At 36.9% G+C, this 71526-nt stretch overlaps 7 protein-coding genes across 7 annotated transcripts; 3 read left to right on the top strand and 4 right to left on the bottom strand.

Moving 5' to 3' along the window:
• Positions 1-9252: 9252 nt before the first annotated feature.
• Positions 9253-11741, bottom strand: LOC126690811 (uncharacterized). Its single transcript, XM_050385937.1, has 3 exons — positions 10437-11741; positions 9371-10340; positions 9253-9278 (listed from the first exon to the last, which is right to left on the bottom strand). The coding sequence occupies exons 1-3, from the start codon at positions 11310-11312 to the stop codon at positions 9253-9255; spliced, it is 1872 nt and encodes a 623-aa protein (XP_050241894.1). The 5' UTR covers positions 11313-11741.
• A 689-nt stretch (positions 11742-12430) lies between these two features.
• On the bottom strand, positions 12431-14260 carry LOC126691829 (uncharacterized). Its single transcript, XM_050387014.1, has 5 exons — positions 13903-14260; positions 13515-13792; positions 13292-13410; positions 12953-13166; positions 12431-12801 (listed from the first exon to the last, which is right to left on the bottom strand). Exons 1-5 carry the CDS (start codon positions 14154-14156, stop codon positions 12581-12583), a joined length of 1086 nt encoding a protein of 361 aa, XP_050242971.1. The 5' UTR covers positions 14157-14260; the 3' UTR covers positions 12431-12580.
• A 9696-nt stretch (positions 14261-23956) lies between these two features.
• On the top strand, positions 23957-26364 carry LOC126691828 (probable aquaporin PIP2-1). The gene is made up of 4 exons (XM_050387013.1): positions 23957-24372; positions 24984-25279; positions 25741-25881; positions 25988-26364. Exons 1-4 carry the CDS (start codon positions 24081-24083, stop codon positions 26105-26107), a joined length of 849 nt encoding a protein of 282 aa, XP_050242970.1. The 5' UTR covers positions 23957-24080; the 3' UTR covers positions 26108-26364.
• A 4490-nt stretch (positions 26365-30854) lies between these two features.
• On the bottom strand, positions 30855-32124 carry LOC126690809 (uncharacterized). The gene is made up of 3 exons (XM_050385936.1): positions 31943-32124; positions 31472-31869; positions 30855-31388 (listed from the first exon to the last, which is right to left on the bottom strand). The coding sequence occupies exons 2-3, from the start codon at positions 31865-31867 to the stop codon at positions 30855-30857; spliced, it is 930 nt and encodes a 309-aa protein (XP_050241893.1). The 5' UTR covers positions 31868-31869; positions 31943-32124.
• Positions 32125-37060: 4936 nt separating this feature from the next.
• Positions 37061-37867, top strand: LOC126690806 (proline-rich receptor-like protein kinase PERK1). The gene has a single exon (XM_050385935.1). It carries the CDS (start codon positions 37061-37063, stop codon positions 37865-37867), a length of 807 nt encoding a protein of 268 aa, XP_050241892.1.
• Positions 37868-60630: 22763 nt separating this feature from the next.
• LOC126691826 (putative receptor-like protein kinase At3g47110) lies at positions 60631-64857 on the top strand. The gene is made up of 3 exons (XM_050387012.1): positions 60631-63367; positions 63637-64082; positions 64622-64857. Exons 1-2 carry the CDS (start codon positions 60664-60666, stop codon positions 64080-64082), a joined length of 3150 nt encoding a protein of 1049 aa, XP_050242969.1. The 5' UTR covers positions 60631-60663; the 3' UTR covers positions 64622-64857.
• Positions 64858-67496: 2639 nt separating this feature from the next.
• On the bottom strand, positions 67497-69083 carry LOC126690804 (MFP1 attachment factor 1-like). Its single transcript, XM_050385933.1, has 2 exons — positions 69063-69083; positions 67497-67922 (listed from the first exon to the last, which is right to left on the bottom strand). Exons 1-2 carry the CDS (start codon positions 69081-69083, stop codon positions 67497-67499), a joined length of 447 nt encoding a protein of 148 aa, XP_050241890.1.
• Positions 69084-71526: the final 2443 nt, after the last annotated feature.

Raw genomic sequence — 71526 nt, 5'->3', positions numbered from 1 at the left:
CTCAATTTTAACTATTGATAACTATTGCACTAGCTTCTCAATCCTTTTAAAACAATATATATTTCTTGGCAACAAATAATTACAGTCCTATTTTCCCCAGCGTCCTCCACACAGTCTTTCCACATTTCCCAAGTGTAAAACTTTTTTAGGCTTTTAGCTTTTTACTTATTTATTTCGATAGCCTTTTTCTTTTTGTACCGCGTCCTTCTGTTATTTTTCACGTTTTCTACCTTTTATTTATTTATTTAATTATTTGAATAGAACACGTTATCGTTTTAACGCTTATAAAATGACACCCGCCAACTTTACCTTTCAACCCACTCTCACTGCAAACAAGAATCTGAAGAAAGCCTCCAAAATCAGGTTCTGATTTCTGAAACCATCTTCTTCTCTTCCACCTTCTAAGTTCTATCACACTCCTCAGTAAAGAAAGAACTACTCCCTTTTCCTCATCATCGTGATCATCTTCGTAACCAGGGTCTCCACTCTCTGTTCCTTTGCGTGGTTGAAATATTTTTTGGGTTCTCTTACTAAAATGGCAAAGGGTGTCAAATTTTTGAGTTCTTGGATTGAGGTTGCACCTGCCCTTCTCATTTCTCCCAATAAGCTTCCTATTTTTCCTGTATTGGAGACAATTACTGAAGAGGAGGCTGAGGAATGCAACGAAGACTCCTAAAATATTGGAGTGTGCTTCTTTTCTTTTTCTTTTTTTTTTCTTTTTTTTTTATTATTATTATTATTAAATTTTGTAGATTTGTTCCTACCCTTCAATTATAAATTTTAAAGGTAGCGAATGGGCATGTAAGTTTTGAAGTTCATCCTATCCAAAAAAAAAAAATTGTATGTCTGGTAGCAATTCCTTCCTCTGCAATTTCCAATTGGACAATTTTTCTTCCTTACAGCTTTCCTTAATAAAAGAACTTAGGATATCTCTTAGCCCTTAAAAATAAAAATAAACATTATAATCATGGGAGATATGTGCTTCTACTTCCAAAAAGAAAAAGTCATGGGAAATATCAAATATGGGCCAATTGCGAATTAAATTACTCTTGAACTTTGGGAAGAGAAATAGCCAAGAAGATGGGTTAATTGTATCTATTCTATCCCCTAAACTTTCGTGTGCAGTTTTCTATTTATATTTTAATTTTATTTGCGGGAGTGCTACCAACATTTTTCTTGCTAGGATTATAATTTAAAATAATAATAATAATTGCATGTTAAACACTATATTTTAAGGTTGTATGAAATTAAACCTTATAATTTTAAAAGCTTTAAATTGAACCCTAAAGTATAGAACAATTACAAGTTTAATAATAGCTTCTGATGATGCGAAAAATCACCAAGTTGAGGACCTCATCTCACTGGATAGACAATCTCGTGGCTGGTCGTGTCTCGGGTGCAAACCTGCAAGAAAGCTTGGGAAAGAAGTGTAATACATTAGTGTGGTATTTGCCAAAAACACTTCGATGCTTAAGTCAAAAAGGGAGAAAATGGTTTAAAGAGAAAGATGACTTGGAGTGGTTTTTGGATGAGTATTTGTGTCTACCTTTGGGTTCCGTTGTCCTTCTCTTTTATAGTTGTTTCTCGCATTAATGGATAATGAATCCTAGCATTTATGAGCAACGGCTAGTACGTTATCAATGAGAGCTTTGAAGTGCAAAGCTCACTTGTTACCGTTGCTTCGTTCGTTACGTTTTGTCATTAATGCGCGCAATAAATATGTAACGCTCGTTTTGGTCTTTGTATCACTTGGAATGACGATCCCATGTTATTTTCTGACTCATTAGTTTCATTAGTTTCTGATGGTTGTATAAGAGATCTGGGGTTCAATCCCCGCCTACATCAAAACCGATTGGTGTCTTGGCCTGATAATAAAGAGCTATTATCAGGAGCGGACGCCATAGGTTGAAACTCTCTATCAAAAAAAAAAAAAATAAATAATTTTAAAAATATTTATATTGTAACAATTTAAACTTTTTTTTTATTTATTCTAAGTCAATGATTCAATTTGATTCTAAAAAAATTATATGGTTTCATTTGTAGTAATCTTAAACCTCACAAATTAATTTGAAACTTTTGAAAGTATAAAGTCCTATTTGAAACGAAAGATAACAAAAATGTCTTGCCCAATCTTACTTGCTCTCTTCTTACTCCACCATGATTGAGTTTCCTTTGCTTTGAAAGGGGATTGGGTCAAGGACAAATTTGTTATCCTCATCTACCAGCAAAAAAATTCATTTGATGCTCATCTAGCTAATATTGTTGGTCAATGTTGATCTTAGTTTTGAAGAATTATCAAAGGTTTTAGCCAAGATCATCCTTGAGATTCGTGTACTTCAACCAATTGAAATGTATATGGTTGCTTAAACCATCACTCACTATCAATGAACTTCAATAACCTACTCACAGCTTTGACTTCAACAAGCCATGTTCAATGTACATTGAAGACCTATTCACAATTCCACTTGGCAAGTTGCACTCTTGAATTCACTGGGATGAATTGGGGACCGTTATTGCTTATTTTGCTTTCTAATTGTCATCTCTACTGTGGGGGTAAAATCCGTCAGCCGATGTTGGGCCATAGTACATGTACCAAGCCCAACCACAACAAGAAGAAAAGGCATGGGCATAGGATATCCCATCCCAACCATGTTGGGCCGGGCCTGCTTAGGGGCGTCCGAGGAGGAGTACCTCCTCGGACTCGCCAAGTGGGTGTCCGATTCACACTCCATACATGGCGAAAAGTCACCCAATACGAAGGAATAGTGCGTGACGTTCAGGAAGGGGGGCAACCACAACTGCCGCATTAAATGCCAAGGAACTACTTTTCCAGCCGCATTAATGTGGAAAGGACAGGAACGCAGAATTATCTTGGCCAGTGCAACTCACAGAAAAGAGGAGGGATGACCTATGAGACAGGCACTCAAGTAGAGGGTCAGATGGTTGACAAGTGTAGGGTCATGATCTTAGGAAGGATGCTATATAAGAGAAGGAAATCCCCATGGAAAGGGGATCGCAAGCGGGAAGAAGAAAAAGATAGAAAAAAAGAAAGGAGTTAGAGACAAGAAGCAGAAGATACAGCCCCAGGGACTGTTATTCCAAAAGCTTGGAGGAATATCCTTACGTCCAACTGGTTGCATGGCTTGTTCATAACTACGTTTCCTCTGTCAAAGACCTAGTTCTTTAACCTACTCTCTACAAATTCATTGTTGAGGGACTTTTGGGCCAGAACCACCCGCCTGTTGGGCCAGAGCCCTAAAACCGCCCCCTACATCTACCATGATCAATTTGGTTTGATGGGGATTTCCTTCACACCTTAACCAAAATTGATCGAGTCTAGTTTAAGCGAAATTGACCAAATTTAAATTCAACACTGTATTACAAACCATATAAAAATAACTTATGACCATTTAGCAACTCAACTTTGAATATGTGATGGTGTTTATAGAATCTATTTTAATTGAATGGGAGCATAAATTATAAACTTAATAGGGCATGTCAAAGTAAGTCATGACAACTGTTTGTAGTTCAATTGACAATCCCTGATATTTTAAATTGAGACATTCATGATTCAAATTCTCTCACTATCAATTTTATATATATAATTTGAGAGAGAGAGAGAGAGAGAGAGAGAGAGAGAGAGAGAGAGAGAGAGAGAGAGAGAGAGAGAGAGAGAGAGAGAGAGAGAGAGAGAGCATTTTTTTTCTTTAAAAACATTTGTAATCATGCTTAGCACCAATTAAGCTATCCATTTATAGAGATCCTACAAAATAAGGGTATTTATGAAGGCCATAACTTTAGGCCATAACCTTAGTTGTACCTCTAAAATTTTAAGTTTCATTTATCATTAAATTTTATTCAATATTTATTTAGGCAAAATTGTACTTCTCTTAAAGAAGTCAAATAAGGTAATAGAAATAAGTTCATCCAAACTAGAAAAACATATCAACTAACTCATTTGTTAAGACATGTTTATCGCTTTATATATTATGTCCACTTTATAATTATTGTTCTCTATTATTATGCTAAGATATCAATTGATTTTTTGTATAGACGAAAATTACAATTCAAACATTTTTTACGGCAACAACAAATTTTACCATCTAAGTTAATTAGAACCTATTATTTATTTATTAAATTGATAAAAAAGAAAAAGAAAAATATATACTTACAGTCTAAAAATGCATATAACATCCCACCTTAAATTTGTTAAAATCAAATCTTTTTTTTTTTTAGTGCTAAATTGTTAAAATGAAATCTTACCTATAAGAATTGACATGCACATTATAATGTCTGAAAATTTGTCAGAATAATATCTTAGCCTAGGAGGTCACGGGAAATGTTTAAAGCAACATGTTTTTTGGCTTCTTGTGCCACCAATAATTAAAACCCATATTTCCCCACGTGTAAAAACTTTTTGATGGGTTTTTGGCTTTTAGCTTTTTAATTATTGATTTATTTCGATGGCCCAAATGGTGCCGCGTCAACTCACTGTTCACATCGTCGCTTTAAGGCTTATAAAATGACACACCCACCACCTACTTTACAATCAACCCACCAATCTCAGTTTCTCACTCTCTCGCCATAGCCAACAAGAACAACAATTTCAAGAAAGGTTCTGAAACTTTCATACACTCCATCTTCAATCTCACTTCTCCAGGAAAGGAAGAACTACTCTCTTTTCATTTCGTGCTAATTTTCACAACCAGGGTCTCTCTGTTTCCTTGACTCGGTTGAAAACTTTTGTGGGCGGCTTCTTAATCAGCAGGACATCGCTATTTTCTTAGTTACTACAATGGCAAAGGGTGTTAGATGTTTGAGTTCTTGGATTGAGGTTGCACCAACCTTTCTTATTATTTCTCCCAAAAAGGTTCCTATTTTTCCTGTATTGGAGACTATTACTGAAGATCAAGCTGAAGAATGCAACGAAGACTCCTAAATTATTGGAGTTTTTTTTTTATTTTTTTAAATTTTGTGGATTTGTTCGCAGACCCTTCAATTATAAATTGGGTAGCGAATGGGAATATAACTTCTGTAAGTTTTGTAGTTCATCATAAGTCCAAACAATCAGTTTTGCCTTTGTACCAATGTCTTCCTCTGCAATTCCAATTTTTCCTCTAATAAGTGGGGGTAATTTAATAATCTCTTTAGCAAAAACCAAAAGAAATTCAGTCACGGGAAATATGAGCCATTGGCTAATTCAACTATATATATGGTCCCACTGACTAATAATTAACTCGTTATATCTCATATTTTTCTCATAACTTTGGGAGGAAAGAAATTTAGGAATATGGAGGAAAAATAAACCCTCCATTTTCTTTTTGGCTCACTACATTTCTCTCCAATCAAATGATAGATTTCTTCATTCAACCTCTCTTTTCTCTTTCATATGTTACTGTCCTAACCAATGTTATGTTTACTGTTTTGGAGTCCGTTTCGGTTTCGGTTTGTCTATAAGGATGAAATATTTCGATACCGATCTATTTTGATATACCATTACATTTTATTTCGGGATTTTGCTATTTTATAAATATATGTTGATAAAAAAATCGTACGAATTATTAAGGATTTTAAAGGTATTTATTTTCTTTTTTGATAGAAAAGATTTTAAAGTTATAACTTATAAGTACATATTTGATTAAAATATACTTTTTTTTTAATATAATTACTTCATTTAAATTATTTTCTTTCAATAAAGTACTAAACTCTTTTGATGCACCTCTCTGGAGACATGACTACTCTCAAATCTTTATAACACTATTCCAGTCCAAGTTATTGAAAAGGTTGTCGGCGGCTTTATAAAAATTCTTCTAGCACACTGCCCAAGCCAACTTCATTTTCTAATTCCAACATTTTTCTTATTTTTATTTTTTCCTTTTCCTTTTCCTTTTACCACTCATCCGTTTCACACGTGTATATTTTTTTACTTTTTCTCTAATTGTTTGACTCTTACCTCAATTTTTTTTTAAAAAAGGAAAATTATATGCTTGTAACAAATTAGTGGTGCCTCCTGTTTAAAGCACGTAAAAATCCACCGTCCACAAAGAACAAAGAATTTTCAATCATGAATCTGTTATCATCTCAATACAGTATGGATGTAGGTTTCATAGAATTGACAATAGGGACAAATATCCTAGTTGAGTGTTTCTAGAATTTTTTTCCCCCCTAAATACACAAATATAAAAATGATCATTTTAAACTTCAAAACTAAAATTGTTTATGGGTTAAAGGGTGTCTAGAGCTTGTATATATACCACTACGCTCTGCAACTTACATCCACAATGACTTACTCTATCGACACTAATTAGATGGTAGCTCATTCTCTTTTGAAAGCTTCACTTACCTATTAGTAAAACTTAGTGACTCACCTTTATAAACCGACTTACAAGGAGAGGGTGTTCAAGAGATTATATACATATCTCTAAACTTACACTTTAAGTAATGTGGGATACTAGGATCATAACAGAGAGAGAAACAGAGGACTCATATTTAAACTTGGCAAACCATGCGCGACATATGTCAAATACCCACTCATGAATATGCTTGGAAAGTTGCACTCCGTTATCGCCTACTCTGCTTTGTAAATGCCATCTCCACCATGAAATGTTTGGTTTGGTGAAGATTTCCCCCTACACCATGACCAATATCTATGATGTTTAATCCTAGCATTATTTTTACTTGACTAGAATCGTAGTATCATCAATTAGTGGGCAACAATAATCTTGCACAATCCAAGTATCATCAAGTAGTGGACAACAATAATCTTGCACAATCCAAATTCATATCTCCAAAGGGCTCAAATCTAAAACCAACCCTATGGCAAACCATATAAAAGTAAGTCATGACCAAGGTTCAAGTGATAACCTAATTACAAAAGTTGTGCAACTCAAGTGAAATCTCTAACACTATGTTTGGGAATAAGAGAAAAGAAAGGAAAATAAGAGAAATGAGGAGAGAGTTGGTATATTCTTCTATTTGGTTAAAGGGGAGAAGAGAAAGCCAATGAAATAATTTTCTCTACGACCCACATTTTGCAATCCGCCCGAATCGGGCAGATTTGGAATGAAGCAATGGAATAAAAATAAGTGGACCCCACGTACTTAACTACTTATGAACCAATTTTCCATTTTTGCGCATAATTTTATTTTGGGATAATTACACATAACCCACCTGTGGTTTGGGCGAAAATCACTTTGCCTACCCGTGGTTTGAAAAGTATCACTTAACCCACCTGAGGTATGTTTCCGTCACTCTCCGTAATCCACCTCGGTCTCTGCCGTTACAAAAACACCTTTTAACCCCAAAACAGAACATAACGCGAATCAAAACCCCCAAAACTCAAACACGTTTCGAGAGAGACACCCAAGGTGCAATCAGGCTTGTTCTTCGCGGTTTGGAGCGTGTGGAGAGGGAGAAAACACTTCTTTTGCATCATCGAACCTGGGCAAGGTATGTGTGATGTTTTTTCATCTGCATTTGGGTCTGTTCCTGATTTAGGGTTTCAGATTTTGTTCAAGTGTGAACTTACTGTGTGAAAGTCTAAATCCAGGAATCGTGGTATGTTGAGATGTCTTCATCAAGTGGTAATTTCTCGGGTTCATGTGGACATATGTGCAATGAGCAGACTTGTGTTTTGAGAACAAGTTTGAGTTTGCACAATTTTGGGAGGAGGTTCTTGGGTTGTAGCCGTTATAAGGTTGGTCCTAAGTGTCCTTTCTTTGTTTGGATTGATAACCCAACCTGTCCTCGTGGGAATGAAGCTGCACCTTTGGCTCTAGAGAAGATGTCTAGGCTTCAGACTGCTCTCCAACTTGCAAATGAGAGGGAAAGGACAGCTCTGGAAACGGCAGAAGAAGCTAGGCAAATGGCAGAAAAGGCTCTTGAAGAGGAAGCCAAAGCCAAGGAGAGGGAGAGAAAGGCTCGAGCTGTCTGTGCAAAAGCTAAGGAAAAAGCCATTCTTGTTGAAGAGAAGCAAAGAATGTGGAAGTCTGCATGCATTTTGTCATGGATCTTTTTTGTTATTGTTATGTTGTTGTGTTTTGGCTCAATTGAGTTCTCTGGAGTGAAGAGACCTAGATTGTTGCCCCTGAAGTAGTTAATTGGTTAGTAGAGATAGTTATGGCAATGGTGTTAATGAATTTGTATTGTAATAGCACTAGCCTACTGATGTAATGTTTTGATGTGTCAATGAATGAAGAATTGGTCAATTCTTGAGTATTGTGTGCATATCCTAACAACCATTCAATGGAAGAAGTAATGGTCAATTATCAACAATAGCAGTGCATACCATAACAACCATTCCACAATAAAAACTTTCATACACTGTATTAGAAAAGTATACTTGGACATAATTTGTAGTAGCAATAAATAAACTTCCATATAATTTGGCTGTGCATACCATAACAACCATTCCACAATAAAAACTTCCCATACACTCTATTAGAAAAATATACTTGGACACAATTTGTAGTAGCAATAAATAAACTTTCATATAATTTGGTTGTGCATACCATTCCACAATAAAAGTAATATACTTGGACACAATTTGTAGTAGCAATAAATAAACTTCCATATAATCTAGTTTGGACAAATATTGTTCCATACAAACTGTAATATCACAACTTCCATATTGTACCTTAATTACAAAAAAGCACATTCCAAGGCCAGCAGTGATTGTTTTTTACACTAATTAGTAATTACAAAAAAGCACATTCCAAGGCCAGCAGTGACTGTTTTTTACACTAATTGATAATTACAAAAGGCCAACAGTGGTCTTCACAAAAAAAAAAAAAACCAAAAAGGCCCACATGTTCCCACTAGGTTTACTTCCAATGCTGGCATGCGTACCCACTAGCTTCATTCATCTAGGTTCCTTTACTCTTTCCTCTTTCCACCCACTGGATTCATTTTTGGTGGCCTTTGTGCAGCAAGCTGTCCTCTAGTCCTCACACCACCAGTGCTTCCACTTGCATGTGAAGGCTACAAAATAAAAAATAGATCCACTTGTTAAAAAATATCCCAAGCTACACAACTATCCAGGACTAAGTTACCTGTGAAGAACTTGGTAAGGTATCCCAGGTCTCCCTAGGTGTGTGAAACTCTGGTTGCGAGGAAGAGAACCATCCTGCTCTCTTGTGAGATGGCCTAGGTTGATTTCCTTGCTGTGAGGATGAAGGCTGAGTGGCAGACATCATGTTGTAGGTCTGTGTAGGCTGCTGGGATGGTGGTTGAGGTGCAGGCTGAGGTGCAGATCTAGGTGCAGGCACCCCTTCCCTTGCCTGCAACAAAACCCAGTTTCAATACAGTGTCTATTCTAAGTTTAAAAACAAGTTTTTTTTTTTTTGTTTTTTGCCATTTAAATCCTAATTACTTACAGCTTTTTCTCTTTGAAGTCTCTGTCTCCTCTGCCATGGTGTCTCCCCAGTGATGCTAGCTTTGCACCCTCTTGAGTTATGCCCTTCCTTTTTGCATTTCCCACATCTTACAGGTCTATTCTGTCTACTTGCTTTGTAAGGGTTCCTAGGCTCATCAGAAGCCCTCTTTCTTTGCTTGGGTGGTCTGCCTGGTTGTTTGTATATGTGAGGTGCCAGGGGAGCAGGCTGTCCAGTCTCAGCCCATTCTGACTGGCCAGGCATGGGAGGAAGTACCTCCTTGTATATCTCCATGTAAGTTTCTTTGAAGTAGCATGGGTGGGTATAGTCTTCTGGTGTCTCAATGTTTGTATAAATGGCTGTTATGGCATGTTTGCAGGGAATGCCATTTAAATCCCAAGACCTACAGCTACATGTCTTCTTCACCAAATCAACTACATGCCTCTCATACTGACTGCCTACCTCATAAAGGAAACTACCAGCTGGGGTAGCACTAAATGCCTTACTTTCAACCTTCAATTTCTCCAACCTATCTTGTATGCTTGGACACAACTTTCCAGCATACTTCTGTATCCCTTCCCTTTTTGTGTAAAGCCTAGTCATAAGTCTAACCCTAATCCACTCCAACATTGCCAAGATAGGCTTGTCCCTAGATTTCAATATCATTGCATTAAAAGACTCACTCAAATTATTTACCAAACAATCTGTTAAGGCCCTATGAGTGAAGTGTGACCTTGTCCACTGTGCAGGTGCAATGTTTGCAAGATACTCATATGCCTTTTCATCCAAATCCCTTATGTACTGCATGCATCTCTCAAACTCCCTTGCTGTTGTGGTAGCAGCACACCTCCACAATGCATCCTTCAGCTCCAATCCCTTGTGATCAACTTTGAAATTGTTGTAGATGTGTTTCACACAGTATCTATGCTCCACGGTAGGGAATAGTGTCTCTATTGCAGGTATAAGCCCCTGTAAATAAGCAAGCAAACAAACAAACAAAACAAGTTAGTTCAGCAAACAAAGTCAACTATTCAAGTGTAACTGAACAAAACAAAACTTGCATACCTTTTGCCTATCAGAAATGAAGACCAACTGAAGCTCCTCTGGCCTCCCTATATCATCAGCAAAAATTTCCAAAAACCATATCCAAGACTCCCTGGTTTCTTGTTCCACAACAGCCATGGCTACTGGAAAAATGTTGTCATTTGCATCCTTGGCAGTGGCAGATAAGATTTGCCCACCAAATCTGTGCTTTATGTGACAACCATCTAAACCTATAAATGGCCTGCATCCACCTAAAAATCCTACCTTCTGAGCATTGAACCTAACATACATCCTCTTAAATTTTGGCTGGGAAGTCTCCTCAGCCATTTCTGTCTGCAATATAACCCTACTCCCCTTGTCTACAGTGGTTATCATTTGTGCATAGTCCCTAAGGACACCATATTGCAGTTGCTCATCTCCATTTATCAAATCCTTTGCCTTTCTCTTTGACCTATACACTTGGTTTACACTTAGGTCAACAGATAAATTTTGCATCACATGGTTGTGTACACCACTCACCTCCCAATTTGGATTTTTGCTAAAATCCTCAACGAACCTCTTAGCAACATAAGCTGATGTTGCTTGGCTGTTTTTGAAAGACTTGGGACAAGTACACTCATCAGTCAAGGTCTTAATTTGAAATGTTAGCTCTCCACTTATTTGAGATGCATAACATCTCCACCCACACCCATTCTTGCAGTGAACTGATATCTTGGTCTTCTCATTCAGCTTGAATTTGATGTCAACAGGTTTTTTGATTGCATACTCCCTCAAAGCAGCTCTGAACACCTTTGCATTAGGGAACTTCATCTCCTTCTTCAGTACAACATTTCTCATGTCACTCTTAGCATTAAACTCCACTTGCTCAGGTTCCTGCTCATCATCAGACCCATCCATGCTTACCAGGTCATCCTCAAGGGCTGGCTCAGCCCACTCAGGGTCTGTGTGGGGTGCATTGCTTGATTCTGGGGCTGTGTGGGGTGCATTGCTTGATTCTGGGGCTGTGTGGGGTGCATTGCTTGATTCTGGGGCTGTGTGGGGTGCATTGCTTGATTCTGGGTTTGTATTGGGAGCAGAACCTTGTGGAGCTGATTTTTGAGCAGCAAATACATCATCACCAAAGCCATCCCCCTCTAGGCCTTCATTTAGCCAATCATCATCATCATCATCATCATCATCATCATCATCTCCTTCAACATTCTGTTCTTCATCTCTTGCATCAATGTCAACATCCTCAACATCTTCTTCATCATCACTCTCATCATCATTCTCATCATCTTCATCATCATCACTATCCAATTCTATTTCAACCCTTGCTGCATCACCACTTACGCCACCATCTACCACTCCCCCTGCATCAGGATACTCAACTGCCAATGGCTCCACATCTATGTCAGTATAGATTATGATTTTTTCAGCATACCATGCCTTATGAAGGTTAGTCATGTTTACGACATCTGTATCTGTTTCTATGTCTCTTAAATCATGCTGTAGATCACCATCAGGAATTAAATACTTATATCTACTGTGTTCCTTAGGAGCACCAACTAGATGGCATAAATCCCTAATTTCAAAGTAACTCAACTTGTCAGGGTCAATCTCTGTCAGTAAACGTACAGACCCACCCACATATTGTATGGTTGGCTCCAAGGTTGTCAAAATCGGGATCCTACGTAGGATCGTTGGAGGTAGGTAAGATCGTGGATCGTAGGATCGAATCGTGGATCGTAAGATCCTACCTATTTTCAGATTTTAAGCAAAAATCCTATTGATAATGACTTTGTATGTTATATAATCACTTAAAATATGAATTCATCCATTAAAAAACAAAAATTGCATCATAAAATGTAATTTACACGCACTACATTGTTCTTATGTTATTCTAACGAAACAAAATATATTTAACTTTTGACATAATATATCTAAAAAGTTCAATACATGTTTAATTAGCAACTAAGTACCAAAATATTATTTACACATATGGAAAATGTTTTCCAAATTCTAAGTTCCAAATCCAAAATAAGTTAGGCTAGTTAGCATATAAAAACTAGCTAACTACAAATTTACAATATGTAATTCAAAAAGAGAATTCTCAATCTAAGGTAAACTAGCTAATTACAAATATAAAATCCAAAAGAGAATTCCCATTCTAAAGTTCTTCTAATCTAGTCACTATCATTGTCATATCTCATTTCATCATCTATATCCTTCCTAGTATCAACATCCATGGTGTAATCATCGAAATCCCTAACTCTCTCAAATCCAGGTGGGGGCCGATCACTATCATCATCATTAGAACCATCATCATTCTCATGAAATTCATCACTAACATCATGAACTAGCACACTTTTTCCTTTGGCAGCAACTCTTGAAACCTCATCATCACCTAACATTGATAACCAAAATATACAAATTTTTTTGATAAGTAAAGTATACAAATGTAAATTAGTGATTAGTGGTCACACATTCAAACTATACATTGATAACTTATATAAATATTAGCTATAAAGGAAGGCTTTAAAGTTATAAATTAATACCTTCATTGTCTTCATCAAAATCTGCACTATCATTTTCTGAATCTACAGAATCTGCTGCTAACCACTCATCATCAGAAGACAAATTCTCCAAACCAATTTCTTCTTTTGTACTCAATGGTTTAGCTCTTTTTTGTTTTATCTTCAAGTTGTACATAACGAAGACCAAGTCATTCATTTTTTTCTGGTGTAAGCGATTTCTCCTTTTTGAATGTACCTATAGTTGTAATAATTTTAATTGAGAATTCTCAAACACAGGGGAGGGGGGAAGAAACAAACTTTTACTAAGAAAGAAAATGGAAAACCATCTTGTCATAATATACCAAAGTCATTTGGTCTTACCATTTCAAACGCACTCCAATTTCTTTCACAACCAGATGAGCTACATGTTAAGCTCAATATTCTTATAGCAAATTTTTTCAATTCAGGACAGTCATCTCCATATGAGTCCCACCATTCAGCTGATACATATATGAATTATAATATCTTAGTCTTAAGAATAAAATTTACAATTAATAAAGATGAATTTGAATGTAAAACAAAAAACAAAAAACAAAATTGTTACCTGGCTGTTTAGTATCTCTGGCTAGTATGGCAGCTTCAATACCAAAGAGTCCCTTTGCTTGTTTGAATTTTTCAAGTTGCATATCTATCTTTTTCCTATCACTAACTTCTGGAACCATTCGTTGAAGACACGTATATAGTCCTAATTTAATATCTGAACCCGGATCAAAAGAAGGATCATAATGAATAGAAGGGTTCAAATAGTATCCCGCAGCATGCAAAGGCCTATGAAGTTGCATTTCCCATCGATCATCAATAATATCCCATATCTCTTTGTAACTACAATTTAAAACAGTGGATATTATATTAAAAAAAAAGAATATATATTTAATAAGCTAATGAATTAAAAACAAATGTAAATTTAAGGAAGATATAAATAAAATGGTTACCTCTTTTGAACATTATTGAAATTTTTCTGTATTTCTTCTTTTGCTTTTTCCATTTCTTGAAAAATGAATCCCATTGGAGGTGTATCAGAATCAACCAGGCGAAGCACCTTTAAAAGGGGTATTGCGGCCTTCAAGCATTTGACAACAAGTCGCCAAAAGCCATTGTTATCCATAACTATGGCATGAATTCTTTTCCCTTCTTTTGTTTTTGCAAATTTACTACACCTCCATTGTTCAGAAGAAAACATTGCCATCAATTCTCCTTTGAACTCATTAAGGCATGACAATGTCAAATATGATGTTGCAAATCTAGTGGCAGCAGGTCTAATCAATTCCCTCCCTTTAGTGAAATCCCTCAACCAATTTAAAACCATAGCTCTAGAATATATGAACGTTGTAATCTTCTTCCCCTTTGCAATTGTGTACTTATGGTCCTTAATCTTTTTTTCAAAATTCTCAAGTATCAAATCCAAGCAATGGGCAGCACATGGAGTCCAAAACAGGCACTTTCTCTTCTGCATCAACATCTCTCCAGCTAGTTTGTAGTTAGCAGCATTGTCAGTCACCAATTGCACAACATTCTCCTCTCCAACCCTATCGACAACTTCATCTAACATTTGACAAACTTTTTCAGCTGTTTTAGATATGTTAGATGTGTCTATAGAGTATAGGAAAATGGTTCCTTTGGGACTATTCACCAAAAAATTACAAATGGATCTCCTTTTCTTATCAGACCAGCCATCAGACATAATTGAACAACCTGTTTTTTTCCATTCAACCTTATATTCTTCAAGCATTTGTTGTGTAAAATCTACCTCTTTCTTCAAGCATGTCTCCCTAATCTCATGATAGGAAGGAGGCTTGAGGCCAATCCCAAATCTTGAAATCATATCAATCATTTGCAGAAACTTCGGATTTTTGACACAATTAAAAGGGATGGCACTAGTGTAGAAGAATCTAGCAATTTGTTGGATCACTAGATCACGTTCTCCTTTTTTAAACACACGATTCATTGTTACTTGCTTATTTTTTGTAACAAACTTATCCATGGAGCCTATGTGTTTGCCCCTCCCTTTTGATGAATGTAGTTGTTGTACTTCAACTAATTCATCATCATTGCCATCATCCTCTTCTTCTATAGTATACCACCTTTTCTTTTTTATAGATGCTTCAAATTGGGCATACAAAAGAGTCGCAAATTTTTCCCTCACATTTTCTGGCACACTAGGACAAGCTGAAACATTTTTCCTAGTCCCAGCTAAATGATGCTTCAGCCTATATATACCCCCACTATGAATTTCTTTGCAATAATTACATTGAACTTGCCTTGAACCTACTTCAACACCATGTTCCCATCCCAAGTCAGACCTATTTCCTAGTGCATTTTTTCGCTTAATTTTCTTTCTAGCCAAATTAGACATTGTATATTTGTACTAGAGCTGCAAAAAAAGACACCAAGATACAGAGCATGCTCAAAAAAATCACACAGAAAATTCATCAAACAGGTTATGTGCAATTCTAAACTACTAATTGTGTTTACTAATATTTCTCAAAGAATCAAATACTAAAGACTCTGTTTCTTAATTTTTCAAATTTTACTTAATTTAGTTAACAAAATAGAAAAATAAAAACATAAACACAACACAACACAACACAACAATCTGGAATCAAGCTATCAAAGTGCAAATAAATGATAAACTACTAACTTAATAAGTACTAACTACCAAAAAAGATTACCAGAAAGCTTAAAGGCAGCAATGGCGCGCGGGACAGAGCTGCTGCGTTCTGGAGCGTTTGACAGAGAACTGAGCAGGTGCGACCGTGCGGGACTGAGGTGCTGGTTTTTGAATGCTTCTAAATACTTAAGAAAGATTGAGAGCACCAATAGTTCACCATTGAGAGGGTTGAGTGCTGGGTTTTTAACAGGGGAGTCGGACAACAGGGGAGTCGGACTGTGGAGGGCCTGGAGGCGCGCGGGAGGGAGCAGGACCAGCAGGTGCGTCGTGCGTGTTGAGTCTGTTGACTGCTGAAGCTTTTAAGTGTTTCTAAATATTTAGGTTTTGTTTGAAAACTTAACTTAAGTAGTATAGGTTTTTTTGGGATTTTATTTTGAGAGAGGGGTAATTTAGGACTTTAATTCATTGGGCTTGTGGGTATTGGACCTTTAGGTGGGCCGGGCATTATTTCATTGGACTTACCCAAATGACCCAAATGAATCCCATTTTTTTAAAAAAAAAAAAAAAAAAAAGCCAAAAAAGCCTAACGGTAGGATCGGTAGGATCCCATACGATCCTACGATCCTATACGATCCTACACGATCCTACAAACGATCCTAACATTTTTGCGATCCTGCTACGATTTTAATCTTTTTGGTGAGGTGGGATCGTAAAATCGTGCGATTTTACGATCCGGATCGCGATTTTGACAACCTTGGTTGGCTCCTCCACAAAACATCCCCCAACATGAATTTCAAGGTCAAATGTGACATCATCCATCTGCAATTAAAATAAGTCTCACTGTTTACACACACTGACATGCAGAAAGTGAGAAGAAGCCAAAAGAGACAACAAGGCAACAAATTGACAACAACACACGGACAAAGGACCACATAAAGCACATGCAAAACCAGACTCCCAACAAATTCATAGGGACCACACTACCCACACTTCACAAACAAGTGCAATCATTGACAAAATGCATTATAGAAACAACAATAGCAAAATGCATATCCTAAGCGATTCTACACATAAATAGCAAAATGCTAATTTAACATACAAAAAAATTTTTACTGTGCAGATGAACAGCAAAACCTAACTACGTGGGTGGGTCACCATAAAAAAATGACATCAAGAACCCAAATGCAGATGAAAAAACATCACACATACCTTGCCCAGGTTCGATGATGCAAAAGAAGTGCTTTCTCCCTCTCCACACGCTCCAAACCGCGAAGAACAAGCCTGATTGCACCTTGGGTGTCTCTCTCGAAAAGTGTTTGAGTTTTGGGGGTTTTGATTCGCGTTATGTTCTGTTTTGGGGTTACAAGGTGTTTTTGTAACGGCAGAGACCGAGGTGGGTTACGGAGAGTGACGGAAACATACCTCAGGTGGGTTAAGTGATACTTTTCAAACCACGGGTAGGCAAAGTGATTTTCGCCCAAACCACAGGTGGGTTATGTGTAATTATCCCTTTTATTTTTCATATTTTGCATTCATGCCGGCATAAAAGTAAAATGACATATATTTTTCTTTTGGTTTCCTTTCTCTTTGCAAACCAAACAAAGGAAAGAGAGTGCATTCTTTTCTTTTCTTTTCTCTATTTCCAAACATATATGAGAGAATGGTTTCCTTTTCTCTTCTCTCTCATCTGCTTTCCTTTTGCGGAAAATTATTAGGTACTTCCGGAGTACTATAAATGCGTACTCTCCCCTTTCACATAAATGGTGGATCTCACCATGAATTTAATTAGTAGGACCTACCATTCATGTGAAAGGAGAAAGTACACATTTATAGTACTCTGGGAGTACACAATAATTTCCCTCCTTTTGGTCATTTCTCTTCTCTTCTCTTCCCTCATTTGCAACCAAATATAATCTAACATTCCAATCCTTTTTTTTGCAGTGATTTAGAGTTTTTTAAAAAAGTATTAAAATTAAATCTTTTATGCATTTTTAGAAAAGTATTAAAATGAAATCTTAACTAGGTCACGGAAATTTCAAAGCAATATGTTTCCTGTCTGCTTGCCACCAACAACTGCAACCATGATTTTTCTTTTTCTTTTTTTGAAAAGAACTACAGCCATGAATTTTTTTACTAGAGCCCTTCACACTTCAATATTTCCCACGTGTAAAACTTTTTGGTGTGTTTTACTTTAGCTTTCAATTATTTATTATTTATTTCGATGGCCCTTTTGGCTTTTGCTTTTGTACCGCGTCCTCTTATTGTTCACGTTGTCGTATTAACGCTTATAAAATCCCATGTCCACCTATTTTACTCTTCAACCCACAGCTCTCAATTTCTCACTCTCTCTCAAGTCTCAACTATCAAGAACTCCTCTCTTAATCTTATACTCCATCTTCGATCTCACTTCTCCAGCAAAGGAAGAATACTCTCTTCTCATAATCTTGTTCATCTTCATAACCAGGGTCTCTCTGTCTCCTTGGTATAGTTGAAAATTTTTTTGTATTAGCAGGACAAAGCGATTCTATTAATTACTACAATGGCAAAGGGTATCACATATTTGAGTTCTTGGATTGAGGTTGCACCAGCCCGGATTATTTTTCCAAATAAGCTTCCTGTTTCTCCTGTATTGGAGACAATTATTGAAGAGGAAGCTGAAGAATGCAACGAAGACTCCTAATTTTTTTTTAATGAAATTCTGTGGATTTGTTAATACCCTTCAGTTATAAGTTCTAAGGGCAGTGAATGGACTGGTAAGTTTTGTTGTTCATCTTAACAATCAGAATTGTCTTTGTACCTATGTCTTCCTCTTCAATTCCAATTTTTGTCTTATAAGTAATCTTTTTAGCATAAACAAATAGAGGGTTACAATCACGGAAATATGGGCCTTTTGCTAATTAAATTTCTCTTCAATCATGGACAAGAAACGATCAAAGAAACCTTAATTGTTACTACATCAATTGAACCCCAATAATGTTGCAGGTGATTAAAAATCCCCTCAAGGCCATAAAAAAACCAAGCATATATGAACTATTAGTCTACACCAATACCAATACCATATGGATCTTGCTGGGTTTCCCCAAGATTGACAATTGGGATAGATTTTATTGATGTTTGTTTATAGAATCTATTTAGCTGAATGCGAGCACAATCAACGAACCCAATATGGATCTTGTTGGTGAAAAAAGAAAATTTTAGTTAATTTCACTTGAGAGCTTTGGGGGCTAGTGGGGTAGGTGGAATTGAGGTGGAAGAGGAGCTCTGAAGCAATTTGTTTCTATGAAACCAGATATGATCACATATAACAACTGCAATTAGAGTACAGGAAAGGGCCTCTTGCAATGGGATTGAGAATAAATTTTACCCAATTAGCTGGGCAGATTAGAGGGTCTTATCTAATATCTATATGGATTGGCCATGGGGAAAGATCGCCACACTAATTGAGCTATGGGGCACATTGAGTGAAATGTGTGGAGTAGTTTCCCATAATATTTTCCATGTCAAGAGTTTGTGGCAGGGGCTGATTTTGGCTTTTCATTTTGAATTACCAGTCAGATTTTGATAAGGGACCATAGGATTCAAATATTTGTTTTTGGTCTGTAAGGTATGCCGATTTTACAAAATTAGCTTGCTGCTATTATGAGCCCAAATGGATTTTTAAAATTTCTCCAATAGTTTGAGTCTTTGTGATTCAAAACGTGTAAAGAGCTTACCCATGTCCCATTAAAAAGTGTTTGGATTAATAGGATTAGATACTCCGTAGATGTTTGGTAGTTCTTGGATTGGAGTGAGAGGGATAGAGTTTTCCATATTGGGGGGCTAGGGGGAATCCAAATCTAGTTACTTTCAATCTAAAAATTTATATGACATTGCATCTTATATTTGTTCAACTCAAACCTTAACTATAAGAATTGATCACATGCATGATCATGTCTGAAATTTGTAAGAATGATATCTTAACATAAAAAGGTTACAGGAATCTAAAGCAATATGTTTCTCACTTTCTTGGCTTCTTGCCACCAATAATTACAGCCATGAATTTTTTACTTTGAGTCCTCCACACTTCCCATATTTCCCACGTGTAAAAACTTTTGGATGAGTTTTTTTGCTTTTAATTATGTATTTTTTCGATGGCTCTTTTGGTACCGCGTGGTCTTATTGTTCACGATGTCGTTTTAACGCTTATAAAATCACACGTCCCCATACTTTTAACTCTCAACCCACAACTCAATTTCTTATCAGTCTCTTTTTCTCAAAAAAAAAAAAAAATTTCTTATCAGTCTCTCTCTCTCTCACCACTGTGAACAAGAACACCTCCAAGAACTCGGTTCTTGAAACTGTCTTATACTCACATCTTCAATCTCACTTCTCCAGCAAAGGAAGAACTACTCACTTATCATTATTAGCAGGACAAAGCTATTCTCCCTCCAATGGCAAAGGGTGACAGATTTTTGAGTTCTTGGATTGAGGTTGCACCAGCACTTCTTATTTCTCCCAATAAGGTTCCTATTTCTCCTGTATTGGAGACAATTACAGAAGAGGAAGCTGAAGAATGCAAGGAAGACTCCTAAAATATTGGAGGCTATTTTTTTTTTAAAATTTATTTTTTGGGTCCTTCCTTAAATTTTGTAGATTTATTCGCAGACCCTTCAATTATAAATTGGGTAGCGAATGGACCTGTAAGTTTTGTAGTTTATCCTAACAATCAGATTTGTCTTTGTAGTTTGTACTTTGTACTAATGTTTTCCTCTGCAATAATAAGTGGAGCAATGTAATAATCTCTTTGACAAAAAAAAAAAAATCTTGGGAAATATGAGCCGTTTGCTAATCAAATTTCTCTTCTATCATGGACAAGAAATCTAAATTGTGAGACTTAATTGTTACTAGATAAATTGAACTCCGCAGGTGATTAAAAATCCACTCGAGCCCATCAAAAAACCAAGAATTTGTGAACTATTATTAGTCTACCATCAATACCAATATCATATGGATCTTGCTGGGTTTTCCCAAGATTGACAACTGGGACAGATTTTATTGATGTGTACATTTATGGGATCTACTTAGCTGAACGCAAGCACAATCAATGAACCCAATAGGACATGCCAAATACTGCCAAGCTAGTTGGCAGATTAGAATGGAGATCCTACATGAGGATTATGTGAGTTCCATAAGTCACGGTCGATCTGAATCCTTTACATTTCAAAAGGGGGTTCCTTAAATTTCAAGGACATTATTTCTCATTTACCAACACACCTATAAAAGATACCTAAAAAAAAAACAACCAAACCAAACCAAAACAAAACAAAGGAGAAGTGTATTGAAGACAATATTGGAGCATTCATGATCTGCTTCTATGTGGCACAGCAGAAACAGCTATAAAAAGCCATTACTTCTTGTGCTTATCTTCTTAAATTTTAGATTCCATTCATCACACATGGGACACATCACATGTCACACTAGAAATTGAACAAGTGGGCCCAATTCTCGCTTCTCTATAATCACTGAATCCAGCCCCATTTCTTTAACGCGTGGCTCTGAAATCTCAGCACAAAAATTCAAGTACGTTTCCTTACCGAAACTTCAAGACAAAGTTAACCCTTTTTTTTTTTTTTTTTTTTTTGCTTTTTGGAGGCTTCCCCATAGTTCTCTAAACATGTTTTTAATGAAGTTTCCTGTAGTTTCTACTTTCTACTTTCTGCTACTATTACCATAGAAAAATAACAGTAATAGAATAGTAATCAATCAATAAATGGTAAAGTAGACCGTGTACAATAATTCTTTCTCTGTGCGTGAAACGTGGCAACATAACAACCATAGGAATTTCTTCTTTTGTCTTGGTCTAGCCAAGGGTCTTTTTCTATGTATCAGGATAATAATAATAATAATAATGATGATTAGAGATAAGCATAATTAACTAATAATTCTTAGTTTTTTTTTTTAAGGTAGTTTCAATCTATAGCGTTTGTTTTTTATGATAGTTCTTTATTATCAGACCAAAACATTAATCAATTTTTAGTGTAGGCGAAGATTGAACCATAAATCTTTTATTCAACAATAAAAATTTTTATCAATTAAACTAATTAGAACCCACTATAATTTTTAGTTTTAAAACCACAAATTATTTCACAATTTTAAATAATTGCTTATCACTTACATATTAATCCATAATTTTTTCTCCATTACTCTTACTCTGTCATATCACAATTAAAACAAAAAATAATGAAATAAGTGTTATACCAAAAGAGTCGAGAAATAAATTGTGGTCCTAAATATTTTCTAATAATATTTAGAATTTGGTTACACAAAAATAAGTACAATGATTGGTGGCGGCTGGGCCAAGAAAACGTGGCCAGAAATGAGTGGTTGAGAATGTAGGGGAGGTGTGGTGGGGCTGAGTTGGACTGTTTTGGTGAGGACGGTGGTGATGGTGTGTGTGTCTATGAAAATTGAATTATTATTGAATGAATTATCAATTGGTCGGTTTAAGTCACGCCTGTAAAACATTGTCACGATATTCACAGTACTCATGTGATTTTTTGACCTGGCCGTCGCCTACAATGTTTTAATGGTGGGGCCACCACCCAAGTTGAGGGACACGTGTTAGCCTATGAGAGACTTTAAAATTGAACTTTCATGACTTTCGTAGTTTGGCTCCGCCACATTTCTACGACATGGGCCCTATTTTGGATCATGATCGGCCAAACTAAATATTTCTTTGAACTTCGCATTCGCAATGAATGTAAAGGTTCTGATCATTTTGAAAACAATCATCTCAAAATTATAAATGCATATATTAAGCATAGCCTCTACTTTTTACACCGCTATTTTATTTAAAACTATATTTTGGTTTTCACAATAATTAAAAGTCATGACTTGAAAGACCAATTTTTTTTCTACCCCGCTATGGACTCATGGGACTTTTAAACCATTTCATGGATAAAGAATGGATTAGCTTAGTTAAATTGGGATATTAAATTAAAAATTACACCTCTAACGTTTGAAAATGTTTAAATTTTATATTTTGAAGTTTTATAATATGAATTTTACCTTTTGAATTTTGGGATGTTTAGATTTTATACTCTAACATTTTAAATTTTAGATTTTATTACTTAAATTTTAAGAGTGTTTAGATTTTACTTTTTAAAATTTAAGGTTGTTTGGATTTTACACGATAAAATCCAAGTTCTGAAATATTAAGGTATAAAATCCAAATATCCCTAAACCTTAGAAGTATAATTTACAATTTACCAAAATAAAATAATTTATTTTTGTCTAGAACTTTGTAATCTATTATGGGTTTGGTAATCAATTATAAATTAGTTTTTTGTTTAAAATATTCATTGTTTTCGAGTAACGTAGCTTTATTTCAAATAATATGAGTTTCAACTTTTTTTTTTTTTAAGCAAGTTTTTAATTTTTTGTCTCATATTATGCAAATATACTAAAAAAAATTCCAAACAAACATAGTGATAAGTATAACATACTTTTATTTATTATAAAAAAATATGAATTGAATCATCTCTCATCCTTATTATATCTATCCAATTATTTAAAAAATAAAAAAGATATTCTTATATATTAATAAGATATTAGTTAATGTCATCTCACAACTAATAAGTCACAACTAAAACAGCATTATATGTTCGTTGAGTGTTTTTAACGGTTGATCCAATTAGTGGCGGTGTAATGATAAAATTTTTATTAGCACGATAAGACCTTGACTCAAAAACAATATTCATTCTTTTTTGTTTTTGTTTTATATTATGTCTTACCTAAAATAATTGGAAAGAAAAACCACAAAAACAAAAAATAATAATATTGCCATTAGAAGTTCTTGTCCTCGGTTAAAGACATGACATAAGATAATTGAAGAAAGTTCCAGTAATCAACTTAAAAAAAGAAAAGAAATTCCTACCTAAAAACCCATGTGACGTGATAATCTTTGTCGATACTATCAAAATAGTGTCGAAATTTGTAGTGACTCTTAGAACTTTACTCGAATCAGGTTCAGCAGAAGACGAATCAGAGTGAGCCAGAGAAGCACACGGAAAAATGTAGTTCTAGAACCATATAAATTGACACAATTTTTATCGCAATTATCTTACATATCATACTGTAATAGATTGTCTGTCACTTTCATATGGATCCATAATTTTTTTGCCACCATTCACGATTTGTTACATAGATAATTGTAATATAAATTGTGTTTTTTTTTTATGTGGCCTCAACAATTTTAGACAGACAATTTTACCAAAAGGTTAGGTAGGAATACATCTGAAAGTGAAAGAAACTAAAATTAGCATGATGGGGCGGCAAAGCTAATTAAGTTTATTAATTAACTAGCTCGCTCAATCCAAAACCAGGATATATACCCCCCCTGAACTCCTCTACTTTCCCATTAACATTCAACAACAACACTAGCTTAGAACTCTCTCTCACTTGCTCATCATCTCCTAGCTCTCTCTCTTCTTCTGTCACTACTACTCACCCTAGCTTTTAGCTATGGCTGGCAAGGATATTGAAGGGTTCCCATCTAAGGACTACCATGACCCACCACCAGCACCATTGGTTGATGCTGAGGAGCTTACACAGTGGTCCTTCTACAGGGCTATCATTGCTGAGTTCATTGCCACTCTCTTGTTCTTGTACATTACTGTGTTGACTGTAATTGGATACAAGAGCCAGACTGCTGATCCGACTGCTGATCAGTGTGGTGGTGTTGGAATTCTTGGAATAGCTTGGGCCTTTGGTGGCATGATCTTTGTGCTTGTTTACTGCACAGCTGGTATCTCAGGTGGGTTCTCTATCAAATATTCTTAATTTTGACTATGAGACTTGTAATTCAGTGGGATTATATAGTTATGATAGAGAATTTGGGTTTGAATCTCAGTTCTCAGAAGAAAAAAAAATCATAACTTTAAATTCATTTAATTTTTCTAGATTTTGTGATCTCCTAAAAATTGAATAAGATTTATTGAAAGTATGAGAAACATATTTATAAATATATATATGTTATGTGATGACATGCAGATTCCGATTTCTATAATTAAACAAAAAAGAAACAAATATGTGAGTCATAGCTTTGAGCTTATAGTTAATTGTACTAAATTATGCAGTAATGCAACATTATTTTCACATAAAAACATTATAATTATTTTAATTTTACACCCATCAAAACCTATTACCTTTACAATTACCCAAAAAAATTATGAAATTTATTGCGTTAAAAAAAGTTGTGATTTAGTGTGATAATAGACTTATTGTTTTTACAAATATAACATGTTAATGTGACACTTTTAAATTTCTATAATTTTCATATATATATATATATATATATAAATCAAAGCAAAGATGGGAGCTATATAGCATATAGAGAGGGCTTACAGTTTTTACTAAATTTGGCAGGTGGGCACATTAACCCTGCGGTGACATTCGGGCTATTCCTGGCTAGGAAGGTCTCACTGGTTAGAGCCATATTGTACATGATAGCTCAGTGCTTGGGAGCCATATGCGGATGTGGGCTTGTGAAGGCATTCCAGAGGGCTTACTACAGCAAGTACGGTGGTGGGGCCAATGAGCTCGCTCTTGGATACAGCAAGGGCACCGGATTGGCTGCTGAGATCATCGGTACCTTTGTTCTTGTTTACACTGTGTTCTCTGCCACTGATCCAAAGAGAAATGCAAGGGATTCCCATGTTCCCGTAAGTAACCATATCCAACTTTACAATTTTGTCAAGGAACAATGTTAAGGCATTCTAGGAATTAGGTGTGTTATGATTCTCAGTTGAATTCAACAGTATAATTGAATTGATCAATAAGCCACATGTTTCAATTTAGTTGTCTTTAAAGAATGATGTGTTGTATTGTGTTTAATATAGTCACAATGATTGAATTTAATTGGAAACCTAATGTCAAACATCTAAGAAATTAAGACAATCGTCTGAAAGGTACGTGATTGAACTTAATTGAAAAACCTAATGCATGACGTCTAAGAAATTGACGGAAGTGGAAATGTGTTCCTAATGGTAAAAAACTGAAAATTAGGAATTCTCGAACTTTCTAAAAATGAAATGCTTGTCTTCAAATTGAAATAAATTTGAACAAAATTATTATTTTTACATCTATTTGACTATAATTAATATTGTTTTTGTATCAATCAAAGGTCTTGGCACCACTTCCAATTGGATTTGCTGTCTTCATGGTTCACCTTGCCACCATTCCAATCACTGGCACTGGTATCAACCCCGCCAGAAGTTTCGGGGCTGCAGTGATCTACAACGAGAAGAAGGCATGGGATGACCAAGTATGCACCTATCCCTTTATATTTGTTGTTGCAAAAGTAAATTTTCATTTATGTTACATAGTGGTGCTAAGTGCTAACTTAAAATTGGTTTTCATGTAATTTACAGTGGCTTTTCTGGGTCGGACCATTCATCGGTGCTGCCATTGCTGCATTCTATCACCAGTACATTTTGAGAGCAGGAGCTATTAAAGCTCTAGGGTCCTTCAGGAGCTCTTCAGCCATGTAAACTACCAAATGGTGTTTCTGGTAATGAGGTTGGTTCAAAGAGGAATGGCATTTTCTATGGTCAGGGAGGGAGGCTTTTGGAACCGTGGAATTTGTACATTGCAATGTCTAAGGCAAAGAATGCCCTGTTTTCTTTCTTTCGTGTCCTGAGCACTCGTTTTATATGTGCCCAAAATGCTGTTGTCTGTCCTATTTTCCGTTTGACAATGGTGTACTTGTAATGTTATGTTGAATTTTATGAGCAACTGCTTTATGTTACTTTCTGTTTATCACTCTTTTTATAACTTCATTTGGAAAATCAACATTTATAAAGAGCAGTCCATCAATTAGTTGCTGTTAATGCAAAAACAGAGTATGCTGCTTTATAATTAAAATGGTATATGGTATTGATTATAGTAGTAATTATTCTACTTAATTCTAGAACTAGGACATGGTCATTCCACTGTACTTTTCACATGTACTATAATACTCCTATAAGGTTCTCTAGATGTAATGAGTCGGCAATTTTATATGAAAGAAGTGGGTCATAAAAACTGGACTTTTAGGAGGAGGGTCATTGTTTAAATAGTTTTAAGCATCTCAGTTAAGCTTAGTAACGTAAGCTTGTAACTAAGTAGGGCATTAAAGTAGTTGAATTCAAGGTAGAATAACTAACTACGGCATTAAAGTAGTTGAATCTAAACTAAGTAGGGCATTAAATAACTAAGTAGGGCATTAAAGTAGTTGAATTCAAGGTAGAATAACTAACTATGGCATTAAGTAGTTGAATCTAAGGTAGAATTAGCTAGGTAGGAGAGATGACTTTAGTGGGTTGCCCCTCATGAGGTCATGGCACGAGATCCTCTATGGGATTCCATAACAATGGGATTCCGTCTCACCTTACCCCTCTTCCTTGAGTTTGAGTTAAAGGGCACCTCATTCACCATGGGTGGGTAGCTCTCCATATCAAAAGAAGCATCCCAACTCATTTTTCCTTCTAAACATGGGTTGTATAGGAAAATATATCTCTCAATGTCAAAATAAGCATCCCAATTCATTTTTCCTCCTAGACATGGATTGTATAGGAAAATACATCTCTCCATGTCAAAAGAAGCATCCCAACTCTTTTTTTTTCTCCTAGACATGGGTTGCATAGGAAAATACATCGAGTCCGTTAGTCAATATTTTTCTTTTCTTTTTTTTTTTTTTTGGAAAAGCGTTAGTCAATAGTTTAAGAGCCTTATTTCTTTTCTTTTTTCTTTTCTAAAGAAAATTTAAAAAGCCTTCTGTACTTTTTATTATTTTTCAACAAAAACTATTAGGATAAAAAATTTGCTTTTTGACAACATGGGCTTAAATCCTATTAATTACAACAAAATGATTTTTCTTAACAAAAAATAAGCTAGAAGCCTAGAAAGGCATAAAAGACCCTCAAATAATTTAATTTGCAATAATTATCTTATACACCCGCTAGTATTTAATTAAATATGTAAACACGTGTTAAGTTTTTTTTTTTTTTTTTTTTGAAAGGGTGTTAAGTTTTTATTTGTAAAACATAAAGTAGGACAAAATTTTTGGACTCATGCATTATGTGTATAAGAGATACCTTCTCATTAATTTGCAATGATTTATCATGATGTTAGTATAAATTAGTTATATATTAAATGCTATTATATTTTAATAATAGTCATTCAAGCCGAAAGGATGAATCATATTAAATTAACAAACATATTGGACAGAAGAAGAATCTTATTGTGGTGATCCTCAATTACGCATGAACACGACAAGGATAGAAGCCTAATATAATATGGACAAAAAATATATAACTAAGAGAATATATATATCTACACTATTTTATATATTCCCTTCATTCAACTAGACTTTTTTGTGGTTCAAAAATGTCCATTAATAAAAAGTAACTTCATTTAAAAATAGGGTCATAAATGTCAAATAATAAATTTTTTTTTGAATTTTTTTTTTAAAACTTAAAATTTAGGATTTTTTTTCCTTTCACGTTCAAAAGAGAAATTACAATTACTTCTTATCTCTAAATTTTTTTCATTTTTATCTGTTTGAAAAACATAAAAAAAAATATTTCTAAATTATAATAGATCCAAATTATTAATCTTTACTCCAAAAAAATAGAAGAACCTCTAAGTACTCGCGTGAGCACGTGTTTAGAGGCTAGTGTGTGTGTATATATATATTCTAAATCCAAATTCCAAAGAGGTATGGAAAATGAGTTTGGTCCGAGTAACAATTTGAATAATGAAAATTTTATTATAATAGTGCACTAAAATGCACAATCACTGAGCTAATCAAGGTGATAATTATGGCCTCATTTGGTACACTCAGTCAAACACATGTTTTCAGTTTTTAAACAATATTACACATATTTCTATACACATTTTCATCCACACGTATTTTTACACATATTTCAAACAACAAAACACATACTTTTTTTAGTGAATGGACCAAACACCCCTATATTACCGTCCATGTGATCTATATCCAGCTGTCAGGTAGGCATGTCAGCATTGATTAATTAAAAAAAAAAAGATTATTGAAGATGACAAAATACTGGGCCTGACGGGCTTACCTTAATGGGCCTGACGGACTGGGTCTCTTGGGCCTACGTAAAGATGGTCCCAGCTTTGAAGGCCCATCGAAAGGGCCCATGATCCGAAACGTCCATAGTTCAGAAAAACCCTAGGATCCGGAAATGGGGATCCTTGCTCACCACGCTTAGAAGAATTGGGAGTAGAGTCCCACATTGAAAAGATATGGAAACCAAAAAGGAAAAGTCAACCCTTTATCACTATAAAAGGCCTAATACCCACAGAAATCGAGGTACGCTTTAATTGACCCTCTCTAACGCTCTAAGTAAAACAGAACAATACTAACTTGACCGTCGGAGAACCTTTGGCCGGCACCACACCGGTGTTCTCTGAAGGACGTCCGTCGGTTGTTCTTGTCGTGCAGGTTCGGTTCGAGTCGCGAGTACGGTGTGACCCATTGGTGACAAATTTTCGACGTCATCAGTTGGCGCCGTCTGTGGGAACATTTCCTAGATAAAGGAGTTACATGGTACTCACGCGCTCGATGGCAACCACAAATGACGTCCAAGAAGAAGCCCCTACGACTGACCTACGGGAGCGAGGCAGTCATCCCAGCGGAAGTTGGGCTCACAAGCTACAGGGTTCACAGCCACGACGAGGGAAGGAGTGACGAATCCATGAGGCTACAGCTGGACCTTATAGATGAGGTCAGGTTGGCAGCAGAACAGAGGATCGCTAGATACCAGGATCGCATGTCCAGACATTTCAACTCCCGGGTCCGACAAAGAAGCTTCCAAGTAGGAGACCTCGTACTCAGGAGGGTCATGGGTACAACTAGAGACCCTACACAGGGAAACCTCGGCCCCAACTGGGAAGGACCCTACAGAGTTACGTCTTGGAAAAGGAAAGGGACATACCACCTGGAGACAATAGACGGAGAAAAGCTACCACATCCGTGGAATGCCGAGCACTTGAGGAAATACTACCAGTGATAGCGACACGACAACCAGTTTATCTTTTAAGACTTTTTGGCATTATTAACTTTTATTGGCACTGTTTAACTATTTTTGCTACAATATTGTCGTGCCTTTTTTAAGCCCAAGGGGGCAGGCACTTTTCCTTTACGCATTTCTATAATCAGATGCAATTTTGATCTTCTACTTGAATGTATGTCATTGCAATTGTCCACAAAGTTAACGGAAACGATAGAAGTCCACAAGATGGACGGATTATCCTACAGGGACGATCCCCCTAAGTCCACAAGGTGGACGGATCATCCTACAGGGATGATCATCCTACAGGGACGATCCCCCTAAGTCCACAAGATGGACGGATCGTCCTACAGGGACGATCACCCTAAGTTCACAAAAGTGGACGGATCACTAAGGTGATGAAACATAAGTCCACCAAGTGGACGGATCACTAAGGTGATGAAACATGAGTCCACAAAGTGGACGGATCACTAAGGTGGTGAAACATGAGTCCACAAAGTGGACGGATCACTAAGGTGATGAGTCATGAGTCCACAAAGTGGACGGATCACTAAGGTGGTGAAACATAAGTCCACAAAGTGGACGGATCACTAAGGTGATGAAACATAAGTCCACCAAGTGGACGGATCACTAAGGTGATGAAACATAAGTCCACCAAGTGGACGGATCACTAAGGTGATGAGACATAGGTCCACAAAGTGGACGGATCACTAAGGTGATGTAATACATGAAATAAAGTCCTTGAGATAGAAGGACTGTCCTACATGAAATAAAGTCCCAAGGTGGACGGATACAATAGATGGACGTTTTCGCAAAGTGGACGGAAACTAGCTACGTTAAAATTTTCTACAAGTCCATTAAATACGCGATATATTTAAAAGTGATGAACAACGCCACAAAGTGGACGGTCCGCATAATAAACCTCTCAAAACAGACGGAAAAGGAAAATCCTCACCGATGTAAATGCTCAATCAACACAAGATAACAAGTCTGCAATGTGGACGGATCATCACAGATTAACAAATATTCCCACAAAAATACTCCCTCAAGAAGGTAGACGGAGCTTTAAACAGAGTACCAAACAATTATAAAAAGCATATGTGAACTTTAAGCCAAAAGCCCCAAAGGCAAATGTTTAATACAATTAAAAAGGACGGATTGTCTTAAAAAATGAATAAAAAAGAAGGACGGATTGTTCACAAAATAAAGTACATAGGCATCAATCTTTCTTTTCTTCAGCAACTGGGACGTCCTTCGACGGGGCGGACTCTTCGTCTCCTTGAGCAGCACCGTCGCCAAAAAGGTCCTCCGTATTTTCGGAGGCGACGGGGAGGGCAGAAGTCTGGGCTTGGTCCTCAAGTTTGACCATTGTCAAGTCCAGCTCTGGATAAGCCTTCTTGACTTGACGGAGGGAATCATCGAAGCCTTGGAGGAAGGAGTCCGACAGCTCGCTCAAACAGGACTCCGAGCATCGGTACTCCTCGACGGCTGCCACTTTAGCCTGACGGAGCTCTTCTTTGAGTTGTTTGATCTCAGCCTCTTTATTCTCTATGACCGTCAGCGAAGTGGCCGTCTTCTCCTCCAGCTCCTTCCTCGCCTGCTCAGAAAGCTCCAGCTTCTTCTCCATCTTGGACCTCCATCTCTGAAGTTGTCCGAGCTCTTCCTCCGTCTGCTGCGCCTTCGCGCGCACCCGGTCCAAGGTACTCTCACGGTTGAGACACCGATCAAGTAGTCCCTTCATCATGACCAAAGACTGCAAATAGAAAAGAGACCGTCACATAATGTAAGTAACAAGAAGAAAGAAAAATAAAAACTTATTTGACAAACATAACCAACCTGAGCGACGGCGAAGAGGCCCGTCTCCCCCATGGCCTCCGTCGAATGGTTTCCCAGGTCTTCATAGTCTTCTGCCGTGATGATGGACGACAGCTTCTCCAATGCATACTTGGAGTCATCACGGAGAAGGGAAGGAGGTCTCTCTTGCTTACCGTCTGGGACCGTCATCAATCCCTTACCCTTCCCCTGCTTCGCTGGGGTGACGGCCTTGTTACCCTCAGCCATTAAGCCAACCACAGGTTCAAGAGAGACCTTTGGTTGCTTAAAGGGACGGTCGGATTTTGTCGTCAGTTTCCTTTTAGGGACTGAAGCTGACGCCTTAGGAACCTCCTTGCCGGATTCCCTCTTCTTGACGGCTTGGGACTTGATCAAAGCTCTCCTCTTTGCGTCATCCATCTCTGCAAATAATGACGGATGAAATTAAAACAAAATAAAGCATAGTAAATGACAAAGTAAAGTTGACGGGCTTACGTTTGTGAACTCGCTCGTCGTATCTTATCGCTTCTTGGGTGGGCTCAGGACCGTCGCAGTACCAATGAATGGTCCTCGGGTTCACCAACTTAGCCCAAGTCCTTTCCTCCGGCGTAGTTTTCTTGCAAACCTTTTCAAGGAAGCTAAACTCCTCGAGGCTGACTTGTGGGCGCCGTCTACCTGCAAAGAAAGATGATCAAGATATACATATATAGCTGGACGGATATGAAAAGCAGTACAAAATTTAGACGGATGCATACGTGTCTGATTTATAACTGCCCAAGTTGTGTCGACGGGCATGTACTCCGTCTCCCCTGGATGGTTCATCCATCTGTCACCCTCCAGGAAGAAATACCGACTCTTCCAGTCTCTATTTGAGTCTGGGGTCTCAAAGATCACCTTCAACAAGGGGCTCCGACTGGCAAAACTGTACATCCCCCTTGATCCAGAAATCTCGTCTGGACGGTAACAGTGAAGAAATTCACGGACCGTCAATTTCCTTTCCCCGTTTGACATTGCACCGTAAAGAATCTCCATGGCTATGAAGACCCTCCAGGCGTTAGGGGATATCTGGGTGACGGACAACCCCAGATACTGTAAGAGTTCCCTATGAAGTGTAGAAAGCGGGAATCGAAGTCCAGCCTTCAATGCCTGCTCGTACACTCCGACACCGTCTACCCCTTCATAGTAACACTTCTCCGACACATGTGGTAGACGGATGGAAACATAGTCTGGGATTTGGAAGTTGGTCCTGAAGGTGCTGAAGTGTTTCTCCCTAATGACGGACGTGAACCTATGCACCGTCCACTCTGGCAACATGATGAACTGCCTTAGTCCATCAGCGCCTACAACGGACTCCAGTGCTTGATCCCCGTCGTCATCGGAACCCTCTATTTCGACAATCTCCACATCCTCATTTGTTGAGGATGAAGAAGAGGCAGACGGACTCCTATCTTCGCCGGTGCTCTCTTGGTCTTTATGACCGGACGGGTATACATCCTCGTATTCCGTCCCATCACGAACCACCGACTGGTTACTTGACGCACTAGACATTTCCTACAATTGACAATGAAACCTAAGACCGACGGGTTTGAATGTGTTGACGGGTACGGAAAGCCTAACAACAATGCATGGACGAAAATGTAACTTGACTATAGTAAATTAGAAGCACTTACCAAACTTATCAGAGGATAGGTGACGGTTGGTGTAATCAACAGATGGTCATCCACGACGGGTTACTCTGACAAGGTTGACGGCTTCGCTCTGACAAATGTTTTCTGAGTGAAAAGTGAAAAATGAAAGAGTGAGTCGCCTTATATATATAGGAGGTGCACGGAAGACGAAGCGACGCTTCGATCCTATACAACGACCATTCAGAGAGTGACACGTGGCATGTTTAATAAATGCTGACAACCTGTCAGTACGTACCAACAGACTTGTACCCGTCATGACATCGTCAACTTGATGAATCTTACTATGACGGGTTGATCCATCTGGAACCGTCGTCCTATCTGGGCTGAATCCATTATAAAATTGACCGTCATACCCATACGTAAGGACCGTCACCCCATTGATCCTTTGACCCAAAAGGTGACGGACCATTGGGGTGAAGGGGGCAACTGAAGATGACAAAATACTGGGCCTGACGGGCTTACCTTAATGGGCCTGACGGACTGGGTCTCTTGGGCCTACGTAAAGATGGTCCCAGCTTTGAAGGCCCATCGAAAGGGCCCATGATCCGAAACGTCCATAGTTCAGAAAAACCCTAGGATCCGGAAATGGGGATCCTTGCTCACCACGCTTAGAAGAATTGGGAGTAGAGTCCCACATTGAAAAGATATGGAAACCAAAAAGGAAAAGTCAACCCTTTATCACTATAAAAGGCCTAATACCCACAGAAATCGAGGTACGCTTTAATTGACCCTCTCTAACGCTCTAAGTAAAACAGAACAATTCTAACTTGACCGTCGGAGAACCTTTGGCCGGCACCACACCGGTGTTCTCTGAAGGACGTCCGTCGGTTGTTCTTGTCGTGCAGGTTCGGTTCGAGTCGCGAGTACGGTGTGACCCATTGGTGACAAATTTTCGACGTCATCAATTATAATGATAATATCTACAACATAATCAACGCACCACATGATCTGTTCTGTTCAGTAGAGTATTTTTTCTGTCGTCGCCATGTTAGAATTCACCACGTAACCACTGTTCTCTACACTAAACAAAATTGGGAAGCGTGGCATTCTAGATTCTACACTAACATAGTTCAGTGACTTGTATGAAACATGGAGAAAACAATTTATTATTATTATTATTATTGTTATTGTTATTATATTACTTCCATAATAAAGTAAAACCTTTTTTTTTAGTAGGGAAGGTCCGAAAGAACTAGAATTTCATCTTTAGGAGCCGAAGAAAAAAAATATATTACCATTTAAAAATAAGAAATATAATATCATAACTCAATTAATATATAAATATTCAAGCTAATATCTACTAAAATAAAACAAATAAAAGGAAAGACAAACTATTAACTCCTATTTTATAATAAATTTCTACACAATCATCAGTTAAAACAATTGAAGTTCACGTTCTTTTCAATATTGAAAATCATTGACATCTACAATATAATTGATTCGGTATAAAAAAATTTCATAGCAATTTTTAAAAATAAATATAAAAAAATATACAAAATCAAAAAGTTTGTTAGGAAATTATTTTCAATTTTGTTGGGCCTAGTTGAAACAATATATATGTCCGAAAAATTCAAATTTGTAATTCAATTCTCCATCATTGACAAATCAAATAAAAATCATATTTCTTATCTCATTATATGCTCACTAATCAATATATACTCCTCTAATTAAAAAATTAATTAGTGTTGCCAAATGCCAAGTAAAAATTAATTACAAAAAAAGAACCCAAATGCACTAACAAAAACTTTAAAAGTCCTCGATCTTATTTGCTTAACATACCACCAAAGTTCATATATTCGAGGCATTTGTTTCCAAAATTTTAAATGTCGTTAGATTTGTAATATTTACATATAGAAGTTTTTTTAGTTTTTTTTTTTATTATTTGTTCGACTATCTTTGTGTAAGTATAATTCCATGTTGGATTTTTCTCAACCTTTACACATTATAATTTGAAAAGAAATTTGATATTTGGGTAAAAATCAGAAATATAATTTATGCTTCCTCAAAATTTAGAAGATCTAATATAGTACAATTTTCTGATAACTAAATCCCAATGGCACTGCCTGTTCATGGGCTGAGCGCCTGAGCCGGTCCAAATCGTACCTTGATGGTTATGAGCTTTGAAAACCGGAACAGGTCTGAATCTATTTGATACCAATTGCTTTGACCCGAAAGCCCAGTTTGACTAGCACAATAACTAATCCAGTCTGAGCCCAAACTTTAATATTGAGCCGGCCCGACTGCTCTCTCTCAACCGGTACAGTTATAGAGATATCAAATATCAATTGCTTTGAACCAATCCAAACCCCATAATTACTGGCACAAAAACTAAATTAGTCTCAGCCCAAACCTTAATTTTGAGCTCTCTTTCTCTGCAATGTGTGTGTGTGTGTCATTGTTTTAAGAGTTGGGGTGCAGACACAACAAATTGTCACAAATTCATAATATTTTCATAATAGTTGAAGTGTCAGTCTCTCATAAATTAAAATAAAATAAAATGTTAGATTGGGACTCATCACAACTAAAAACAATGGTGTTATGAAAATATTGTGACGTTTTGTTTATATCCCTAAACTTTTTATTGTTTTAACTTTTAAATAATTCAACACTTAAGCAACATAAAATAATACTTAAAAAATCTAACTATATGCCACTTGAGCACCATATGTCATTGTTTTAAATCATAGTTACATTTTTATTTGAATTTTAAAAAAAAATCGAATTAGTTGACACAAGACGTTGTCAGACAAAAATTTCATATAGAAAAAATACCTTAAACATAAGCCTTACTCCAAATGAGAACTATAAGGGTAAAAAACTCAAATACAATGCCCTAGGTTCAAAATATATAAGGTTCCCTATTAAATTCAAACATCTTTGTGGATTTAATTTAATTTTCCTTAAAAAAAATAGTCTTTGTGTTTTATTGGTCAATTTAATTAGGTGCTTGAATTCAATAGGAGAATTCAATATACTATACTTAAAATATTGTATCTAAGTTTTGGTTGAAGTATATATACCCAAATTGAAAAGTTATATATTGTCATAATTCTAAGATGGGTAATAGTCTAATAAAAAATCACAAAGCACGTAAAAAAAATTGTAAATCCATAAACAAATCCATAAAGTATATGTACACTAAATTAATAGTTTTTTTCCCCCAAAAAAAAAACCCTTTAAAGCGATATGATTGTTGCATTATTTTGTTCCAAAACAATCAAACATCCATTTCGTAGATGAAAATTTAAGAGGATAAAAATATTATTTAGGATATTTCTAAAAAAAAAAAAAAAGGAAGAAGAAGAAGAAGAAGAAGAAGAAGTTAACTAAAATATTATTCAATTCGTACAACGTGGCAATCTAATGAGGCCCGCAAATCCACACCATGTATCACAATTCACATGGAGGGCCTCGGGAACATGTCAAATTTTCGATCTTTATTTTCTCATTTGTGCAAACTTGTTCTTCAATTTCTATCATTTCTCTTTCTGTCTTGGAAATTTCTTATAATCATTTCGCAACCTTGGCTTTCAATTGGCAAAGGAATTAAAACTTGGAAAGGAATTCTAATTCGCAACCTTTTCATCAAGACAAGGCAAAGCCACATGACATCTTATTAAATACAATAAACGTTGTCGTATTCTCTACTTAATCATGAAAATTAAAACGAGATAGAGAAACCATTTAATTTCCATTTGCCACCATTTCTTCAATTCTTCTTGGACCTTCCATTTGCCACCCTGAAAGCAATGCTTATTTCTCTCAAACACGTATTTAAGCTCTTCTCGTCTCTTCAAAACGTAGAGTTCTCCAAGTTCATTTACTAAAACACTTCAAAAATCTTATAGCATATATATACCTTTTGTTTGCTTCTAAAGTTTTTACACATTCAAGCTCTCTCTCTCTCTAGCCAATACCTTTAACCATGGCAGAATTCTCAAAACAATGTTTCTTTATGCTTATAGTCCTCTCATTAGCAGTAATTCTTACCATGCCAACAAATGCAACTGAACCTACAGACCCATTTGAGCTATCATTAGGCAGTGATACCATGCCTGAAGACCAATCTGATGAGCTCTCATCACTTGCAAATAACACCACACCTACAAACCCAATTGAAAATTCATTTGCTCAAGCTCCTGATCAAACCCAATATGACTCTCTCTCACCACAATACTCTGCTCCTTCCCCTTATGCAGGAGATGACCCACTCTCTTCAGCATACCAATACAATTCTCCTCCTCCTTATATCGAATCATTAGCTCCTGAATATGAATACTATTCTCCTTCTCCTTCTCCTTCTCCTTACGGTGAAGAAGAACCCCTGGCTCCTGAATATGAATCAGACAACTCTCTTTCTCCTGAATATGCTTCTCCTCCTCCTCCTTATTTCGAAGCTATGGCTCCTGAAACTGAAGGCGATGGTTTCTACTCTCCGCTTGAAGCTCCTGTGCCCGCTCCATCCATGGCTATGGAATCGGACACTGATGAGTCTTCTCCAAAGCTCCCTCCTGCAACACCCTTCAGTTACAGTGCTGAAGATGATGCTGGGGTGTTTGAGCAAGAACCAGAAGTTTCTTCGCGTGGAAATGGAGGAACTCTGGCTGGGCTTATAATTGGTGGTGTTTGTATTATTGGGTTGGGAGCTTTGGTGTGCAAGAAGAGGAAGGATAAGAAGAGAAGCACACAGTACAAATACTTGGGTAAGCGAGAGGAGCTCGAGATATTCTAGGACTACAATTTTTCCTAAATCTTTTTTCATAATTATCTTATGTGCACTTTCAAATTGAATACCATTTTTTCTCCATCACACAGTCTTGTTACATTAAAATTATGGCACAAAAGATTGTTGTTCTAAATTTTCTAAGACGGTGAAGATTCTCTGCCTATAGAATTATGATGTATCTAAAAATTTGTACTACTACTTTTAAAAATATGTATGCAGCTGTGGTATTACTCTACAAGATCAGTTCTTGAATGATCCATGCTACATGAGAAATGGTAATGGAAGTTCCAGTATAGTTTTTGAAGAATGTTCACTACTTAATTTTCTTTGCTGGAAAGTTGGATTAATTAGACGGTAATATTATCTTAATTTGGTAAGATCTTCAAATTGAAATTGTCAGTTATTATGGAGATCAGTTTCATGGTTTATAAGCTTTATATATGAATAATAGAATTGGAATATTGGTTAACTTTTCCACCTATAAGATCTGAAATTCTTAATTGAGATATAAATTATATAATCTTTTTTTTTTTTTTTTTGGGCTGAATGTTGAGATATAGGGTCCGTTTGGATTGAACTTATTGTTACTGAAACTGAAAACTGAAAACTGAAAACACTGTAGCAAAATAATTTTTAAATGTGTAAATAGTACTGTGGGACCCATTTTTAATATTTTTTTTTTTTATGAATAAAGTGGCTGTGGGTCCCATAAACAGTACATAAACAGTATTGCTACAGTGTTAATGGTCTCCTCCTTTCTACAAAACGCGTGAAATGAAAAAAAAAAAGAGAGAGAGAAGGAACACAGACACCAGACGCAAGTTTCAGCCGAATACAAACGGCACCATAATTCTTTTTTTTTTTTTGATACGAAGATATAATTCTTTTTGAACCATATTATCTCAAAGATATATGCTCGGTCCATGATCAAAACCTAAGGCATAATAATTAATAAATTCCTACAAACTCCTCATATATATTTTTATATTGAGTGTGAATTTTGAAAATCTAATCGTTGGATTGCATGTTCTTATTATATCTTTCATACTTGTAAAATTTCAATAAAATCAAAGAGCAATTGTTATATCATCATGCAAATGTTAAAATTTAAGTTTTTGTGGTGTAAAATTGTGTATAAAAAATAAATTTATTAATAGAATAGTAAATAATATTCGATTTGAATGAAATTTGATATATGTGTTAAGAATATAAGGAACATGAAATTCAATGGTTATATTTTCAAAATTCACACTTAGGCCAAAAAAGAGATATATGAGAAGTTTAAAGAGTTTCTCTATAAATTAGTTTAGAAAGAAACTTTGTTCCACAATAATCTAGTTTGATATTAAAGTAAATTATGACAGGTGAAGATAACTCTACACGGACCATGATCAATTGTGATTAGAATTCATAGAAACATCTCCTAAATAAACAAAACCAACAAATTCTCGCCCATTCAATTTCTTTATAAATGCGATTCACATTCACAATACCCTACTCTTAATTAACTTATTTTTCAAATAACTTTTTTGTTATAACAAGTTGGGATTCGAATCTTGGTTATCAAAGACTCTAAGTAATATCATTGAGTTACAAGGCTCTTAACGTTACTATTATTCAGCTTAACTATGATTTTTTTATGAGTTTATAAATATGTTATGGAATAAAGCTATTATCAATTTTACTACTAAAAGTTTACAAATTTGTGTAGTAATAAAATTTTATTGGTTTCACATCAATAACATGATTAATAAATTTTTAATGACATTTTTTATTTAAAAATTGATCAATCAATTTATAAGAATTCAATAATTATAATTATATTATCATACCTTTTTTTAATTTGATAATACAACTAAGGAGGGAGGATTTAAATCCTAAATATTTTATTAAAAACATCAAGAGGTGTTGGTAGGCTACAAGACTCTTGATATTAGGTTATTTTTATTGTTACTATTGGTAGTATAGTCATGTTCATGCATTAATTAAAACTATTTTGTAACCCTATGCATATGCATAGATATACTTAAAAAAAATACATTAAAATGGATAGTATAATTCTTACATATATAATTTAAATATTATTGATAGTTTTTTTTTTTTTTTTTTTAACTCCTTAAAAAGTCTTGTAAGAATATTATTAGGTAGAAAATGTAAATTTTCCATTTTTTTTATTCATTAATTCTAAACTCATTAGTTTTGTGTACAATAACTCACTTAAATAAATATTTATGATGTGGTCCACATTTGACTCCAAAATTAAGAAATAAAATTCTCTCTAAAAAAAATAATTTAGGACACATGGCGCAAAATTGGACTTCAATTGTAGAATTAAATTGAATTTTCTCTAAATTTTGCCTATTCGTATATACTAGCCTCAACACACGTGTTTTGCGCGTGTGATGAGACTATTTTTTTTTTCATGATCCTATTTTGTAGCCAAAAAAAAAAAACTTATGTTTTTATTTTATGTATATAATTTTTATTTTGAGAATCTAATTTATAAGTGGATAAAGTAATTTGAAAATTAACAAGAGAGTTGCCCTATTTTTTTGGCAATATTTTAGTAGGAGTTAGAGTTGTATTTTTACCGGATTGTCCTTTAGTTTTGTCTCTATTTAAACATATGGGTATAGAGGTTTTTTTTGAACAAATAAAATGAGGATCCTAACAGGAGAAGCCCCTTAAATAGTAGTAGAGATATAGATTCAAACATATACAAAATAAAAGATTTCACACATATCATCAAAATTGAAAAATTATATAGTTCCTCAAGTAGAGAATAAATTAGGATTTATATATATATATATATATATATATTTTATTGAATGTTTAATAATATTTTAATCAAAGTAGTAATTTAAATTTGGGTAAAACTTGATCTAAGTTACAATACATTAGAATCCCCAATTGAATTCAAACACTTTGTTGTATTAACTAATTCCATAAATAATTAAATTCCAAATAACCAAGTGTTTGAATTCTCTTCTCCAAAAAGAAAAAGAAAAAGAAGAGTTTAAATTCAATTGAAAAACCTAATTTACTACACATATGATACTCTATCTAAATTTTACCATTTAAATTTTTTAGCCTAAAATTAAATTAGCTAAATTATATAATTTTTTTTAAAAAAAAAAACTAAATGATTTACGATGATCAGGTGAGAACTATTCTATTGTTGGGATATGCTACATCTATAATATTTTCAAAAAAAAAAATTTAGGTGACAAGCTATTACTAGTAAATGAAAAATTAATGTCAGTGGTGGGCTCAAATTAGAACCAATAACAACTTATCATCTAAAATTTATTGTGAAAATGTTGTGAATGTAACATTATTCTTTATTATTAGGATAAACTATTTCAAAATGTGTAAAATTGAAAAACAAAAGGGTTGTACAATTGGCAGAAAAAAAATTAAGAGAGAGAGAGAGAGAGAGAGAGAGAGAGAGAGAGAGAGAGAGAGAAGACATCCGCTTTATTTGGGATTAGCGTTTGGGAAGTGCATGGTCCCCTAATTGCATTGGATTTGAAGTATTTTTTTCAACTCAATCAAACTTCTTTGAATAGAAAATTTTTCAATCTAATCCATGATAACTTTAAAAATCAACTCAATCCATCTTAAAGGGGTTAGGTCAAGTTGAGTTAGGTTATCAAGTTGATACTACTTTTTCAATAAGTTATTTATGTTTCTATTTAACTATTTAAGCACATTATTTAATAAATTATTGAAATGTACACAATTGAACTTAATATTCAAATTTATCAAACTAAGTCTAAAAGTTACAAAATAAACCAATCTAACAAATTTAAAAAGTCTCAAAATTCAAAATAAATCATACTAAAAAAGTTTTAATTTTTAACTACTAATTTTGTGGGTTGGAGGTAACTTAGGTTGAAAATTTTGTGTTTGTCAAAATTTTTTTTTTTAAAAAAGTTGATAATTTTGTCAATCAAACCCAAGCTTCCAAAGAAAGAAAGAAAAATGACAAAGTTTAGCTACAAAATTGGTTGTAGCCTAAGGCTACAACCTTACTTAATATCTTTTTATTGGAAATGAATTTTGACAAATTCATCATTGGATTACATCTTCATCTTATATCCTCCATGCTTACAAAATTTCTAGAAAAATAAAGATCAATAGTTATCTCATCAATAAATTGTTTAAATTGCAAGTTTTTGTAGTTTAAAATTATGCATAAAATATAAACTTATAGATCATAAAGTAAATAATATCCAATTGATACAAAATTTGACATGTGTATTAAGAACGCAAAGAACAGACAATTTAACGGTTAGATTTTCAAAATATGTAATAATATTTATTTTATTCGGTAAGGTTTTAGTTTTAGGCTATGATGACGTCGAAAATTGTCACCAATGGGTCACACCGTACTCGCGACTCGAATCGAACCTGCACGACAGAAGCAATCGAAAGAATCCTTCAGAGAGCACCGGTGTGGTGCCGGCCAAAGGTTCTCCGACGGTCAAGTTAGAATTCTTCTGTTTTACTTAGAGCGTTAGAGAGGGTCAATTAAAGCGTACCTCGATTTCTGAAGGTGGCAAGCCTTTTATAGTGATAAAGGGTTGACTTTTCTCCTTAGTTTCCAAATCTTTTCAATGTGGGACTCTCATACAAATTCCCTTGAGCGTAGTGAGTCAAGATTTCCGTTTTCGGATCATAGGGCTTTTCTAGGAGATAGAGATTTTGGATCATGGGCCCTTACTGTGCCTGTCAGCGATGGGCCTTCAAAGCGCGTGGGATAAACCTTGCACAGGCCCAACAGTCCCAACTCGTCACTTCAGGTAGGCCTGTCATGCCCGTCAGGCAGGGCCGTCAGGACCGTTCAGGCAGGGCCGTCAGGCCCGTTCAGGTGTGCCAGTCATGCCCATCAGGTGGGCCCGTCAGGTAGGCCTTATATCTTACCATCTTCAGTTGCCCCCTTCACCCCAGTGGTCCGTCAGCTTTTAGGATAAAGGATCAATGGGGTGACGATCCAAATGTGAGGGTATGACGAGTATTTTTATGACGGAAGGAGGCTCATGAGACGGGGAGTTTTAAGTTGTCATAACGGGTTGACGGATCAACGCAAGATAGGATGACGGTTCAAATGAGGAGTCCGTCGATCACACCAACTACAGACAGGCTGTACGAAGGTAATTAATGCCGATGACACGTGTTACAAGCTGATTGGACCTTGTCTCGGATCGAAGCGACGCTTCGACTTCCGTGCATCTCTCTTATAAATAAGGGAGTGATTCCTCTCATTTCTTCAGTTTCAATAGAAATCAAGCTTTCAGAGCGCACCCGTCACCCTTGTCAGAGCGCACCCGTCATAATCTGCTGATCCGTTCATTTACCTTAGTCGTCAACGCCATCCTTCATCACTTCGTTGGCAAAACTGGTAAGTGCTCTTCTTAAAACTTATACTTGTTTTAATTTTCCTTACAATCCACATCCGTTATAGACACATAGACCGTCAGAGTCTTAGGCTCTTGTCGTTTCGTGTAGGAAATGTCTAGTGCGTCGAGTAATCAGTCAGTTATTCGTGACGGGGTGGATTACGAGGAAGTATATCCGTCCGGTCAACGAGAACAAGGTAGTCCAGATGATAGTAGTCCGTCCACCTCCTCCTCGTCCTCAACATATGAGGATCTGGAGGTGGTTGATCCAGACGAGGGACCTGGTGTTGGTGAGGATCAAGTTGTCAGATCCGTCATTGGTGCTGATGGGCTCAGGAAGTTCGTCATGCTACTGGAGTGGACGGTGAATTTCTTCACGTCCGTTATCAAGGAAAAGCACTTTAAGACATTTAGGGATAATTATCAAATTCCAGAAAATGTTACGATCCGTCTACCCTACAAATCAAAGAGGTGTTACTATGACGGGGTAGAGGGAGTCGGGGTGTATGAGCAAATGTTGAAGGCCGGACTTAGATTCCCATTGAGTTCGCTTCACCGTTTGCTCCTCCGTCAGCTGGGGTTATCCGTGAACCAGATTTCCCCTAATGCTTGGAGAGTTTTTATAGCGATGGAGGTCTTGTACGGTGCCATGTCCAACGGAGAAAAGAGGCTGACGGTTAGGGAGTTTTTCCACTACTACCGTCCGGACGAAATTGACAAATCCAGGGGAATTTATAGCTTCGTCCCCAGGAGTCCGTTGCTGAAAGTCATCTATGACACGCCGGACTCAAATAGGGATTGGAAGAGTTGGTTCTTCTTCCTAGAAGGCGACGGTTGGATGGGTCGTCCTGGGGAAACAGATTTCATGCCCGTCGACACTACTTGGGGCATATTGGATCCGTCTAGTATGGACTATCCTCCAAACTTTAACATTACTAAGTTTTTTGAATATAATCTAACCGTCCTCTTTCTTCTTTTGCAGTTAGACGACGGCCCCAAATTGACCTTAAGGAGTTTGCTTTCATTGAGAAAATCCTCTCAAAGACCAAGCCGGAGGAAAGGACTTGGGCGAAGCTGAAAGTTCAAAAACGTGTACAAAAACACTTTTGAACGTTTAGACCCCCAAAAACCAATTTAATCAACACACGCAATATGTTAAACAATAGTGTGCGGAAACTTAACATATGCTATAACATGGTATTGATTAAACAACTATCTAAGCCACAACAAAATAAACCACAGCAGATAATGTAAAGGCAGAGATAGAGAGGAAGGAAGATGCAAACACAGCGATAACACCAGATATGTTATCGAAGAGGAAACCGAAGACCTCGGCGAAAAACCTCTCCGCCGCCCTCCAAGCGGTAATCAATCCACTAGAAAATACAGTTGGGATACAAGGACAGCAATAGACCCTCCAAGCCTAATCTACCCAATGCACCTAAGCCCTCCAAGCTTCTTGCTCCAACGAGGTTGCGCCGAACCTTTTTCTTTTCTAGCTTTCCGGATTCCGCTACTTCACCGTAGCATCAACCAATAAAGATTGGCTCCTTCCTAACTGCTTCCCAGAACTCCAAACGACTGTCTCACAGAGATGATAATGGTGAGAACCAGGTTTGGTATAAAGGCCTCTCAAGGATTTGACAATGGAGAGGAAGAGAGTGAGGGATTTTGATGAGACTCTAAGGTAGAGATTGTGGGTAAAACAATCTGGTTTTTCTTTAGGGTTTCTCTCTCAAAATTCTCTCTGGAAGCTCTCTTTCAATCGTGGGTTAAAAGGGTATTTATACTGAAGAGGAGTGGAATGCGAAACGTCAGGTTTTTCCAAAACAGGGGTGGCTCGCGGCTTGACCTCGCGGCTTGACTAAGTCGCGAGTTCCAGTCGCGAGTTAACCGTATGGCCAGTTGTCCTGTTTTGTCCTGTAGTGCTCCAGCTAGCATGACTGTTCATCTTCCAGCATGCTTGGCACGTGTGCAGATTCTGGCGGGTTGAAGCCGCGAGTCCAGTCGCGAGTCCCAGCCGCGACTCTCTGTTTTCTTGCACACTCTTGAGCAATCTTCACACTATCTCACTCACTACCCTTACAACAATCCCACCTAAATACAGGGTTACTAAATGCTGAATTACAAGCAAATTTGGCACGGAATAAAGCCAATTAGATGGTTGAATAAATTCAACCTTACAGAAGCTGGTAACACTAAATACCATTCACTGGTATTACGACGGACCAGAACCTACAGCGGCTGCCGTCAAGTACGAAACACAGATAAGGAGGCGTAAGTTCGTCACCCTTTACTTGAAAAAATTATGCATCTTATTTTTTGTTAATTAACTCCCCCGTCCATGTTTCAGAGATGGACGATGCTAAGAGAAGAGCCTTGATCCGGTCAAAGGCTGCAAAGAAGACTGCTGACGACGCTCCCCCTGCGACGGGCCCAAGCAATCCGTCTGCGAAGCGGAAGACTCAGCCCAAAGCGGACTGCCAGGCCAAGAAGGCCAAAGTGTCTTTAGATCCTGTCGTGGGACTCATGGCGGAGCCTCCGAAGACGGTCACTCCAACCAAGCACGGGGTTGGCAAGGGCTTGATGAAAGGCCCGTCGAAGGATGACGAGAAGCCGCCCGTCCTTCTTCGAGAGGATTCTAAGCATGCCTTAGAACAGATTTCCTCCATCATCTCGGCGGAGGATTATGAAGATTTAGGCAACCACTCGACGGAGGCCATGGGGGAGACGGGCCTGTTTGCAATTACACAGGTAAGATAGTCCGTCTACCACTCAAATACAACTTAAATCATCTGCCGAAAGTTTGTTTTATAACTGTGTTGTTATTTTTCAGGCAATGGTCATGATGAAGGGGCTAATGGGACGGTGCCTCAGCCAAGAGACGGCCTTGGATCGTGTACGGGCCAAGGCGGAGAAGACGGAGGAAGAACTCCTCCAACTGCGAAACTGGAGACCCAAGATAGAGAAGAAGCTTGAGCTGTCGGAGAAGGCAAGGAAGAGCCTTGAACAGATGACGGAGGAGGCAAAGAAGGCTCTAGAGAGCAAGGACAAAGAGATAGCCGAGCTGAAGAATGAAGTCCGTCAGGCTAAGGACGTGGTGGTTCGTGAATACCGTGACTCCGACGCCCTAATCACTGAGCTGGGCGATTCCTTCCATCAGGGCTTCATGGATGCCCTCCGTCAAGTCAAGCAAGCTTATCCAGACGTGGACCCTTCCAAGTTCAAAGTTGAAGACCCGGTTCAGTCATCCGTCGTACCTGTTGCCTCCGAGGATACAGACGACCTCTTTGATGTCGACGACGCAGTTGGTGACGGGGCGTCTGCACCAGCGAAAGTTGATCAAGCTGAGCTTGACACGGAGACGGTTCCTCAGCCCGTCGATAATGCGGATAAGGCTCAGTAGAAGGATTTTTTTTTTTTTTTTTTTTAATACTTTTTGGAACAATTCTCATCCGTTGTTGATGATATGTAAACATTGCCTTTTAATGGCCTATTTTGTTGAATGAATCCATGCATCTCATTTTATATGTTTTGAATTTTGCCGTTGCTTGACCTGTTTATATCCGTTCATGTATAGGTATGTTTTTGATCTTAAAAATTTATTCTTTGCAAATCTGTGGAATGTTCCGTCCACCTTGTGGATACTACTTTATTGTCTAAAATTTATTCTTTATCTTATTTCCGTCGTGGATGATCCGTCCAACCTGTGAACTTTAAGTGGTCATCTTCTGAGGTGATCCGTCCATATGGTGGACTTCATTTTGTATCCGTCCATTTTATGGACTAAGTTATCTCCATTTAGGATAGTCCGTCCACCTTGTGGTGATCGTCCTTGTTGGATTATCCGTCCATCTTGTGGACTTAAAGTGGACTTGAAGTGATCGTCCATGCAGGGTGATCCGTCCATCTTGTGGACTTAAAGTGATCGTCCTTGCAGGATGGTCCGTCCATCTTGTGGACTTACATTGTGTCCGTCCATCTTGTGGACTTTATTTTGTGTCCGTCCATCTTGTGTACTTAAGGTTATCATCCCTATAGGATGGTCCGTCCATCTTGTGGACTTAAGGTTACCATCCCTGTAGGATGGTCCGTCCATCTTGTGGACTTAAAGTGATCGTCCTTGCAGGATGATCCGTCCATCTTGTGGACTTATATTGCGCCCGTCCATCTTGTGGACTTTATTTTGTGTCCGTCCATCTTGTGGACTTTATTTTGTGTCCGTCCATCTTGTGGTCTTTATTTTGTGTCCGTCCATCTTGTGGACTTAAGGTTATCATCCCTGTAGGATGATCCGTCCACCTTGTGGACTTCATATTTTATCCGTCCATCTTGTGGACTTAAGGTTATCATCCCTGTAGTATGATCCGTCCACCTTGTGGACTTCATATTTTATCCGTCCATCTTGTGGACTTAAGGTTATCATCCCTGTAGTATGATCCGTCCACCTTGTGGACTTAAAGTGATCGTCCCTGTAGGATAATCCGTCCATCTTGTGGACTTCATATTTTATCCGTCCATCTTGTGGACTTAAGGTTATCATCCCTGTAGGATGATCCGTCCACATTGTGGACTTAAAGTGATCGTCCCTGTAGGATAATCCGTCCATCTTGTGGACTTCATTTAGTTTCCGTTAACTTTGTGGACAATTGCAATACATTCAAGTAGAATATCAAAATTGCATCTGATTATAGAAATGCGTAAAGGAAAAGTGCCTGCCCCCTCGGACTTAAAAAAGGCACGACAAGATTGTAGCAAAAGAAAAACAGTTAAAAGAAAAACTTATAAAAGGCTTAAACCGAAAGAAAAATTGGTTGTTGTTCGCCGTGTTTCTATTACTGGTAGTATTTCCTCAAATGCTCAGCATTCCATGGATGCGGTAGCTTTTCTCCGTCTGTCGTCTCCAGGTGGTATGTTCCTTTCCTTTTCCACGACGTAACTCTATAAGGTCCTTCCCAGTTGGGGCCGAGTTTTCCCTGTGTAGAGTCTCTAGTTGCACCCATGACCTTCCGGAGTACGAGGTCTCCTACTTGGCAGTTTCTGTGTCGGACCCGGGAGTTGTAATGTCTGGACATCCGATCCTGGTATCTAGCGATCCTTTGCTCCGCCGCCGACCTAACCTCATCTATCAGGTCCAGCTGTAGCCTCATTGATTCGTCATTCCTGCTCTCGTCCTGGTTGTGAACCCTGTAACTTGTGAGCCCCACTTCTGCCGGGATGACTGCCTCGCTCCCGTATGTCAGTCGAAATGGGGTCTCTCCTGTCGGAGTCCTCGCCGTTGTCCTGTATGCCCAGAGTATGCTCGGAAATTCTTCGGGCCATATGTCCTTTGCCCCCTCGAGCCGAGTCTTGATAATCTTTAACAGGGATCGGTTCGTGACTTCAACCTGGCCGTTAGCCTGAGGATGGGCGGGTGATGAGTAGTGGTTTTTTATTCCTAGCTGTGTGCAGAAATCCCGGAAGTGGCCGTTGTCGAACTGCCTCCCATTATCTGAGACAAGGACTCTAGGAATACCAAACCTACATACTATGCTCCGCCAGACAAAACTTCTAATGTTCTTTTCTGTAATGGTGGCCAAGGCTTCCGCTTCTACCCATTTTGTGAAGTAGTCAATACCCACTACCAAGAACTTTAGCTGCCTTATCGCCGTTGGGAAAGGTCCCATGATGTCCAGTCCCCACTGAGCGAACGGTTGGAGCCGTTATAAGGGTTAGCTCTTCAGCTGGCTGTCCGATAAAATTGCTGAACCTCTGGCATCTGTCGCATCTTTTAACGTAGGACTCAGCATCCTTCTGCATGGTCGGCCAGTAATACCCAGCTCGTAACAGTTTGTGCACTAACGACCGCGATCCAGAATGGTTCCCGCATATCCCTTCGTGTACTTCCCTCATCACGTAGTCTGCCTCTTCAACCCCGAGACATCTTAGGTAAGGACGGGAGAAACCTCTCTTGTAAAGAATGTCTTTTATCAAGACGAACCTTGCCGCTCGGACTTTTAGCTTTCTCGCTGCCTCCTTTTCTTCTGGCAATATCCCGTCCTTTAAGTATGAAGTTATCTGCGTAGTCCAGTTTCTTCCGGAGCGTATCTCCTGCATGTTGTCGGGGTCTATTAGCGGAAAGATTTGAACAAAGGGAAGTACGTTACCCGGTGTCATCATATGTTCTGCTGAAGCGGCTTTGGCTAGCCGATCGGCGAGCTCATTGTCTCCCCTGGGGATCTGGACGAACATTGCTTTTAGCCCGTCGACTCTCGCCCTTACTTGATCAAGATATCTCTTCAACCTTTCCCCTTTACATTCATAATCTCCGTTTACTTGATTGGTCACGACTTGAGAGTCGCAATGCACGACCACACTTTCAGCTTCGACGGCTCTGGCTAGGTCGAGTCCTGCTGCCACCGCTTCGTATTCTGCTTCATTGTTGGTAATGGAGAAGTCGAGACGGACCATACATTCAATCTTGTCTCCTTCAGGTGACAGCAATACTATGCCGGCTCCTCCAACTCGCTTATTGGATGATCCGTCGGTGTAGATGTTCTACTGGGGGGGTTCTTCTGCCCCCTTGTCCGCGTCATGCGTAAACTCTGCTATGAAGTCGGCTACAGCTTGTCCTTTAATGGCCACACGTGGACGGTACTTGATGTCAAACTCACTCAATTCTATTGCCCATAGCGTCAGTCGACCTGCGGCTTCAGGATTACTTAGTGCCCTTCGCAAGGGCTTGTCGGTCATTACATTCACGGTATGGGCTTGAAAGTAGGGCTTGAGCTTGCGAGCCGCCGTGACCAACGCAAAAGCGAGTTTCTCCATAGGTTGGTATCTTTCCTCGGCACCGCGGAGCACCCGGCTGGCGTAGTACACGGGCTTCTGTGCCCTGTCCTCCTCTCTGATTAAGGCCGCGCTGACGGCCGCCGTGGAGACAGCCAAATAGAGGAAGAGCTCTTCACCTGGTTGCGAGGGGCTCAGTAGAGGTGGTGAAGATAGATAGGTTTTTAACTCCTCGAAGGCTCGTTGACACTCGTCCGTCCACTCGAATGACTTTTTCAATGTTCGAAAGAAGGGTAAACACTTGTCCGTCGCTCTCGACACGAATCTATTCAATGCCGCTACCTTGCCGTTAAGGCTCTGTACTTCCTTCATGTTTCTCGGGGGGCCCATCTCCATTATGGCTCGGATTTTGTCCGGGTTAGCTTCAATCCCCCTTTGAGATACCATGAATCCTAGGAATTTGCCTGCCGTTACACCGAATGCGCACTTTCCCGGATTGAGTTTCATGTTGTAGGATCGAAGTGTGCCGAATGTTTCCTTGAGATCTTCCAAGTGGTCTTCCTCCTTCCGGCTCTTCACCAGCATGTCGTCGACATAGACTTGGACATTCCTCCCGATTTGCTGTGCGAACATCTTGTTCATTAGTCTCTGGTATGTTGCCCCTGCATTCTTCAGGCCGAATGGCATTACTTTGTAACAGAAGAGTCCTTGACTGGTTACAAACGAAGTCTTCTCCTGATCGTCCTCGTGCATGCTGATCTGGTTATAACCCGAGAAAGCATCCATGAAGCTTAGCAATTGGTGTTGAGCCGTCGAGTCTACTAGGATGTCGACCCTTGGAAGGGGATAGCTATCTTTGGGGCATGCTTTGTTAAGATCGGTGAAGTCCACGCACATCCGCCATTTGCCGCTCGTTTTCTTCACCATTACCACATTCGCCAGCCAATCGGGGTAGTAGACTTCCCTGATGAAGCTTGCCTCTTGGAGTTTGCGGACCTCTTCCGCTATTGCTTGGTCTCGTTCCGGGGCGAATACTCTCTTCTTTTGTCGGACGGGTGGAAACGAGGGCAACACATTCAACTTATGTACCATGACCGAGGGATCGATTCCTAGCATATCGTCATGGCTCCAGGCGAACACATCCTTATTGCTTCTCAAGAAAGCTACGAGCTCTTGACGGATTGCGGGTTTGGCAAGCGTTCCGATCTTGGTGGTTCGGTCTGGATTGGAACTGTCGAGAGTTATCTCCTCTAGCTTCTCTGTAGGTTCTGCCGTCGTTCGGTGTTCTTCTATGTTCAAGGCCTGGATCTGGTCTTCCACCTCCATCATAGCTACGTAGCATTCTCGTGCGGCAATTTGACTTCCGTGTAGCTCTCCTACCCCATACTCCGTTGGGAACTTGATCATCAGGTGGTAAGTTGATGTTGTCGCCTTCCACGAGTTGAGCGTGGGTCGTCCAATAATAGCATTGTAGGCTGACGAGCAATCGACCACCAAGAATATTACGTCCTTGGTGATTTGTTGGGGGTAATCTCCTACTGTCACCGATAACGTGACTGCGCCCAAAGGGAATATCCTACTCCCTCCGAAACCAACGAGCGGGGCGTTTGTCGGTATTAGCTGCTCCCTGTCAATCCTCATTTGTTGGAACGCCGGATAATACAAGATGTCGGCCGAACTACCGTTGTCGACCAACACTCGGTGGATATTGTAGTCGCCTGCCCGCAAGGTGACGACGAGGGCATCGTCGTGTGGATGGTGTAGGCGTCTTGCATCCTCTTCCGAGAACCCGATAATGGGGCCTTCCCTTCTTGCCATCTTTGGCACTGTACCCGCCAACTGGACATTCTGTACCATCCGAAGGTATGTTTTGCGAGCCTTTTTCGACGATCCGGCCGCGGCTGTTCCTCCAATTATCATCCTTATTTCTCCTAATGGGGGCCTTGGTCGCTCGTTTTCTCGACGGGGGTGTTGTTCTTGTGGGTGTTGCTCCGTTCTCTCCTTGCTGACGAACTTCTTCAGCTTCCCTTGTCGGATAAAGGCTTCGATTTGTTGCTTCAAGTCGTAGCAATCGGCCGTGTCGTGACCATGGTCACGATGGAAGCGGCAATATTTGTCTCTGGACCTTTTGTTGGGATCACTCTTCAGCTTTCCCGGAAACGTCAGGGATCCTTCGTCCTTAATCTGCATTAAGACTTGGTCTATCGGAGCAGTCAACGGGGTGAAACTTGTGAACCTTGCGCCCATATGTTTTGGACGTCTCTCCTCCCTTCGGTCTCCCATCCTTCCTTTCTTCCGCCCCTGGTCCTGTCGGGGATCCTCTTGTCTGTCTCTTTTCTTGGGTCTATCTTCTCGGGCTAATAGTGCGTCTTCAGCGTTCATATACTTGGTGGCCCTGTAAAGCACCTCCGACATGGTCTTTGGGTCGTTTTTGTATAGGGAAAACAAAAACTTACCCCCTTTCAGCCCGTTCGTGAACGCTGCCACTAGTATCTTGTCATCGGCTTCGTCGATCGAGAGCGCTTCTTTATTGAAGCGTGATATGTAGGCCCGTAACGTCTCCTCCTCTCTCTGCTTGATGTTCATTAAACAAGCCGTGGATTTCTTATACCGATGTCCTCCGATGAAGTGCGTAGTGAATTGAGCGCTCAGCTCCTTGAAGGTGCCGATTGAGTTTGGTGTTAGCCGGCTGAACCAAATCATTGCTGCGCCCTTTAGGGTTGTAGGGAATGCCCTGCACATAATTGCGTCTGCCGCTCCCTGAAGGTGCATCAGGGTCTTGAAGGTCTCTAGGTGATCGAGAGGGTCCTTGATTCCGTCATAACTATCCATACTTGGCATGCGGAATTTACTTGGCAGGGGGAAGGAATTGACGGATGCCGTAAATGGCGAGTCTGTGCGGTTGACAAGGTCGTCAAGATCATTGGACACTCGCCCCTTGAGAGCGTTCATCAGTACTTCCATCTGTTCCTTCATCGCCTGCATCTCCGCGATGATGGGTTGTGGAGCTGTATCCGTCACTGAAGGGATGCTAGCGTCCCGTCGCACTTGTTTGCTTGGGGCGTTACTCTCCTGTGGTCCGTCATGGTTTCTCCTTTCAACGCTGGTTCCTTCTTGATCCGCTCCTTGGTTATTGACGGCCCTGCTCTTTTGGTTCAGCTGCTCTTCTAGGTCGTGGTTTTGTTTTGTGAGGCGCTCCACGGCTGCGGTGAGCGTCCTGACCTGTCTCTCAAGGGCAGTCGTAGGGGCTTCCCCTTCCTGAACGTCGTTAGTGGTTGCCATCGAGCGTGTGAGTACCATGTAACTCCTTTGTCTAGGAAGCGATAGTGCGCTATGTTACTCCGTTTTCCCACAGACGGCGCCAACTGATGACGTCGAAAATTGTCACCAATGGGTCACACCGTACTCGCGACTCGAATCGAACTTGCACGACAGAAGCAATCGAAAGAATCCTTCAGAGAGCACCGGTGTGGTGCCGGCCAAAGGTTCTCCGACGGTCAAGTTAGAATTCTTCTGTTTTACTTAGAGCGTTAGAGAGGGTCAATTAAAGCGTACCTCGATTTCTGAGGGTGGCAGGCCTTTTATAGTGATAAAGGGTTGACTTTTCTCCTTGGTTTCCAAATCTTTTCAATGTGGGACTCTCATACAAATTCCCTTGAGCGTAGTGAGTCAAGATTTCCGTTTTCGGATCATAGGGCTTTTCTAGGAGATAGAGATTTTGGATCATGGGCCCTTACTGTGCCTGTCAGCGATGGGCCTTCAAAGCGCGTGGGATAAACCTTGCACAGGCCCAACAGTCCCAACTCGTCGCTTCAGGTAGGCCCGTCATGCCCGTCAGGCAGGGCCGTCAGGACCGTTCAGGCAGGGCCGTCAGGCCCGTTCAGGTGTGCCCGTCATGCCCATCAGGTGGGCCCGTCAGGTAGGCGTTATATCTTACCATCTTCAGGCTACAACTAATTTTGTAGCTAAAGTTTGTTTAAAAAAAAAAAAAAAACCATCTAACCCAACCCTATCAATCCATGAAAAACCAATGAATCAAATTAGTGGATCAAATGCACACCCATAAGTAAAAAAATAATTTTTTTTATTAATTAGGATGTGTGCCATTTGCCTTTTTTCACAAAAAATTGAGCCGTTGGAAAAAGAAACTGCGTTTCTTGATGTTGAAGACGCGGAAACAGAGTTCCTTGGGGCCAAAGTCTAACGCAACCAAGCCAACGGTCCAATTTGCTTTTTTTTTTTTGCATAAATTTCAAATTTTCAATTTATTAGAACCATTTTTTTTTCTCTCTCTCTCTCACTCCCAACACTTAAAACACTTTCACCAATTGAATATTCACTGATTCTCTCTCTTCCGGCTAAAGGGTTTTTCTCTTCTGGCTAAAGGGTTTTTGATTTTACCCTTAGAGATTCTCTCTCTTTCACTATAAAGTCACTTTCTTTGCGTTTGTACGATGAAGAGAAAGCGAGAACGGGAATCTGAATACGGAGAAGGCGAATTTAAACTACAGAAAAGTCTAATGGGAGGGTCATGGCAACGAGGCCCACTAGTCGGAAAAGGGGGTTTTGGGTCTGTATATTTGGCTATTCTCACTTTTGGTCATGGTGGTGCATTGGGGTTGAGATTGCTGGAGTTGGAAATTTATAGTGGACAAAGTGGAATCACTACAACAAAATAAGTCTATTACATCAAGTGTTAATACAACAAAATTAGTATAGTGGTATAGACATAGTATCACATCTACAAATTAAAAGTCATTGCAATAGTAACTTAAAAGTGGTAAATTATTACATTAATAATAATTAGTTGCAATAATTTATAATTTTCAGTTGCAATAGAAACTTTAATACTAAATTACAATACCTTAAATTGAAGAAATCATAGTAATAACTTGATATCAATTATTTTGCAATCTATTACAATGGAAATCTCAAAGTGACAGCTTATTGCAACAAAGATATCATTGCAATAACTAAATATCAATTATTGCAATGACAAACATGAAGTTGCAACAAAGATATTACGACAATAATCTAATATGAATTATTTTACAATCTATTGTAATAGTAAATATAAAATAATTATCTATTACAATGAATATATCGTTACAATAACTAGATCTAATTATTTTTATCAATTAATCTATTGCAATAAATTTTGTGAAATAACATCCTATTGCTAAAAGATATTTGAAGCAGTAAATTGTTTATTGCAACAAAAAAATATATTATTATATCAAAATTGATAGGTCAAAAACATATTGACCCCTTATGATAAATTAAATGATTAATTAGCCAAATTTATTAATAAATCAAATTAACATGCAAACATGTGGTAGCACAAACAAATCACCAATAAACTAAATATGTAGCGGAAAATAAATTGACATGATGATTTGTTTACGAATGGGGAAAACCAACACGGCAAAAACCCCACCGGGTGATTTTAAGGTTACCACTCTTGAGAATTCACTATTATCAAAACAAGCGGTTATAAGTAAAGAAATTCTAATACCTTATACCAACCTACAGTTGAACCCTTACCCCAATACCGAATTGGACTTGTTCTATAGTGACAATCCCTCCTTGTAATGCACGGATCCCAGTACGCGACTTCAATCACTAACTAGAGAAAGTTGTTGGCTGCAAAGTTCTTTAGTTCATCACACAATGAAGATCAAGAAGCTCTTTGGTTACAAAACCCTACGGTGCACAAGCATAGCAGCTTCTTCACAAGAAAGATGAACTAGGGCAAATTCTGTCTCCGGTCACAATTTACTTGAACAAACTTTGCTCAACATTTGTGCAACTTATTCCACCTTTGAAAACCCTTAAAATAATCCTTTTATATGTTTAGGGTTGTGAGAAAAGAAAACCCAAACACATAATCTCGAATTGGCTGAAAAGCAGTCTTGAAAAATTGAACTTCATAAACCCCGACAGATACCTATCATCTGTCGAACTGTTGTCGAGCCACGGGCTGGAATAGCTCTACAGGTCTCGATAGATGCTAGCTGTCAAGTTTTAATGACAGACACTTTTCAGCTTGAATCTTGGACAAACTTACATAACTTTAACACTTGATCTTGAAACAAGGTTTCTTGAAGTATTAAACACATCCTAGATCTACCCAAATACAAGTAAAGTGCGTTTTGTTAAAGGATTAGCCAATTATATAAAATAGTGACATATGTTCCTTACAAGTAAATCACATATGTCCTAACAAAAATTGTTATTAAAATATTTAAAGTTATTTCTTCTCCCATTTTTAGACTAGAAACTAAAATACCCTATGCTTTTAGTAGATACATAAAAACTAATAAGTCCACTATATGCACAAACGTTATCACTTCAATTCGTATTTAGCATTCTCTCAAACCTTCTAGTTTGAATCATAAAAAACATTCTCTCTCACTATCCAGTTCGACCTCAAGAGCTCGGATTCCCACAATAGAGTTGCAATGTCAAACCTTCCCTCTGACAACCCCCAGCCCCCCTCTAGCTCTGCTTATGGTTTGAACGAAGGAAGAAAGCTTGGAATGAAGGTAGAGAAGGGAGAAGACTGGAGGTAGGGAACGTGTATGTAGAGAGAGGCATGGGGGATTGTGTGTATGAAGAAGGAGATGGAACTACTTTTGAAAGGGAGAGATAGAGTTTGATTAGCAGTGGGTTGAGTCTATGTTTGCGTTTTAGGGAGTGATTTTTATTTATTTATTTATTAGGTTTTGGTTTTGGGGGAGAAAAAGAGCTTTTTAATCATTTTTTTTTTCATATTGCTGATGTGGAAAATTGTGAGAGCTTAAAAAAAAGTCAAAAAATGGTCAAAGGCTTCAGTTTTATAGTATATATAAATTACTGATACTTTCTCTTCCCCAACAAATCAACGTTATAGTTTTTGCATTTTGAATTTTCCATAACCATTGCCATTTATTTTTTCTTGAATTTCTAGCTAAAGGGTTTCTTTGTCTCAGAGTTTCTCACATCAACGCAAAGCTTCAATTTTTGGATAAATTTTTTCTTCTGGATAAGAGGTTTTTTTTTTTTTTTTTTTTTTTTTTTTTTTTTTTTTTTTTTTTTCTCACTACTTCTTTGTGAAACAGTATACTGAAATTCCATTACCATTGCCATTTATCATTTCTTGAATTTTCAGCTAAAGGGTTTCTTTTGTCTTAGAGTTCCTCTCTCACATTCTACTCTCTCTTGCTCTCTCATCAACAAAAAGCTTCAACTTTTGGATCAATTTCCTCTTCTAGGTAAAGGGTTTTTTTTTTTTTTAATTTTTTTTTATAATTTTACTCTCAGAAATTCTCTCTCTTTCATTGTAAAGTCGTTTCCTTTACTTTTGTACAGTGGCGGCGCCACATGGTGTTCACGGGGTTCAAATGAACCCCCTGACTTGTGAATTTTTTTTTTACCTATAACATTTTAATATATTTTTGTTTTGAATACCTAAAAAAAATTTTTTGAACCCCCTAAAATAATTCCAAAGAACAAATCAATTAAATACTAATTTATCTTGGCCTTCTTAAACAAAAAGAAAAACCCCAACATCAAACCAATTTGATCTAAAATCGAAGGAAAAAAAATAGCAAGTCCTACAACAAAAATTAGTAATTTGTTGATCTTAAATCTTAGGAAAAAAAAAACAAAACAAAAACAAATAAATGAGCTGTAAAGTGTAAACACTAAAAGAAAATTAAGTGTGAGGCAGTGGAAGTGGGGCATGAGACAGTGGAGAATGAAGACTTTTTTTTTTTTTTAAATGATTAAATTGCTGCTTTGAATTCTTAATAGAGTAATGTAAAAAACACAACAAAATTCTTCTTAATGAATTACAAAGACCTGTAAGTTGTCACAATTGAGTTGAATTGTAAAATAAAAGAGAGTAAAAACAAAAACTAATAAATGATGAATTAGAGTACTCTAAGTAATAATAATTAAAATTCACTTAACAATAATAATTAATAACTTTATTATAGTAATAGAGAATAGATAATTTACAAGATTTAATCTTAGCAATAATAATTAATATCTTCATTATACTAAGAAAACATATGCCCAATGAACTTATTATAGTTTATCTTTAATTCTCTTGCTAATACTATGAATAAATTTTTGATAAGGAAGTCACATATGCCGCAAGATTTATCTCCTACCTAAGATTTATTATCTAAAAGAACTCATGTTAATTTAAAAAAAAATCTTCCTTTAGATCTTAGATGATTGGTTACGAAAGATCTCATCAATATTATCATAATGATCAAGGCAGAAAAAAATTATTTACAAAGAGGTTGTTGTCAACCTCTTCAACACAAATTTGAATGACCCCCCTAAAAAATATTTTTGGAGCCACCACTGCTTTTGTACCATAAAGATGTCAAAGATGGAATTTGGGTAAAAATGATTTCTCAAGGTTATTAATTATCAAGGGAGTGTTTATATACAACTCAGGTTCAAGAGCTGCAATGCTCTGTCACTAACTTAACTAACAAAATCTATCAAAACCAATGTTATGAATACTGTTTCGAAAACTGTTTCGGTTTGTCCACTAGAAAGGAATATTTCGATACCGACCTATTTAGGCGTACTGTTTTGAGTTATTTTGGGGTTGCAATATATATATATATATATATATCAACAAATTTTCCAAAAAATAATAAGTAATTAATTACCAAAGTAACCACAAATAAGCAAATAATAGGATGATTATTCTTTTAAAAAAATGTTATTTATATACTATTAATTGGGTGCCTTTTTTTAACGATGTTTTTTTTTTTTTAAACAAATGGTACTTCTATTTTTAACTGTCACCTCATGTTAGATTTTTGTCTAAGAATACTGTTTGCAAAAAGAAAAAACGTGTCACTATTGGGTACCCATTTAATATTTCACCTACCCCACCTAACCCCCACATTTTTTTCCTGAATAGAGCCCCTAGTTTTCAAATTCTTTACGTCTGTGTTTTACACTTCTATCTTACAAGGCACCACACTCTCTCTATCGCCCATTCCCTTTGTGCTGCAAATATGTGAACAAACACTTCTATCTTACAAGGCATCACACTCTCTCTATCACCCATTCTCTTTGTGCTGCAAATATGTAAACACTGTGAAAGTTGAAGTTTCATGAGTAATCCACCTCAAGCTCAAAGAATTATCAAAGGTGACCTTCAGTTTTTTACCCCTCTCACTCTTTCACTCTCTCTCTCACTATTTATGTTCATTGTTGTGGATTTTTTTGGTTATATTTGATGCTATGCGTTAGAATAGAATCAGTGAAACTCAACACTGTTGCATTGTTAAATATGGCAGTTTATTATAAACCAAAAGTCTTCTCTTTTGGGTCATTCGAATTCTTATCTACGTGATGTTAACTCTTGTGACGAGCAAAAAAAAAAAAAAATCCATGCTATTATGTCATCTATAGGTGGGGCTAACGTTTTGCATTTCCACAGAAATGCTTTGTCCTACTAACATATAATTCTGTTAATTCTAATTGATTTTATTTTTTTGTATGTTAAACATCAAGCACTGCCTCTCTCTCTTTCTCTAGAAATTTCTAGAGTTTCTCTCTTAATCTCTCTCTCTGGAATTCTCTAGAGGTTACCTGCATAGTTTAATTGCAGCCACAAATTTTTAAGATGTCTAGAAGGTTGGAGAAAGACATTAATTTAATGCCAGTAAAAAGGAAGAAGCTAGAAGCTTGATGTCAGTTTCTTAACCGACATACATCTAGTATAAATAGATGTAATGATGGCCGTGAGAGAAGGGTGAAGTAAAGTGGTGTGTGAGACGTGTAAGGTGGTGTGTGAGGTGAAGAGTAGCAGATGAAGTGAAGAAAGCAAAGTGGGGTTGTGTCGGTTGTGTCCCAGTGTCCGTCTAAAGAAGCTAGGTGTGTGCATGTGTATTTGGTGAGTGAGTTGATGTGTGTCCTGAAAAAGGTCAATAGGAAGGTTAGTGTGTGTGGATGTAAAAGTGCTGTGTGTGCATTGGTGTAAGCACCCACAGCAGATGTGGGATATGTATCAAATGCTAAATATTTGGCACATATTCCACATCAAACCAAGTTTGATTCCATTTATCAGATGTTGTAAATGTTATATTTTTTACAACTTGCTACATTACAATCACAAATATGCAACTGTACGGTAAGATGTGGTATATTGGGTTTATTAATTCTTTATTTCTCTTTCACTCTCAGCAGCAACTTTACGGTACATTGAGATTTGAAAGAAAGAATAAAATGTTATTTGAAAGAAAGAATAAAATGTTACCATTGAACAAATAATAAAGAAATAATAAAATAAGAATTAAAAAGAATAAAGAAATAATATTTAAATAAAGTGGTAAAAATATAGAATATCTGATAAATGAAATATTGTAAAATGGTGTGATAAAATAATAAAGTAGACTTTTGATATGGCAAAATAGCATAATTTTTACAACGTCTGCTACGGATGTGCTTGTAAAGTGTTATAATTCAAAGAGTCAATTTTTAATAAAAGCTCTTTTATTTAGTGTTTTGTTCAACAATTTGGTATTAGAGCTTCCGCTAACTCAATAATGTATTCCACAGAAAGCAAAGGCAGTTATCAGAGTCTATCCTTCACTTCAAACCTGTAACCCCAACAGAATGACGCACTCTTGTCCGAGTTACGAGTGGGTTTTGTTAATATTCTTTCATGGGATTCTTATAATGTGTATGAGCTCAAGTTTGAAATCTACCACAATTCCAGCTTTTGCAAATGAGACAGATCGCCTGGCTCTACTTGACTTCAAGAGTCGGATCACTAAAGACCCACTTCAAATCATGAGCTCATGGAATGACTCCATACATTTCTGCAACTGGTTAGGTGTTACATGTAGCCCCTCCAGTAAACGAGTCATGGTTTTGAATCTGGAAGCTAAGAGGTTGTTTGGCTCCATACCACCCTCTATAGGAAATCTTACTTGCCTCACAGGAATCAACCTACGAAGTAATAGCTTCATTGGTGAAATTCCTCAAGAAGTAGGATGTCTACAACGCCTGCATCATCTCAATTTGAGTAGGAATTCCTTTGGTGGTAAACTTCCAACTAATCTGAGCTATTGTACACAACTTAGAGTGCTTGACGTTGCTTACAACAATCTTGTTGGGCAGATTCCAGGCCACCTCAGTTCATTGTCAAAGTTGGTGAACCTAAGTCTTGGTGTGAACAACCTAGTAGGAAGTATCCCAGCTTGGATAGGTAACTTTTCTTCCTTGTATATTCTTGATCTTTTCCGGAACTCTTTGCAAGGAAGTATACCTAGTGAACTTGGCTCTCTATCAGGCTTGGGAAAATTTCAACTTTATGGGAATTATTTGTCCGGTACCATTCCTTCTTTGATCTATAATATTTCTTCCATATACTACTTCTCCGTTACTCTAAACCAGCTACATGGAAGCATTCCCCCAGATGTTGGTCTTACTCTTCCTAACCTTCAAATATTTGCTGGAGCTGTTAATAGTTTCACAGGAACTATTCCTGCATCATTGTCAAATGCTTCTCAACTTCAGGTACTTGACTTTTCTCAAAATAATTTGACCGGGACTGTGCCTCAAAATCTAGCAAGCTTGCAAGGCTTGGTTCGACTTAATTTTGAAGTCAATAAACTTGGAAAGGGGAAAGATGGTGACCTGAATTTTCTCAATAACTTTGCTAATTGTACTAGTTTGGAGGTCTTGAGTTTCGCTCAAAATCAGTTAGGAGGGATATTGCCCAGCGTCATAGCCAACCTTTCCACGCAACTAAAATCTCTTACTATGGGTTCAAATATGATCCGTGGTAGCATCCCTATTGGGATTGGGAACCTTGTTAACTTAAACTTGTTGGGATTAGAAGGTAACTATTTGGGAGGTCCTCTACCAGATATTCTTGGGAAGCTTCAGAACTTAGAAGGATTAGAATTGAATGATAACGAATTTTCAGGGCTAATCCCTTCCTCCTTGGGTAACTTAACTGCATTAACAAGGCTCTATTTGCAAGAAAACAAATTTGAGGGTAGTATACCCCCAAATCTTGGAAACTGCAAAAAATTGCTTACACTAAACCTTTCTAGTAACAATCTCAATGGCACGATCCCAAAACAGGTTATTGGTCTTTCTTCCCTTTCAATTTCTTTGGTCATGTCTCATAATTTTTTGATAGGTGCATTACCATTTGAAGTGGGCAACTTAAGACTTCTTGGTGAGTTAGATCTCTCAATGAACAGATTATCAGGTGAAATTCCCACCACCCTTGAGACTTGTCTTAGTTTGGAGCGCTTGTATTTGGAGGGTAATTCATTTGAGGGAGCAATTCCCGAATCTTTGAAGACCTTAAGAAGTTTAGAAGATATAGATCTTTCGCATAATAACTTGTCTGGGAATATTCCTAAATTTCTCAGCAAGCTTTTGTCACTTAAGCATCTCAATATTTCTTATAATAATTTTGAAGGTGAAGTACCAAATGAAGGAATTTTCGCAAATGCAAGCGCAATTTCAATCTTTGGAAATGATAAGCTATGTGGTGGTTTCAAAGAATTACATTTATCTACATGCTCAAGGAAAAAGCATCATTTGCATGGGAAGCTTCTTACACTCGGAATAATAATTCCTGTTACTAGCATAATCATATTTGTACTTCTTCTGTTGTATTTTTTCCCTACATGTTCTATTGTTAAAAATTTAAGAGAGAGGGCATTAACTACGCCTTCTTTTGAAGATTGGCAATTACCTATCTCTTATGCTGAACTCTTAGAATCAACAAATGGGTTTTCTGAAAACAACTTGATTGGTTCGGGTAGCTTTGGCTCTGTATACAAAGGAGTTCTTGCTAGAAATGGAGCAATTGTTGCGATCAAAGTATTGAACCTTCAACAACAAGAAGCTTCCACAAGTTTCATTAATGAATGCAATGCTTTGAGAAGTATACGCCATCGCAATCTCCTCAAGATTTTCTCTGCTTGCTCTAGCATTGATCATAAAGGGAATGACTTTAAGAGCCTAATTTTTGAGTTCATGTGCAATGGAAGTCTAGACCGGTGGTTGCATCCAAAAATTGATGAGCAACATCAAAGAAACAAATTAAGCTTTATTCAGAGACTAAATATAGCCATTGATGTTGCTTATGCATTAGAATATCTTCATCAACATTGCCAAACGACAATTGTTCACTGTGATATTAAACCAAGCAATATACTCCTTGATGAAGATATGGTAGCCCATGTTGGTGATTTTGGATTGGTGAAGTTCCTCTTTGAAGCATCTAACAACCCCTCCAAAACTCAAACCCTGTCAATTGGACTAAAGGGTTCCATTGGGTACATTCCTCCAGGTAATTTTTCAACTAGATGAGGCACAACTCATTTCTTGTTTAATAGTATTTTTTTTTTTCATTTTAAACAAAAATAGAGATTCTTTCAAAAATAACTATACACACACGTTTGGCCACTTCAAAAAAAAAGGAAAAAAAAAACGCACATATTCACAAAGTTTTATGTTGGGATATATGTGCAAACAATGCATAATGCACTAGTGGTTAAATTCTAACTTTCTAAGTTCATAAGATTATTGTTTGTTACTGAAAATGTATTAATGAATTAGAGTATGGGATGGGTGGCCAAATTTCAACATTGGGAGACATTTTCAGTTATGGGATACTCCTGTTAGAGATGTTCACTGGGAAAAAACCTATCGATGAAATGTTCATAGATGGTTTGAGCATTCATAGGTTCACTTCAATGGCTTTGCCTGAACATGTAATGGATATAGTTGACCCATCAATGTTCTTTGAGGAGGATGGAGAAGATGTTGGTGATGAGAGAAATGAAGATGACATTGAAGACAGAGCAATAATTGAAGAAGTGCCCCATCTTAATGTTAGTAGCAGAATAAAAGATTGCTTGATATCAGTGTTCAAAATTGGATTGTCGTGTTCTACAACATCACCTGATGAGCGGATGCCAACAAATGTTGTTGTCAATGAAATGAATGCAATTAGAGACACATATCTTAAATTTAAGATGGAAAACAAAAGAAGAATGAACTAGGTATGTTAACTCATTTTATTTTCATCTCAACAAAAACTCATTTGATTTGATTTAGAGACATACATATTTTTCACTTGTTTGTAATAGAACAATAATAATATAAAATAAAAACGTAAATGAGAAAATGAGGAAAAAAAAATTAAAAGAATATCAATTTCTCTATTAGGACTGTTAAGTTTAATTTGCATGTGATTGTTATGAGTTCTTCTAAAACTACAACAAAATGTCACAATATTTTCATAACAAGTGAGATATCATTCCATCATAATTCAAAATAAATTGAAATAAAATACGATTTTAGTGGGACCTACCACAATTCAAAGCAAAAATATTGTGAAAATGTTGTGAGATTTTGTTGTCTCTCTAGTTCCTAATCTTTTCTATACTGTTATTTAACACCAATGGAATAAAAGGAATAGAATTACTGTTTGTTCATATTTTTGCAAGAGAGTAATTGCAGTTCTTTATTTCTTCACTATTTCTATCAGTGAAGTAGCTGTTCCGTTATTAATTCGTTTATGTGATTGTTTGTTTTGTAGCATGGCCGGATTGGATGGAATTGAAGTAATGAATTCCCTTGATTGAGTAATATTTCTGTGGCTCGTGATGGCTATAAATTATAGGCTTGTAACATTCTACTATGTTCGTTACAGTGTACACATATGCTGCCTCAGCCATTGTCATTGCTTTCCATGTCAAAGGTAATATAGATCAACGGCTCGCTGTTATTTGTCAATGACATTTCTTAAACCATATTACTATATATATTGTTTTTATCATGGATTGTACGATCGCTCCTGTAATTGTAATATGTGTTTCATACACTTTTCCTTACTGTTCTTTTTGTGCCATTTTCTTTTCTGGATTGTTTTTCTTAATTTAATTTCCCTCTTAATATAGCTTTTTAATTACTAAAAAATTAACATCTTTATGGAGCCATCCATAATATATAACTATCTTTTGATTTAATTCCTTGATCTCTCATGCCCGTTGTACTCGCATAGACTTATCAATCCTTTGCGTCTCAAGTCAGTCCATCGCAATGGAAGCCAGAATCATCTGGTCCTGTGGGCACTCGAGGACATGATTTGGAATTTTCAGTTAAATCTGGTTATTATGCATGGTCCAGGCATGCATGCAATATATTGAGATAGTTACGTTATCTTTATCTGTTAGAAGCCATAAGGGGCGGCTCCAGTAATTTTTTTTAGGGTGGTCACTAAGAAATTTAAATTATACAAAATTTAATAAATAAAAAAGTTGAATATATTGACATTACAAAATATGCATGCAAATACATAAAATTTTATAATTTTATTCTACAAATTTTCATATTTTGAATTTGTTACATGATAGTTTCATTACCAATGCTATATCTCATTAATATACACAACTAAGCAATTATTCATCCAATATTGTGCTTGTAGAATTACTCAATTAAGATCAAAATTCAACTCAGCTTTAATTTTTGTTGTTGCATTATTTTTGTCGTATGCATATCATTACAATATCTTTCTTAATACTTTAATTTTGTTTGTGTAACTAGTGTTACTCTATTAACAATTCAATGTGTAAAAGCTGTAAATACATTGCCTCAACCCAATGATTGTAATATAAAATAAATAATTTGATACGAGATATTTTGAAAAATGTTTGTATAAAATAAAAAGGATACATTCTTATGCTAAAATAGACAAAAAAAAAAAAATTGCACATTGATGCGAATATCACAATAATTCAATAAGTAATATAACTTATAATTTAAATTTTAAGCTTTAAAGCATTCTACATGAAACCCAAGGTCATGTAGAAAGAGTGAAGTTAGAAACTAGTTTTGTCACTTTATTCTCTAATATATAGTAGTCTACTATCTAGTAGTCTACCATCTATTGAAATTTCAAACTCTAATAACTTCATTCATGTGGGGAAAAGGGCCGGGTGGTGGAAAATTAACACAAACGGCTCCTATTGTGGCAACACCGACTTGGCAGGTTGTGGAGGGGTAGTTAGGGATGATGCAGGTAGGTGGGTTATTGGTTTTAGTAGGCGTATTGGCATGACAAGCAGCTTTGCCGCCGAGCTGTGGGGATTAAGTGAGGGGCTCCTTCTATGTAGCAACCTAAACATTACTTCTCTTGAAATTGAGCTTGATGCCAAGTCTATTGTGGATGCCTTAGGAAATCCTTCATATGTAAATAACATCATTCACCTTTATTGGATGATTGCGGGCTCTTGATCTCTCGCATACCACAAATTTGTATTAAGCATTGCTTCCATCAGGCGAACAGATGTGTGGATAGTCTTGCTAGGATGAGTTATTGTTTAGATGCTGATTTTTCTACCTTTGATAGTCCGCCTGTGGACTTAGTTGATGTTTTTGAGGATGACCTCAATGGAATGTATTTTAACAGGATTTGTATTGAGACTGTTGCTACTTCTTAGTTTTTAATGAAGCTTATTTTCAATAAATAAAAAAAGGGTCGGGCAACAGCAAGAGAGACAAAAAAAAAAAAAGAAAAAAAAGAAAAAAAAGAAGGAATTGAATAATACAAAGCACTACAACTGAGCAAGAAGAGGATGATGAAGAATTGAAGAAGAAGCCGACCAAATTTCGTCTAAAGATTTTTTTTTTTTTTCAGCGTGGTCACTTTTTTTTCTTTAAGGTATACAAATCATAAATTTTTAAATATATTATATATAATTTTTTAAAAAAAATTTCAAGCAAGGGTGGTCCTGTGACCACCCTGCCTTCAATGTGGCACCACCATTGAAGGGGTGGCCCTTATGCCAAATTTAAACACAAGGTCGTTTGAATGAATCATCACTCACACTAATCTGTTGAATGTTGTATTTATTAGATTTATAATTGAGTATACTAGGTGAAATATAAAACAGATATAGATGACAATAATTCATAGGCAAAAAGCACATTTTCGTCCCTATATTTTCACACAATTCCCATTTTGGTCCCTATATTTTATTTTTACCGTTTTTAGTCCCTATTTAGAAAAACGCCTTCTGTTTTAGTCCTTTCCGTCAGTGCCATTAGGGCACTGACCTATGTGGCAAACGGAATTATTAAAATAATAATAAAAAATTTTATTTTGTCATTAAAAAATGTTAAGTCAGCATTTAAATTTAAAAAAATAATTTATTAATTTTAACTAAATAAAAAAAATAAAAAACAGAAATAAAAATAAAAAATCATATTAATTGAGATCGAAGTGTGTCTTGAACAAGAACATCAAGAGCACAAACTCAGATCTAAAAATACAAAATTAAAATTCAAAAATCACCAACCCAGAAAATAACAGCAGAAAATTAACCTATAGCATTTTCTTGCCCTTTCTTGTCAACCAAACACAAATACACAGTTATCCTAGCATACTAGAAAAGCTAAATCCTAGAGAGAGATTAAGATTCAGTGACGGTAGGAGAGTTATCCTCACTGGCAGCGGAGGCGGAAGCAACCTCGAGAGACGGAGTCTGCAGCACAGTTCCAACGTCGACGACAGAAGAAGCGGCGGCGGAGGAGGCACGAGTCTTAACAGTGTCGAGCATTTTGCGGCTGATCTCGCGAGAATAAACTTGGAGGATCTCGATGCCGTCGTCCTCGGCAGAGGCGGATGCGGCAGCGGTGGAGAAAGCCTCAGTCTCGATGAGGCGCGCGGCGGAGGAGGCCTCGTCGTTCGGCAAGGTGCCGTAGCACTTGGAGAGAATGGACTGACTGGAGAGCGTCTCGACGAGGCGCGCCACCACGACGTCACGTGTGCACTGCGTCGGCGGTGATATGCTGTGTTTAGGTGTTGGTATTTTAGAGAGAAAGAGCGAGTCATGGATCTGAAAAGAAAGAAGAAAAACAAAGATACAAACAGAAGGCTGGTTTTATTTTAATTTTTTGGGTTTGTGCTGGTTTTATTTTAATTTTTTGGGTTTGTGTTTTGTGTTTGTTTTCATGTTTAATTCCTTGTTCAGGTTTAATTTGATGTTCTTATTTTTTTGGGTTTGTGATTTTTGGATTTTAATTTTGTGTTTTTAGATCTAAGTTTGTGTTCTTGTTGTTCTTGCTCAAGACACACTGCAATCTCAATTAATGTGATTTTTTATTTTTATTTCTGTTTTTTATTTTTTTATTTAATTAAAATTAATAAATTATTTTTTAAAATTTAAATGCTGACTTGGCATTTTTTAATGACAAAATAAAATTTTTTCTTATTATTTTAATAATTCTGTTTGCCACGTAGGCACTGACGGAAAGGACTAAAACAGAAGGCATTTTTCTAAATAGGGATTAAAAGCGGTAAAAATAAAATATAGGGACCAAAGTGGGAATCGTGTAAAAAAGTAGGGATGAAAATGTGCTTTTCGCCTAATTCATAATTGCCATGCAGATGTAAATAACAAGAGATAAGATTAAGTAACTATCTCAATAAAGGAAAAGATCCACAAATGCTTGCATGAATTATTATGGAAAAGCCAGCCAATATGTGAAATGGTAAGTAATGGCAAGTTTTGCAAATTTTCAATTCAATTTTTGTTTCTCATTAAAACTCCAAACCCCAACAGGTAAAAGAATATTCCACATAAATATCATCTATATTTATATCTATATGATATTTATAAACTGAAACATAGCAATTATTATTGCTATACTCCTGTAAAGCTCTATCAACATTGTATTTTAGTTCAGTTCAATCTAGTTCTATCCACTTTGGTCTAATTTGGTCTATTCGGTCAAGTTCAGTCTACTTCGGTCCATTTGGTCCACTTCGCTCCATTCGGCTCAGTTCAGTCAATTCGGTCCACTTTGGTCCATTCGGTGATAACATTTGTATTCATTTAGTCTGTGATATATAAGAGATCTCTTTTGTATTGATTCATAACATTTTTTTTTTCTAATCTTTTGGATCGAAACTTAACCCCTTCTCTTCAAGTTCATTTCCCTACTTCCAAAGATCCATTTATCGAGTTGGCACTCACAGAGGATTTTCCTGCCACCATTTTTACATAAGTCTGGCGTTTGTGTTCTTTTCTTCTAACCAATATGTTATAGTTCCTCCTTTTTCTGCGTTGCTAGAGCTAAATGGGTTTTGACCATAAATTGGTGAAATTTACCATTCTGAAATCCAATTGAATTAATCGAGTTCAGTTAAACCTCGTCAAATCTAGATCAAACCTAAACAACAATTTGGGTATACGGCCATACTAGTGAATTTATCCACAGTAATAGTTTTTTTTTATTTTTTTTGGCAAGTCAGAACCTTCATTCAATCATAGCAATAACAGCAACAATTAAATACAAGCTATACATTGGTGACACATTGGGCTAGATGTAAGCCTGTAATAAATAAAAAAATCTTGGTGTCGGTACATTCAATGTGGAAAAAGGCCAAAAAGCATAGTGACAAACGAAGCGGAAAAATAAAAAAAAATCTTGGAGGGTGTTAAACACGGTGGAAAATTTATCATGGTCTAAAGTTCATCGAATATGGAAAGGAAAAAGTGGCAAACAGGGTAGAAAATATCTCGCGAAGTGTCTAACACGGTGGGAAATTGTCTGGTCCAATATATTTGATTTGAAGAAAGAGGTATTTGCATGTGACTATGTGAGACTCCAGCATTTAGCCAGAAATCTTTAGCTATTGCTGCTTATTTCTTGAACCCCACCTCTCACAAATCACATTTCCTATTGTACTAGGATATCTTTTTTGTCAATGACATGATTGATTTAAGAGCCTTTTCTCAAATTCATGTGGTTTACAATACGGATACCACAACCTTTCAAACTTATCTTATTAAACTAGCATTATGCCTTGCGATGCACGACTTAATCAAAATTCATACGTAAATAGTTTTTATTTAACAATTTACTTAAAATTAGATAATAGAATAGATAAAGAAAATAAATGAGTATTTTACTTTTAAGTTATATAATGAATACATATTGTGTGAAATTAAGGTATTATAAAATATGTATATATATATTTTTTGAGCTTTAAGGCTCAATTAATCACCAACGTATATTTAAATAGAAAAACCTTGAATTTAATAATTAAAAACTATCCAAAACAATAATTGAAATCATATTTAAGTGGAAACCTCAATTCAATAATTAAGAACAATCTAAATTAATAAACATTTAAAATAATGACATGTTTTGTAAAAAAAATAATAACAAATTCAAATCCACTTAAGTTTGAAGCAAAGCTTACAAATTTTTTTTCATGATATTGGCAAAAAATAATATACAAAAAAAAAATAATAATAAATCATCTTATACATACTAAAAATAAACATATTTATTGCACTCTTTTAATAAATCATATATATAATGGTAAATATGTTAGCTCAACTAGTAAAGTCTCTGATGGTTGTACAAGAGATCTGGGATTCAATCCCCGCCTACACCAAAAACTAATTGATGTCTTGGTCTAATGATAAAGAGCTATCATCAGAAGTGGACGCCATAAGTTGAATCTGTCTCATAAAAAAAAAAAGATATATTTTTTTCTTAGATATAATTTTGAAATTGTTTTTTAAAACTAATAAAAATGTTTAATTATCTTAAATCAACAAAAGGTTACTAATTTTAGTTCTTCAAGGTGGGCTTCAAATAGTCAACCAGCTTGGTTCTTCAATTTTACTATTTCTTTTTTTCTCAAAAATTTCTCTTTAATTTATATTCATGGAAGAATATATGTTACCGATTAAAACTCTTAAAATACATATTGATAATCACAGTGAAATACACATGCAATAATAAACTTTATCAAAAAAACACATGCAATAAAGTCAATGCCTTACAAATAATAAGAAAATAACATACAATAAAAAAATGTAAATTGAAGAACCTGGTTTCAAATTATTGGGGGGACATCCTCTAGCCATATGTGTACATTGTTTCATCTTTAGCAAATCTAGTTGGTTTGTTTGCTACCTCAAGAACATAATATATATATATATATATATATATATATTAAAGCTATGCAAGTTTTCACATAAAGAAAAAGAGATTGAAAGATTAAACTTGCTTAATTACCCAAGAAGATCAAACCAACTAGATATAATAAAGACCAAATAAAAAGTTACTTAAATGAAGCATCAAAAAGAAAGAAATTTAAATCAATACATAAACTCAAAGTTACAAAGAAGTTCCTATTAAAAAAAAAAGTTACAAAGAAGAAATTGAGAGAATGAAGTCTAATATACGTGCAATGTTAGCAAAAAGAGTGAAGGAAAAAAAAAAAGATAACAAAAACTAAGGTTATGTTTGGTAACAGTTTTTGTTTTTTATTTTCAAAAACTTGTTTTTGGGAATATAAAGAAGAAAAAAAATTCTTATATTTTTGAAATCAAAAACATGTTTGGTTAGTTGAAATTAAAAATAATAATTTTTTGAAGAAAAAAATAGAAAATACTAAAATATATTGTCACTAGGATTTGA

This window comes from Quercus robur, chromosome 7 (assembly GCF_932294415.1).
Source record: "Quercus robur chromosome 7, dhQueRobu3.1, whole genome shotgun sequence".
Taxonomy (NCBI): domain Eukaryota; kingdom Viridiplantae; phylum Streptophyta; class Magnoliopsida; order Fagales; family Fagaceae; genus Quercus; species Quercus robur.
Note: the sequence above shows the minus strand (reverse complement) of the source record. Positions and strands in the feature narration are given on the sequence as shown.

Bases quoted from the DNA above. Each gene is read 5' to 3' on its own strand.
- LOC126690811 (XM_050385937.1), bottom strand. From the start codon at position 11,312: ATGGATGGGTCTGATGATGAGCAGGAACCTGAGCAAGTGGAGTTTAAT. The intron at 10,341-10,436 runs GTATGCAAGTTT...GCTTATTTACAG, and splicing joins TCATTTCTGATAGGCAAAAG to GGGCTTATACCTGCAATAGA. The intron at 9,279-9,370 runs GTAATTAGGATT...GTTTTGTTGCAG, and splicing joins TCAAAGAGAAAAAGCTGTAA to GCAAGGGAAGGGGTGCCTGC.
- LOC126691829 (XM_050387014.1), bottom strand. From the start codon at position 14,156: ATGGCAATGTTTTCTTCTGAACAATGGAGGTGTAGTAAATTTGCAAAA. The intron at 13,167-13,291 runs GTAAGACCAAAT...TTACAACTATAG, and splicing joins ATTGGAGTGCGTTTGAAATG to GTACATTCAAAAAGGAGAAA. The intron at 12,802-12,952 runs GTATTAATTTAT...TATCAATGTTAG, and splicing joins TTTTGATGAAGACAATGAAG to GTGATGATGAGGTTTCAAGA.
- LOC126691828 (XM_050387013.1), top strand. From the start codon at position 24,081: ATGGCTGGCAAGGATATTGAAGGGTTCCCATCTAAGGACTACCATGAC. The intron at 24,373-24,983 runs GTGGGTTCTCTA...TAAATTTGGCAG, and splicing joins CTGCACAGCTGGTATCTCAG to GTGGGCACATTAACCCTGCG. The intron at 25,882-25,987 runs GTATGCACCTAT...TGTAATTTACAG, and splicing joins AGAAGGCATGGGATGACCAA to TGGCTTTTCTGGGTCGGACC.
- LOC126690809 (XM_050385936.1), bottom strand. From the start codon at position 31,867: ATGGATGACGCAAAGAGGAGAGCTTTGATCAAGTCCCAAGCCGTCAAG. The intron at 31,389-31,471 runs GTTGGTTATGTT...TTCTATTTGCAG, and splicing joins GCCTCTTCGCCGTCGCTCAG to TCTTTGGTCATGATGAAGGG.
- LOC126690806 (XM_050385935.1), top strand. From the start codon at position 37,061: ATGGCAGAATTCTCAAAACAATGTTTCTTTATGCTTATAGTCCTCTCA.
- LOC126691826 (XM_050387012.1), top strand. From the start codon at position 60,664: ATGACGCACTCTTGTCCGAGTTACGAGTGGGTTTTGTTAATATTCTTT. The intron at 63,368-63,636 runs GTAATTTTTCAA...TTAATGAATTAG, and splicing joins CATTGGGTACATTCCTCCAG to AGTATGGGATGGGTGGCCAA.
- LOC126690804 (XM_050385933.1), bottom strand. From the start codon at position 69,083: ATGGTGGCAGGAAAATCCTCT. The intron at 67,923-69,062 runs GTGAGTGCCAAC...CTTTCTTTTCAG, and splicing joins TGGTGGCAGGAAAATCCTCT to ATCCATGACTCGCTCTTTCT.